This window comes from Oncorhynchus nerka, linkage group LG5 (assembly GCF_034236695.1).
Source record: "Oncorhynchus nerka isolate Pitt River linkage group LG5, Oner_Uvic_2.0, whole genome shotgun sequence".
NCBI lineage: Eukaryota > Metazoa > Chordata > Actinopteri > Salmoniformes > Salmonidae > Oncorhynchus > Oncorhynchus nerka.
In genome coordinates this window covers 50,864,135-50,936,223 of record NC_088400.1, presented here as the reverse complement: position 1 = coordinate 50,936,223, position 72,089 = coordinate 50,864,135, and the positions used below count along the sequence as shown (strand labels likewise).

The following is a 72,089-nucleotide window of genomic DNA, read 5'->3' as shown; positions in this document are numbered from 1 at the left end:
CTACTTGTATTTATGAGAGGTTGATTGCACCGAGCTGTCTGTCTAAACTACTGGCATACAGCTCGGACACCCATGCACAACCCACAAGACATGCCAGAAGAGAGCTCTTCACAGTCCCCAAGTCCAGGACAGACTATGGGAGGCACACAGTACTACATAGAGCCATGACTACATGGAACTCTATTCCACATCAAGTAACTGATGCAAGCAGTGAAATTTGATTTTAAAAACAGCTAAGGCTTAAGAGGGTGTAGACGATGCTGAATGGATGTAGACAAAGTATTTGTGCTTTGTTTTTGAGCTATGTCTGTATGTTTGAAAGGTGTGAGAAAATTTGCTTTATTTGGAAAATTCTCAATTGATGTGAATTCTAATTGATGTGAACCATTTGTGAACACATTTGTGAACACGTTTTTGCCATTGGGCCTGGGCATCAGATGCCAGAGCCCTTTATTGCAGAATTGTGTCAATGAGGTGGTCGGTTTTAAAATGGCTAACACTTATCACATGAAATGTACAGGCTGAAATATGGTGCATTCGGAAATATGGTTGGGATACTATCTGAAACATAACATTTGCAACATGCATGGTAACAAGCATTCATTCTTACAGGTCTGTAATTACATACTTCAATTACCACCAGTTACATGTTTTTACAGTGTAAGTACGTACTATTACAATTAATCACAATACAGTGTAATAACATATGTAATTACATTGTGATGAGGACCCATTATCATTAAGTGTTACCGAAAGATGTTTTGATTATTTTGAAAATAGAAAATACCATTCTCTGAAATACCATCATCTTGTTCCAAATTAGAGGATGATTTTGTTCAGGCCTTTCAAATACAAATGACAAGAAACTCAAAATCAATTGAAATAATGTATTTCAAATACGTGCAAAAGAAATACTGCCCATCTTTGCATGTATACTGAAATGTTAGCGTTAGCATATAACATGTTTTTTGCACAATCAGATTTGGAAGATGACTCAAAACTGGAATTGCTGGACTTGAGAAAATATACCACAGTTTCCTCAAACAAAGAAACATGCACTAGATGAGCCCCATACACAGCTGTTCTGCTGGTTGTCAGACAGCCTCTTTCTCTCCACTGGAACTTATATCTACTCTACGCCTACACACACCCACAAGGAAGACACACACACGCTCTAACTTGCTCTATAGCCTCTTCGGTGGGCAAATCTAGCAGACTGCAGATGAGAGCTTCGTTATTGTGTGTCTATGATGGTACTTTGAACTGTTGGTCATCTATAACATATAGCTGTACATCAGATTAAGCAACTTTCAGTTTCGAGAGCTTGTGTTTGGAAATGGTTTGGCTCCGTGGATCTAAAGTGCTGTCCCTGCTGTTGACAGTGTCTCTCTGTCTCTGTGTGTCACCTTCTCTAGACACAGGTGAGTACTCATGGTGCTACTAGTGGGTAATAAACAAACAAGTGTCTTGACTCAAAAGTGGGACAGGGTATGGTAGTTGTGTTTAGATTAGCTAGTATTCAATGCTTTTAATACCCAGATATACTCGGAAATAATCCCTAATAAACTGGGAAACGTGCACTAGATGAGCCCCATGCACTGCTCTACTTGTCCATTACATTTTTCAGTCAATTTTTATTAGCAGTTACTCTAACCCACCCTTAATAAACTAGCTTGCTTACAAAAACAAAGCAGTCACAGTGAGGGGGAAAAGTATTTGATCCCCTGCTGATTTTGTAACCACGCTGCATTTTGGTCCGACTCTCCTTCAACGGAAGAAAGCCGTTACAGAGAGACAGAATAACAACAGAAAAATCCAGAAAAACGCATGTCAAAAATGTTATAAATTTATTTGCATTTTAATTAGGGAAATAAGTATTTGACCCCTCTGATGTGGTAACGTTGTCCTGTCCCCTTAGCAGAAAAACACCCTCAAAGCATAATGTTTCCACCTCTATGTTTGACGGTGGGGATGGTGTTCTTGGGGTCATGGGCAGTATTCCTCCTCCTCCTCCTCCTCCTCCAAACACGACGAGTTGAGTTGATGCCAAAGAGCTCCATTTCGGTCTCATCTGACCACAACACTTTCATCTAGTTGTCCTCTGAATCATTCAGATGTTCATTGGAAAACTTCAGACAGGCATGTATATGTGCTTTCTTGAGCAGGAAGACCTTGCGGGTGCTGCAGGATTTCAGTCCTTCACGGCGTAGTGTGTTACCAATTGTTTTCTTGGTGACTATGGTCCCCGCTGCCTTGAGATCATTGGCAAGATCCTCCCGTGTAGTTCTGGGCTGATTCCTCACCGTTCTCATGATCAATGCAACTCCACGAGGTGAGATCTTGCATGGAGCCCCAGGCCGAGAGAGATTGACAGTTCTTTTGTGTTTCTTATTATTTGTGTTTCTTATTATTTGCAAATAATCACCCCAACTGTTGTCACCTTCTCACCAAGCTGCTTGGCGCTGGTCTTGTAGGCCATTCCAGCCTTGTGTAGGTCTACAATCTTGTCCCTGACATCCTTGGAGAGCTCTTTGGTCTTGGCCATGGTGAAGAGTTTGGAATCTGATTGATTGATTGCTTCTGTGGACAGGTGTCATTTATACAGGTAACAAGCTGAGATTAGGAGCACTCCCTTTAAGAGTGTGCTCCTAATCTCAGCTCGTTACCTGTATAAAAGACACCTGGGAGCTAGAAATATTTCTGATTGAGAGGGGGTCAAATACTTATTTCCCTCATTAAAATGCAAATCAATTTATAACATATTTGACATGCGTTTTTCTGGATTTTGTTGTTGTTATTCTGTCTCTCACTGTTCAAATAAACCTACCATTAAAATTATAGACTGATCATTTCTTTGTCAGTGGGCAAACGTACAAAATCAGCAGGGGATCAAATAGTTTTTCCCTCACTGTATATGTAGAGCTGCTTTGGAGCTGAGTTATATACTTTTTCCACAAAAACTTCAGGTGCCGTAGAGTTGAAGTACACCAAGACTCCTATGGTTGGGACTGAGGGCATGCCCTTGAGGCTCACCTGTAAGGCAGTGTATGACACAAAACAATGTGGTCGTATTGATGCCTTTTGGTGTCATCACACTTTGGAAGAGTGTCCCAAGCTCATTGACCTCGGCAAGTACCTCACTGTTGTCAACGAGATGGTTATGGAGGACTACAGTGTCAGACATAGACACGTTGTAACAGACTTCATAGAACTGACCCCTGCTGACCGAGGAGTCTATCAGTGCAATGCAGTATGTGAAATGGGAGGCCATACTGCCATGGGACACTACATAAATATCACAGTCAAAGGTACCATTACATTTTTCAGTTAATTTTTGTTAGCAGTTACTCTAACCCGCAGCGACTTACAATAACAACGTCCAACTAAGGTGAATCAACCATGTAGCATGATCATCAGTCAATCAATTAAACAATCAACAAACCAACCAATTAATCACTAATTTTGATTTCTAACCCTATAACAGCAGCTCCAATAGTTGATCAAAGAAAGGCCAACAATGGTGGACTGAACTGGACATACAGCACTGGAACAATACTGTGGTCCCTTCTCCTAATACTGGAGTTACTTGAGGCAAGATCAATAACAAAGTAACACAGAAAAAATGCACTTGTACATTTATACTTCGCATCCAATCATAACTTAATGTAGATCTTTTGCGGTGAAGTCTCTTGTTTATGAATGATTATTTGTGTTTAACAGGTTAATCATTGAGCTGGTCTGGTAGCTGATGGCAGATGGCGTCAAGGCTGAAAATGACCTATCAATTATAATGGAGATACCATCTACGATACAGATTTACAGTATATCAAACCCAAACATTTAACTGAATTGTTTTACATATGTACAAATAAGGTGCCTTTTGGCTCAAAAGACTACAACATTTATAGTCATTGGCTAATAGTTTACTTAACATTTACGAAAAATAAAAATGTGTTATAAACCAGCTTCAAACATGTATGTTGGAAGACTGGAGGATTTGTACTACTTAAATTAAAATTCAATTTCATGGAATTTCAATGGAATGGAATGCTCATTTGTTCGCTCGATCACAATTTTTTTCCAGTTGGCATGCGTGCCTATTTCTGTTTAATTTTGTTCTCTCCCCTGTTCTTGTCACGGTGGGCTATCTTCTCTACACCTCTCAGGTCTGTGTCTGTTAGAGGAAATGCCCATACAGGACAGGAAACCACACATAGCATTTGCACAAACGGAGGACTGAAGCAATGTGAGAAGAGGTAGTCGCAGTCCATGTGGTTGGAAGGGTGAGGGGGAGTAAAAGGGTCTGGTAGTCTTGTGATGTTCATTATACCTCAGTTTAATTTGAAGGCGCAGGAGTGCACTGTCATACTTTTTGTTCTAGTTACATGCCTTTTTTTGTTTGTTTGTTTGTTCTCTCCCCTGTTCTTGTCATGGTGGGTTATCGCTCTACTCCTTTCAGGTCTGTTAGAATAAATGCCAATACAGGACAGGAAACCACACATAGCATTTGCAAAAACAAACGGAGGCCTGAAGCTATGTGAACAGTGCTAGTAGCAGTCTATGTGGTTGGAAAGGTGAGGAGGAGTAAAGGGATATGCATTTCTTGTGATGTTTATCCTAAACCCAGTTTGATTTGAAGGCTCAGGAGTGTACTGTAATACTATATACTGTAGGTTTACAATATTTTGAAAGAAGTTATTATGAATTGCGAAACTGAGCGATATTCCGTGTGAATTATTGACTAAACCACTAGGTCAGAGCTTCCCCAAATACATTTTGGTTGTATAGAGGTGTTCCCCCAGAGTTATTTTATGTGTACCCCCAAAAAACACCAGATAAGAAAAGCATGGTGTGTCATACAGTATATGGAAATTAGCCATTTGACCATTATAAACTGACAACTACATAAACATTTCTGCACTATATCTGCAATCTTATAAAACAATCAAACATTATTTTGATGATTACAACTGCAATTATCAAAGCGGTTTATATGTTTACATGCATTAATGTCTCAGTAAAACCATATCTACACATTTAAATGAGTGGAAATGACCACTTCTGCCGTAGGTATGGAGATTTAAGGAGGAGACTACCATGCACCAGTTGTTGCCACAAAACAAGTGAAGACCGTTTTATTAGCCTCCCTTCCCGGACACAAGTCTTTGAACGAGTTCTTATCACATGACAGCAAGCGCCCAGGTACTTGGAGAATTGATTATGGTTCATGTTAATATTGGTTAAGCCTTGTTTGGTATCACCATGCTGATATTAGACAAACTACTTTATTTTTCTATAATGTATTTGGTGCTCATGTGTTAATTGTGTATTGGTCTTACATAAATTTCTCATGAAAGCAACAGCATATTGGCTTTTCTCTAACAATTCCTTCTTATGAGGGAACGCAAACCTTGTTACACATTTTGTTTAACATCTATTACAGATCTGTGCTTTTTTATTGTTGTTTACTGATACGAAATAGTATTTATAAAAATCTAAATCATCAGTGAGCATTGTCTTTCCTCCAGATGCTTAGCTACCCCAAGGGTAGCTATCACTGGGAGAGAGGGCACGCCAATGAATCTCACTTGTAACATGAAGTATGATCCGAGAAAATGTGGTCATATTGAAACTTCCTGGTACCATCGCTTTTCAGTTGAAAAATCCTAATCTTACTGCTCTCGCTAGGTACTCCACTGTCAACGAGGCAGCTATGGAGCACCCCAATATCAAAAGCAGGGAAGTCATCACAGAGATCAAACAGCTGAATGAAAATGACCAAGGACTCTATCAGTGTCAAGAGCATTGTGGGAGCAAAAATTCTGCTATGGGACACTATAGTAGTATTACAATCAAAGGTCATTTGTGGGTCAGCTATGAGTACAAGTCAGTTGCGGCAGGGTAGCCTAGTGCTTAGAGCGTTGGACTAGTAACCGGAAGGTTGCAAGTTCAAACCCACGAGCTGACAAGGTACAAATCTGTCGTTCTGCCCCTGAACAGGCAGTTAACCCACTGTTCCTAGGCCGTCATTGAAAATAAGAATTTGTTCTTAACTGACTTGCCTGGTCAAATAAAATAAAAAATAAAAATAAAAAAAAGTTAAAATAACAAATTCATATTTACAATGAAGGCCTACCAAATGGCAAAAGACCTCCTGCGGGGACGTGGGCTGGGATTAAAAATAAAAAATAAATGTAAAAAGAATATAGGACAAAACACACATCATGACAAGAGAGACAACACAACACTACATAAAGAAAGACCTAAGACAACAACATAGCATGGCAGCAACACATGGCAACACAGCATGGTAGCAACACAACATGACAACAACATGGTAGCAACAAAACATGGCAGCAGTACACCATGGTAGCAGCACAAAACAGGGTACAAACATTATTGGGCACAGACAACAGCACAAAGGACAAGAAGGTAAAGACAACAATACATCACACAAAGCAGCCACAACTGTCAGTAAGAGTGTCCATGATTGAGTCTTTGAATGAAGAGACTGAGATAAAACTGTCCAGTTTGAGTGGTTGATGCAGCTCGTTCCAGTCGCTAGCTGCAGCGAACTGAAAAGACAAGCGACCCAGGGATGTGTATACTTTGGGGACCTTACTCAGAATGTGCCTGGCAGAACGGTTCTTGTATGTAGAGGATGAGGGCTGCAGTAGATATCTCAGATGGGGGAGTGAGGCCTAAGAGGGTTTAATAAATAAGTATCAACCAGTGTGTCTTGCGACGAGTATACAGAGATGACCAGTTTACAGAGGAGTAATAGAGTGCAGTGATGTGTCCTATAAGGCGTATTGGTGGCAAATCTTGTGGCCGAATGGACGACTAGGAGATTGATCTTCAATCTCTGAACTCTATTTTTAGCAAGAGAAAATGAACCAGTGGTAGAGAGGATGAGTGTATGCCTTGGTACGTTATTACACATTCACTCACTCCTATATTACAAATCACCTATTCATAAAATAACAATGTACTTTTTCAATCTCACTCACGCTGGAGACTCCAGCTAAAATAATCTTAACAAACAGATGACAATATCCACAATCTTTGTCACGCCTTGGTCATAGTGTTTTGTGTTTTCGTTATATAGTTGGTCAGGCCAGGGTGTGACATGGGTTTATATGTTGTTTTTCGTATTGGGGTTTGTATAGTTGGGATCGCGGCTGTTTAGGGGTGTGTCTAGTTTTGCTTGGCTGCCTGAGGCGGTTCTCAATCAGAGTCAGGTGCTTGTCTTTGTCTCTGATTGGGAACCGTATTTAGGTAGCTTGAGTTCGCGTTGTATTTCGTGGGTGATTGTACCTGTCTTTGTGTATTCACCAGATAGGCTGTATAGTTTCACGTTCCGTCTGTTGTTTTGTATCTCACAGTTATTTCATGTATCGCTATTTCCTTGATTAAAGCACATGAGTAACCTACACGCTGCATTTCGGTCCGACTCTCTTTCCACAAACGAAGAACGCTGTTACAATCTTCATGTTTTATATTTCCTCTTATGTTTTGTTGTGATATTGTTTTGGAGACTTTGGCCCAATTCCAAATGGATTCCTAGACTATATGCCCTATGCATTTGTGGAGATCATAGATGACTTGATTGCAATAAGCAAAATTATGAAACTTCCCCCTAACCTATTTTAGTGAAAGGTGAAGCTGTTACCATATTGGTTGCAAAATCTATAGGATGTAGGGTCTAGGCCTAGGCGTCCATTTGGACCCATTATGTTTTGAAAGTCACCCATGTGATCTGCAGGAAAATGCTGTCCTATGTGCATCAAACCACCAGTGGGCACCCTCTTTCCTCTGTCCTTTCTCCTCCGTGAAATCTCATGTTTATTGAATACACATTCTGTGTGTTACAGGTTCATCAAGGCAGAACATGACCTGTCAATTATCATGGAGAGACCATCTACAATACAGATTTATATTAAATCCAAACATATTGCTGAAACATTTCACATACAGTAAGGTGTTGTTACGTGGCTCAAAATAGTAGAGTTTGTTTTCTATGGATAATAGTAAAAAAAAAAAAAAAAAAAAACATTACTATTGACATTGTGTTATTTCCAATTTCAATCATCAATATGTATGGAGGAAAGATGGTTCGGTTTGAGCATCAGTGCTAAAATATAATTTTAAATGGTAAAAACAATCTTGTTGACTTGTCATGCTTACTTATTTATTTGCCCTTGTTCTCATGCATGCTTGTTTCTTTTTTTCCCGTTCTCTCTTCTTTTCCGATCTTTTATTGTCATGGTGGGCTCTCTAAACCTCTCAAGTCTATTTCTGTGATAAGAAATACACATACTGAGGGTAGTGAGGTCTGCACAACGCATCACCGGGGGCAAACTACCTGCCCTCCAGGACACCTACACCACCCGATGTCACAGGAAGGACATAAAGATCATCAAGGACAACAACCACCCGAGACACTGCCTGTTCACCCTGCTATCATCCAGAAGGCGAGGTCAGTACAGGTGCATCAAAGCAGGGACCGAGAGACTGAAAAACAGCTTCTATCTCAAGGAATCCGACTGTTAAACAGCCACCACTAACATTGAGTGGCTGCTGCCAACATAATGACTCAACTCCAGCCTTTAATAATGGAAATATTGATGGAAAACATGTATCACTAGCCACTTTAAACAATGCCACTTAATATAATGTTTACATACCCAACATTACAGTGGGGAGTGCAAGTATTTGATACACTGACGATTTTGCAGGTTTTCCTACTTACAAAGCATGTAGAGGTCTGTAATTTTTTCTCATAGGTACACTTCAACTGTGAGAGACGGAATATAAAACAAAAATCCAGAAAATCACATTGTATGATTTTTAAGTAATTCGTTTCATTGTACATAAATTGTACTAAATAAAGCTACAATAAACTTGGGTTTTTATTTATACCATGCAGATCAGCACACTGTGAGAAAAAAAACACAAAATACAAAAAACTTCCACAACAAAAATCATGTATAACTCCACAATTACAGTTTCTCTAAGTACAACAGGACGCTTGCTGGGGTCCTCCAGTAGTAAATCATAGATCAGGGACATTTAAAATGTTTTATGCCAAATACGACACTAAAATGAAGAAATTACAATTAAATACATATAATTAAAGTTCATGTTAAGTGTTGCCTACTCAAAACATGGAAACAATAGCCATTACAGTAACAATTACCTATAAGTTTACACACTTGTCCACACACATGTCCACACTTGTCCACACACATGAACGTCTCAGTTAACTTCTTGGATATAGGGGGCGCTCTTTTAATTTATGGATAAAAAAAACGTTCCCGTTTTAAACAAGATATTTTGTCAAGAAAAGATGCTCGATTATGCATATAATTGACAGCTTTGGAAAGAAAACACTGATGTTTCCAAAACTGCAAAGATATTGTCTGTGAGTGCCACAGAACTAATGCTACAGGCGAAACCAAGATGACATTTCATACAGGAAGTGCCCCAGATTTTGAATGCGCTGTGTTCCAATTCCTAACCTCTAAACGAGCTTCAATGCCATACAACACTCCTTCCGTGGCCTCCAACTGCTCTTAAACGCTAGTAAAACCAAATGCATGCTTTTCAACCGTTCGCTGCCTGCACCCGCACGCCTGACCAGCATCACCACCCTGGATGGTTCCGACCTTGAATATGTGGACATCTATAAGTACCTAGGTGTTTGGCTAGACTGTAAACTCTCCTTCCAGACTCATATCAAACATCTTCAATCGAAAATCAAATCAAGAGTCGGCTTTCTATTCCGCAACAAAGCCTCCTTCACTCACGCTGCCAAACTTACCCTAGTAAAACTGACTATCCTACCGATCCTCGACTTCGGCGATGTCATCTACAAAATTGCTTCCAACACTCTACTCAGCAAACTGGATGCAGTTTATCACAGTGCCATCCGTTTTGTCACTAAAGCACCTTATACCACCCACCACTGCAACTTGTATGCTCTAGTCGGCTGGCCCTCGCTACATATTCGTCGCCAGACCCACTGGCTCCAGGTCATCTACAAGTCCATGCTAGGTAAAGCTCCGCCTTATCTCAGTTCACTGGTCACGATGGCAACACCCATCCGTAGCACGCGCTCCAGCAGGTGTATCTCACTGATCATCCCTAAAGCCAACACCTAATTTGGCCGCCTTTCGTTCCAGTTCTCTGCTGCCTGTGACTGGAACGAATTGCAAAAATCGCTGAAGTTGGAGACTTTTATCTCCCTCACCAACTTCAAACATCTGCTATCTGAGCAGCTAACCGATCGCTGCAGCTGTACATAGTCTATCGGTAAACAGCCCACCCATTTTTACCTACCTCATCCCCATACTGTTTTATTTATTTACTTTTCTGCTCTTTTGCACACCAATATCTCTACCTGTACATGACCATCTGATCATTTATCAGTGTTAATCATGCCTTTTGCACACAATGTATATAGACTCCCCCTTTTTTTCTACTGTGTTATTGACTTGTTAATTGTTTACTCCATGTGTAACTCTGTGTTGTCTGTTCACACGGCTATGCTTTATCTTGGCCAGGTCGCAGTTGCAAATGAGAACTTGTTCTCAACTAGCCTACCTGGTTAAATAAAGGTGAAAAAAATATATACAAAAATAAATGTCTCCTTATATGGCTGTGTATGGGTCACGAATGAGCTTAGACTTTCTGTCGTTTCCCCAAGGTGTCGACAGCATTGTGATGTATTTGTAGGCAAATCATTGGAAGATTGACCTTAAGAGACTACATCTACCAGGTGGCCGCTTGGTGTCCTCCGTTGCAATTATTGCGTAATCTCCAGCTGCGTGTATTTTTCGTTTGCTTCAAGGAGAAACACAGCTGCCACGAATGATTTATCATCGAATAGATATGTGAAAAACACCTTGAGGATTGATTCTAAACAACGTTTGCCATGTTTCTGTCGATATTATGGAGTTAATTTGGTAAAAAGTTCGGCGTTGTAGAGACGGCATTTTCGGCCAAACGTGATGAACAAAACGGAGTGATTTCTCCTACACAAGTAATCTTTTTGGAAAAACTGAACATTTGCTATCTAACTTAGTCTCCTCATTGAAAACATCCGAAGTTCGTCAAAGGTAAATTATTTTATTTGAATGCTTTTCTTGTTTTTGTGAAAATGTTGCTGAATGCTGAATGCTATGCTAGGCTTAATGATATGCTAGCTATCAATACTCTTGGTTCTCTATGGTTGAAAAGCATATTTTGAAAATCTGAGATGACAGTGTTGTTAACAAAAGGCTAAGCTTGTGAGTGAATATATTTATTTCATTTCATTTGCGATTTTCATGAATAGTTAACGTTGCGTTATGGTAATGAGCTTGAGGCTATAATTACGCTCCCGGATACGGGATTGCCCGACGCTAGAGGTTAAAACCCACAAAGGAACACATCCGTGAGAATGCTGTTCATTGACTACAGCTCAGGGTTCAACACCATAACGCCCACAGAGCTCATCACTAAGCTAAGGACCTTGGGACTAAACACCTCTCTCTGCAGCTGGATCTTGCACTTCCATGATGGGCTGCCCTCGGATGGTAAGGGTAGACAACAACACATCTGTAGAACTAATCCTCAACACGCGGGACCCTCACGGGTGCGTGCTTAGACCCCTTCTGTACTCCTGGTTCCCCCACGACTGTGTGGCCATGCATGACTCCAACATCATCATTAAGTTTGCCGACGACACAACAGTGGTAGGCCTGAACAACAAATACAATGAGACAGCCTATAGGGAGAAGGTCAGAGACCTGGCAGTGTGGTACCAGGACAACAACCTCTCCCTCATTGTGAGCAAGACAAAGGAGCTGATTATTGACTACAGGAAAAGGAGGGCTGAACAAGATATAGTTTCAACACAAATCTAGGGTTGCTACCCAAGCCGGCTGGTCGTTCGTTCTATCGGTTTGTTTCCTAGAGACGAGATCCAGTCGTTTAGTGTTTTTGCTCTGTATCTATGGACGCGACATAGACGTTCGTTCTAAATGTTCTATTGCCATGCTGGCTGGCTGGCAACATTCTTGTCTCTTCCTTGCTAGCTAGCCCACTACAGCTAACTTACAGTCACATCAAACAGTGCAGCTAGAATAAGAACAAAGTAGCTGCATTCGCATTTGTTTCAGCCGTTTTCTAGTGACTTTTATTTGGATACATCCATAAAAACAAGCTTATGAAGAGCAATTTCACCTGGCATAGAAAATGTGCTCTGTCGTCAGGACATTGTTGTTCAGAGGAGCTAGCCAACAACACAGCTAACACATTCACTTCTAACTTAATCTGGAAACACTGAAAACTAGCTGCACTTAATTTAATTTGACCTGTTTTCTATTGATATTTCTTAGTATATAACCATAAAAATTATGCTGATTCGTGATTTCGACTGGCTGAGAAAAGCTGCCTGCCTGTCTTTTTCATCCCGTCTCCTGACACATTCATTTCTATGTGATAGCTGGAGATCGAATTGGAACATTGAAACAATGTTGCAAATGTAAGATAGACAGCAAGGTTCACACAAATCTCCTCTGTTGAAAACTAAATGTTAGTCTAAATGAAATGTGAGATAATGTCTACATGTTTTTATATTGGAGATCAAGTTGATAAGTTGCCTGGCTGGGATGATGAGACAGTGTATTGCACTGTCAGGTGGAACAGAGTAAATAGGCATTTAACATCATAGATTTAGCTGGAATGAGGTTTTAACCAATCAGCATTCAGGATTTGTCACACTTGTCACACCCTGATCTGTTTCACCTGTCATTGTCATTGTCTTCACACTCCTCCAGGTTTCTCCCTTCTTCCCCATTGTCCCCTGTGTATTTATAGCTGTGTTCTCTGTTTGTCTGTTGCCAGTTTGTCTTGTTTGTCAAGTCAACCAGCGTTTTTGTTCTCAGCTCCTGCTTTCCCCAGTATCTCTTTTTCTCGCCCTCCTGGTTTTGACCCTTGCCTGTCCTGACTCTGTGCCCGCCTGCCTGACCACTCTGCCTGCCCCTGACCCTGACCCTGAGCCTGCCTGCCACCCGGTACCATTTCCCCACCTCTGGATTATTGACCCCTGCCTGCCTTGACCTGTATATTGCTTGCCCCTGTTGTATTATTAAACCATTGTTAGTTCGATGTTGTCTGCATCTGGTTCTTACCTTCATACCTGATAGGATTAGACATGATAGGATTATAAATTCTTATATTAAACAAAATCTGAAAATCCATCATTATAGTCTCTCCATGTCTACCCTGGAGGAAATCATGAGAACAGGGGCAATTACATATTTTTTATGTTTAACATAACTAAAAATTACATTTAACAAAAATGTATCCTTGATCCAATATAAACTAATGTATAGAATGTATTACACGAGACAAAATTCAAAAATTCAACAGCAAAATGGCAGAGTCATGTTTTAAGAGTAAAACTAACAATTACTCAATAATCCATGCCTTCAGGGAATGCTATAAAGTCCAAAATGTATGGGCAGTGTTAGAAGGTTGCCTGTCAGAATTATTACAATGTACTTTTAATATGTCTGTTTGCATATTTCAAGACATGGCATTTGAAAGTGCAGTCAGATACCCGATGGGTTGGACTATACTATCTCGACAATAATCTTGAAAAAAAATTCAGTTAAAAACTGTAAATCAACTAATCCTCCACTGTTAACACAATGGAAATATCACATGCTTTATTATCTAAATGTTGAAAGTCTGTGGGTGACAGAGAAAAACTAAATTGTACAGTTTGAGGCTATGTGATGGAGAGTAATGCGGGCGCTGGAGATGGTGTAAGCAGGAGTAATGTAAGTGAATGTTTGTGTGCTGTTGTGTATGTTGTTTTTTGTATGTGGATGTTTGTATTGTATATTAAAAAAATCTAAAATAAAAAAAAGTTTTGTTCCACAGAAAACATTAAGATGAAGAAATTAGCACTGTTTCAAATACATACATATAATGAAAATTACTGTAGTGTTACCTAAACACATTGAATTAATAGCAATTACAATAGCAATTAACAATGAGTTTACATGTCCACACACATGAGTGTCTCATCTACATCTACCACATCTACAAGAAGTCTATATTAGTTCAAATGATCTCTTCCGCCTTACGGCATGTGGAGGGGGCAAGTATGCTATGCATTCAGATACCATTTGTTATCACGCTAACGAACAACCAGGGCCGTACTGCAGGGGCCACGCCAAGACAATGATCATGTTGAATGCCTTGGTTGGTATCATCATCTTGTTAGGAAACCAAATTCAAGGTAAACATTTTAGTCTTTCATTATATCCAAGTTGTATATAATGTTCTAATTTTGCATATGTATTTTTTATGTATTATAAGTAATTAATGCACGAATGGCACCATTTTTATATTCTTGTTAGTAAAAAAGAATGTTGTTTATGTAGGCCTTTATGTTTACTGTTAGAAAATATTATATTTGTTTCTTTCTACATACTACATATTTAAACACTACATACGCACACATAAAACACACGCACATACCGACACAACACAAACACGCACACAAACACACACACATACAGCGGTTGCTCCACTAAAAGTTTCACGTTTATGCTGCGGGACTTAGAGGTAATTTGTGGTTTAGTACGGTACCCTGGGTCACCACTTCATTGCTCCACACCAGCGCAAGGGGGAGTTAGAGCACTGATTATGCTTTTGGGTCCTACTGTATCTCTAACTGACAATGAATGGGCGACATTAACCTAAATAGAAACTGATCATTGTGCACGACTTCAGTATTACTTACTAAAACTGTTGTTACACTAAGGTTTTTATTATTTTATTTTGTTAGGGTTATTTTTCTCTTACTGTAGTACTGTAGCCCACTCTCGATCGGTCATGTTGTACAGCGCCTGAGTGGTGCAATGGTCTAAGACACTGCATAGCAATGCTACAGATGCAGGTTCTGTGCTGGCCTTGACTGGGAGACCCATGAGATGACTGTAGGTTTTAGGTTTCTCTCCCTCTAAAAACATAAATTAATCATTCTAAATAACCAACTGGCTTTATTTACAAATTGGTAACAATGTCTCACCCATGTTCAAGAATTGCCTTTTTCTCGCTCATTTTACGTTATTTGAAAACAATATCATCGCCAAAATATTGTTATTTTTTAAACAAAGCGTATATTATTATTATTATAAATTTAAAATTATATAAAAGGTCCTTGGATATTGTCACAGCTATATAATTAACCCTGTTATTAGCAGGACACTATATATTGGTCATATTGATCATGGCTCCTGAGTGGTGCACAATGGGATTGCCTTGCAGTTCTCCAGCTGTATCCACTGAAAGCGTGCGAGGTTCAAGGCACGAGGGCTGGGCCACAGAGCCAAGCACAGAAGACAGACCTTGTCACGCCCTGACCTTAGAGAGCCTTTTTATGTCTCTATTTGGTTTGGTCAGGGTGTGATTTGGGTGGGCATTCTATGTTCTTTATTTCTGGCTGGGTATGGTTCTCAATCAGGGACAGCTGTCTATCTTTGTCTCTGATTAGGAATCATACTTAGGCAGCCCTTTTTCCCACCTGTGATTGTGGGTAGTTGAGTTTTCTTAGTGGCACTATAGCCCTGTAAGCTTCACGGTTGTTTCTTCGTTTGTTGTTTTGTTGGCAACATTTTAAATAAAAGGGATAATGTACGCGCACTTTGGTCCACTTCTTTCGACGGCCGTGACAGAACTTCCTACCACAAAAGGACCAAGCAGCGTTTTAAGGGGGACACATGGACATGGGAGGAAATCCTGGACGGTAAAGAACCCTGGAGGCAGGCTGGGGAATATCGCCGACCCAAGGAGGAGCTGGAGGCAGCAAATGCGGAACGACGACGCAATGAGGAGTTGGCTCAACGAGGTGTGCACGAGAGCAGCCCCAAACATTGTTTTGGGGGGGGAACATGGGGTAATTGGTGGAGTCGGGATATAGCCCTGAGCCAACTCCGTGCTTACCGTGGGGGTAAGCGTGGTACCTGTCAGGCACCATGTTATGCGGTGGAGCGCACGGTGTCTCCAGTGCGCATTCACAGCCCGGTGCGCTACATCCCAGCTCCCCGCATCTGCCAGGCGAGTGTGAGCATCCAGCCAGGACGGATGGTGCCAGCTCAGAGCGCCTGGTCTCCAGTGCGTCTTTTCGGTCCAGGATATCCTGCGCCGGCTCTGCGTACTGTGCCTTCGGTGCGTCTGCACAGCCCAGTGCGTCCTGTGCCATTGCCCTGCCTGTCCCGGTCGAAATTAACCATCCAGCCAGGACGGGTTGTGCAGGCTCTACGCTCGAGACCTTCAGTGCACCTCCACAGCCCAGTGTATCCGGTGCCCGCCCCACGCACCAGGCCTCCTGTGTGTCTCTCCAGTCCAGTGAGTCCTGTGCCTGCTGCACGAAATAAGCCTCCTGTGATGATCCATGGCACGAAGCCTCCAGTGATGATCCATGGCAAGAAGCCTCCAGTGATGATCCATGGCAAGAAGCCTCCAGTGATGATCCATGACACGAAGCCTCCAGTGATGATCTATGGCACGAAGCCTCCAGTGATGATCCATGGCACGAAGCCTCCAGTGATGATCCATGGCACGAAGCCTCCAGTGATGATCCATGGCAAGAAGCCTCCAGTGATAATCCATGGCAAGAAGCCTCCAGTGATGATCCATGGCTAGAAGCCTCCAGTGATAATCCATGGCACGATGCTTCCAGTGATGATCCATGGCACGAAGCCTCCAGTGATGATCCATGGCACGAAGCCTCCAGTGAGGAGTCATAGCACGAAGCCTCCAACAACAGCCTCCAGTCCGGAGCCTCCAGCAACAGCCTCCAGTCTGGAGCCTCCAGCGACGGCCTCCAGTCTGGAGCCTCCCGCGACGGTCCGCACACCCCTTTTTGTTCTTGTGCTGTCTCTCCGAGTGCTCATTGACTCTGGGGTTGATAAATATCTTATGGATGCCACGATAGCTTCGGAGATTGGTATTCCCACTCAGCCTCTCTCTGTGCCCATGGATACTAGGGCACTGGACGGCCGCTCTATAGGAGAAGTCTGGTAACCACAATGAGACCATACAGTTCATCCTCATTGCTTCTACCCATGTTCCGGTTGTGTTGTGTTGGGATTTTCCTGGCTACAAAAACACAATCCTGTGATTGACTGCACCACAAGCTCAATCCTGGGTTGGTCCTTTTTTCCATTCCCACTGCCTTCAAGCAGCATAGCCTTCCCCAAGTCGTCCTCCCCAGGATGTTAGCGAGCTGTCTTCCAGGCTTTGGTCAATGATGTGCTTCGGGACATGCTCAAACGGTTTGTGTTCTACCTGGACGACATCCTGTTTTTTCCCAATATGCCTAAGAACATGGAGTCCATGTCAGACAGGTCCTTCAGTGACTCCTGGAGATCAAATTGTTTGTGAAAGCCGAGAAGTGTGAGTTCCAACGCTCTTCTATCACCTTTCTGGGATATGTCATTGCGAGGGCAATGTTCAGATGGATTCTGGAAAGGTCAAAGCAGTGGTGGATGTCCAAGATGCAGTTGCAAGGGTCCCGTCGTACCCTAGCCTTCCTTCAACAACGTTTCTGGTGGCCTACAATGGTCCCTGACATCTCTGCCTTCATCACCGCATGTACTGTGTGTGCTCAAAACAAGACTCCACGGCAAGCTCCTTCTGGCCTCCTGCAGCCACTACCAGTTCCTCATCATCCCTGGTCTCAAATATCTCTGGACTTTGTCACTGGGCTCCCTCCGTCTGATGGCAACACTGTCATTCTAACGGTAGTCGACCGGTTCTCCAAGGCCGCCCATTTCATCCCTCTCCCCAAACTACAAGGAGACGGCCCAGCTAATTGTGCAGCATGTCTTCTGGATCCATGGACTCCCGGTAGACATGGTCTCCGCTCAGAGTTTTCGTCTCAGTTCTGGAAGGCATTCTGCACCCTTATTGGGTCGGCGACAGTCACCGGACCCAAGCTCCCTGCTACTGCATTGGGCAGAGGGTATGGTTTTCAACTCGGGATCTGCCCCTTCGGGTAGAGTCCCGCAAGCTGTCTTCCCGGTTCATTTGGTCCACAGAGTCCTGAGTTCCGCTGCTGTCCGTCTTGTGTTACTCCGTACCCTCCGTATTCACCCTAACATCCATGTTTCTAGGATTAAGCCTGTGTCTCACTGTCCTTTGTCTTCTGTCTCCAGGCCCATCTCTTCCCCCGGGTTATCGGTGGCCAGTAAGCGTATACGGTGAGACGCCTCCTGAAGGTTTGACCACGGTGCAGGGGTTTCCAGTACCTGGTCGACTGGGAGGGATATGGCCCGGAGGAGAGGTGCTGGATTTCTGCTAAAGACATCGTGGACCCAGTCTCCAACCATCTACCTCCTGTGTCTGCATTTGGGTCTCGCCTTGATACTCATATTTGTCTTTAGGAGAATATTATGACTGTTTCTCAGTGATTAGAGTGAAACGGAACACTGTGTGGAAGACTGAAGATTAACTGTGCTGTTGCTTTCTGTCCCAACTCATTATCATCATCTGTCTCATGGTGTAAATATGATGAATCAAATAAATGCATTACTCTCAACATTAATGCTCATATTCAATCATGGTGGTGAGATTTGACAAACAGTACGAGGTTGGTATTTCTAGTTTTTAGCAACATATCCAAGGCAGATGCTGGTCTTCACACAACTGTAAGTCATGCCATCAGTGTTACTGTTACTATTCATTAATCACTGCTCTCAGCTTGTAATACATATTGCATCAGTCAAAGAAATTATGATCTTTAACTTATTTTGTCGCACACAACCTCATCTTTACTACGGCACCATTATTTGATCCATGAGTGAGTGTTGAGTTGGTCACACTGGGCACACCATGTCAATCAACATGGAAATGTGGGTAATATTTGCTTGAGACATTGTTCAATGAGATTTCAACATTTATTAACCCGCTCAAAAAGATAGCTAGAAGTGTATGGAATTCCCAATGTGTTGTCACACTTTTAAACATCTAAAAATACAACCAAATTTGAAAAATGATGGGGGGGGTTGTTTTGCTAGTGCAAGTGATAAATGGTGTTTCAGATTCTGCACATATTGTTATAACAAGATCTCCACAGAGGAGCGACCTTTGCATGCTTTCTTCAACATGCACGCTTTCTATGATTACATAAGAAAACAGGTACAGTTGAAGTAGGAAGTTTACATTCACATATGTTGAAGTCATTAAAACTCGTTTTTCAACCACTCAACAAATGTCTTGTTAACAAACTATAGCTTTGGCGAGTCAGTTAGGACATCTGCATGACACAAGTAATTTTTCCAACAATTGTTTACAGACAGATTATTTCACTTATTATTCACTGTATCACAATTCCAGTGGGTCAAAAGTTTAGATACACTAAGTTGACTGTGCCTTTAAACAGCTTGGAAAATTCCAGAAAATTATGTCATGGCTTTACAAGCTTCTGATAAGCTAGTTTACATCATTTGAGTCAATTGGAGATGTACCTGTGGATGTATTTCAAGGTCTACCTTCAAACTCAGTGCCTCTTTTCTTGACATCATTGGAACAACAAAGGAAATCAGCCAAGACCTCAGAAAAAAAATTGTAGGCCTCCACATGTCTGGTTCATCCTTGGGAGCAATTTCAAAATGCCTGAAGATACCACATTAATCTGTACAAACAATAGTACGCAAGTATAACCATCATGGGACCACGCAGCCATCATACCGCTCAGGAAGGGACGCATTCTGTTCTCCTAGAGATGAATGTACTTTGGTGCGAAAAGTGCAAATCATTCCCAGAACAACAGCAAAGGACCTTGTGAAGATGCTGGAGGAAACAGGAACAACAATTTCTGTATCCACAGTAAAACGAGTCCTATATCGACATAACCTGAACACCATGCCAACCGTGAAGCACGGAGATGGCAGCATCATGTTGTGGGTGTGCTTTTGCTGCAGGAGGGACTGGTGCATTTCACAAAATAAATGGCATCATGAGGCAGGAAAATTTGGTGGATATTATGAAGCAACATCTCAAGACATCAGTCAGGAAGTTAAAGCTTGGTCGCAAATGGGTCTTCCAAATGGACAATGACCCCAAGCATACTTCCAAAGTTGTGGCAAATTGGCTTAAAAAGTCAAAGTATTGGAGTGGCCATCCCAAAGCCCTGACCTCAATCCTATAGAACATTTGTGGGCAGAACTGAAAATGTGTGTGCGAGCAAGGAGGCCTACAAACCTGACTCAGTTACACCAGAACTGTCAGGAGGAAGGGCTCAAGTTAAACAATTTAAAGGCAATGCTACCAAATACTAATTGATTGTATGTAATCTTCTGACCCACTGGGAATGATATGAAAGAAATAAAAGCTAAAATAAATCATTCTCTCTACTATGATTCTGACATTTCACATTCTTGAAATAAAGTGGTGATCCTAAATGACCTAAAACAGGGGCTTGTTTCTCTGATTAAATGTCAGGAATTGAGAAAAACTGAGTTTAAATATATGCACACTTCCGACCAACTGTATAACTAAACATTAACCTCAAAATGTGGCCATTGATGTGTTATTCATTTTAAGGTTGAATAAACACTGTTCAATTCGTTTTTAAGATCGCCTTATTTACTGTATTACAAAAGTAATATTGAATTCTTTGGTTGACATCGCACCAAATCTTAACATTTAAAGGTGATGTATCTAATGCTTCGATCGTTTCTCCGCTGACCTTACTGAACCCATTATCTTTCTCAACCTTCAGTCTCAACCTTGACTGTGATTACTCATAATTATTAATTATGTTGTTTTATTCTACTTGTTTTTTGTTGTTGCTGTACAGCCCTTTGAGATGTTTGATTGTTATGAATAGCACTATAAAAGTAGAATCAATTGTTATTATTATTCATTTTATCTGAACCACTCTCTTAATCTTATTCTTTAACTTTTATTTTTGGTTTAGTTGGAGATGTGAATCCAACATATAATTTCTTAACATGTTAATAGGCTGTGTATTGTATTGCAATAGTGATATTGAATAGTTTTTTGTTACCAACGCAACCAAATATGTACATTTGAAGGGGATTTATGACTTAGTCTGGCCTTAATTCCAGTTTGTCTACAAATAAATAATGTATATGGTGGATTCATGCCTCCATCTTAACCATACATATAAGTTAAATAACAGGACTAAATCAAACCAAACTTTACAGAAAGTGCTTGGAGAAAAAAGAAGGAAGGGAAGCGCTGCTAAGGTATACAATAATAGGTTTTTGTAGACAGAAGGTGCTCTTTGGTAAAAGGGGTAAATTGATCATCAAAACGAAAGGAGAACCAAGGCACACTTCATATAATTACTTAAAATGTCTTTATTTGTATTGCATGTGGTTACAGAATTCATTGGACAACACCTAGTAAGCAATACCATACACATTAAAAAAGTATAATAGATACAATGGTGGAAAAAGTACCCAATTTTCATTCTTGAGTCAAAGTGAAGATACCTTAAAAGAAAATGACTCAAGTAAATGTAAAAGTCACCTAGGAAAATCCCACTTGAGTCAAATCTAAAACTATTCGGTTTTTAATGTACTTAAGTATCAAATTAAAAGTATAAATCATTTAAAATTCCCTATATTAAGCAAACCAGACACCATGATTTTCTTGTTTGTGTCACGTCCTGACCTTAGTTCCTTTTTTTATGTCTCTGTTTTAGTTTGGTCAGGGCGTGAGTTGGGGTGGGCATTCTATGTTGTGTTTTCTAGGTTTCTATTTCTATGTGTTTGGCCTGGTATGGTTCCCAATCAGAAGCAGCTGGACAGTCGTTGTCTCTGATTGAGAACCATACTTAGGCAGCCTGTTTTTCCACTATGATTTGTGGGTAGTTGTTTTCTGTCTCTGTGTCTGCACCAGACAGAACTGTTTTGTTATTTTTGTGATTTCAGTGTTCATTAAATAATATGGACATATACCACGCTGCAACTTGGTCCTCTCCTTCAAACAGCCGTTACAGTTTGTTAAATTTACGGATAGTCCAGGGCACAGTAAAACACACAGACATCATTTACAAACGAAGCATTTATTTTTAGTGAGTCTGCCATATCAGAGGCAGTAGGGATGATCACCAATGTTCTATTAATAAGTGTGTGAATTGGCAATTTTCCTGTCCTGCTTAGCATTCAAAATATAACAAGTACTTTTGGGTGTCACGGAGTAAAAAGTACATTATTTTATTTCGGAATGTAGTGGAGTAAAAGTTGGCAAAAATATAAATAGTAGAGTACAGGTACCCCAAAAAACTTACTTAAGTAGTACTTGGAACCTTAGGCCTATTTGTATCGTCTATTTGTAGTTGAATCCTAGGTTTAATAAAAAAAATAGATGTTGATGACTTCCCATGGAGATGACCACTATGGCTGCAGCTGCAGGGGCTGACTCTGCAGAAGACTCATGAGAAGAAGATTATGATGACGGTGAGGGATGCTGATCTGAGAAATACTATACAATAATACAATATGGCTAATATTCTGTAACTTCCACCAGTATAGTTTAACTGCAGATTAAGCATTAAAAGGGACATTTCACTTTTAGTTGAACGTTTAATGTTTCTAGACCTCAAAAGGAGACGAGTAGATGTCACGTTCTGACCTTAGTTCTGTTATTATATCTTTGTTTTAGTATGGTCAGGGCATGATTTGGGTGGGTTGTCTATGTTCGTTTTTCTATAATTTGGGATTTCTGTGTTCGGCCTAGTATGGTTCTCAATCAGAGGCAGCTTTCAATCGTTGTCCCTGATTGAGAATCATACTTAGGTAGCCTGGTTTCACTTTTGAGTTGTGGGTGTTTATTTTCAGTTTAGTGTTTGTGTGACTAGTGTGCACATTAGAGGTTAACGTGGTTTCCTGTTCGTGGGTTTTTTGCTGGACAGTTTTAGTCCCCGTGTTTGGAACATTTGTTTTTATGTGCGCCCTGTGTTTTCCTGGGGTGGCTTATGTTCGCCGTTTGTGCATTAAATAGCACTACCCTGAACTCTCTGCTTCCTGCACCTGACTTCGCACCCACTACACCCAGATCGTTACAGTAGACTAGTGTTGCGATATGTCAACAAACCCATAAGTTGTGTAGATCCAGCTATAGGCCTCAATCACCAATGAATGGTAAAAATAAATAACTAATTTCCTAGGTTAATTTGGTGCTCATCTTTTCCATTTTTTGGGGGGTTGAGGAATATAGCTGGATCGACACAACCAATGGTCTGGGAATAGGATATTATGTATTTTAACACTAGTTACCCTCTTGCAATCTATTGACTTTGATAAACATCTTCATTCTACATGGAGCTGTATTTCTATATTGATACTTTCAACAGGAAATCTGTCTAAGGTCAAGTGTATGAAAATTACCAGTTAATCCCTGCTTATATGTCCCTGCTTTACTCATGTGCTTTTATCCATATTAAAGATGAATTAGATACATTGTCAGTTAAAATCAAATTGTTAAAGTGGTGCAGCAGAGCTTTTGTATCATTTTAGCCAGTAGTTTTGAAGTAGTGTTCACGAGTCAAAACGGGTTCACGGAAATTGTACACAATTGTGTACAACGTCAACCATTTCATATGATATATTACATACCACATAAATATTCTATAAAATCCTGCAATTCGTATATATTACGGATTTGTAAGTGCTTAAGATCTCTTTATTTAATAACAAGGCAACAGTAAAGATGTCATCCCTTACGAATGATGCAGAGCCTCACCTTTGGCCAAATAGTCACAACAATTCAAGCTCAAAATGGAATAGGAGATATGCTTGTTCACGGTTTGGAATTACTAACGTACGAACAGACGGAGACAAGAGCCATAGTCTCCCCTCCAATTTCTTAGTGGTGCCAATTTACACAAGAGCGAAAAGCAAGACCGATGTGCGAGTTAAATATACTCCCTTTTCACTTTTAGTATTTGTCAAAATTTGAATCCACTAGGGAAGACAGAACCTGCAAAGGAAGAAATCAACTAGGGAAGAAAGAGAAAAAGCTAAATTTGACCAGGGTGATCGCTTTGCTGTTGTTTGAATCTCAGATTGACCCTTTAATTCTGTGCTCATACATCAACTATTAATAGGTAGCTATTTATTCATGAAATCATGATTATTCAATTACATCAGAGGGATTCATTACCTTTTGCTCAAACATCAGGCAGCTTTTGCCACCAACAGAAAATAAGTACTCAGATAGAAACGAACAAAGAAGACAACATATCCCTTCATCCAAATGATAGATGGATGAATCACAGACACACAGGCGCACACACACTGCTGTGATTCACAAGGCTTCTCCGTCAGACTCCCACTCAGATTGGTCCTAAAAATGGTACAATTCAATGGCTTTCCCTTTTCATTGCTGTCACTCACCATCATTACCCAAGATGCTTAGTGCCCTCTCTGAGTGGTCACTGACTCAACACAAGGTAGTACACAATTGGACAGACAGCAGAGTCTGTACATTCCAAATGGCACCCTATTCCTTAGACTAGTGCACCACTTTTGACCAGAGCCCTATAGGCCCTGGTCACAAGTAGTGCTCTAAATATCCATCAATCAATCAAATGTATTTATTAAGCCCTTTTTACATCAGCAGATGTCACAAAAGTGGTTATACAGAAACACAGCCTAAAACCCCAAACAGCAAGCAATGCAGATGTGGAAGCATAGTGGCTAGCAAAAACTCCCTAGAAGTGTAGGAACCTAAAGAGGAACCAGGCTCTTAGGGCTGGCCAGTCCTCTTCTGGCTGTTCTGGGTGGAGATTATAAGAGTATATGGCTATTAAGGTCAGCTCATTCTTCAAGATGTTAAAATGTTCATATAATCAAGCAGAATCAAACAATAATCACAGTGGTTGTAGAGGGTGTAATAGGTCATCACTTCAGGAGTAAATGTCAGTTGGCTTTTCATAACCGAGCATTCAGAGGTTGAGACAGCAGGTACGGAAAAAAGAGAGAGAGAGATGGAGAGAGAGAGGAAAAGAGATTCGAAAACAGCAGGATCAGGGCAAGGTAGAATGTCCGGTGAACAGGCCAGGGTTCCATGGCCGCAAGCAGAACAGTTCAAAGTGGAACAGCAGCACGACCAAGTGAAATGGGAACAGGGACAGCCAGGAGTCATCAGGCCTGGTAGTCCTGAGGCATGGTCACCGGGCTCAGGTCTTCTGAGAGAGAGAGATCGAAAAATTAGAGGGAGCATAGGACATCAGATAAGACAGGAGAATTACACCAGATAGTACAGACTGGTCCAAGCCCCCCGGAACATAGACTATTGCAACATAGATACTGGAGGCTGACAGGGTGGGTTGGGGACACTGTGGCACTGTCCGATGATACCCCCGAAAAGGACCAACCAGACAGGATAAAACCCTACCCACTTTGCCAAAGCACTGCCCCCACACCACTAGAGGGATATCAACAGACCACCAATTTACTACCCTGAGACAAGGCTGAGTATAGCCCACAAAGATCTCCTCCAATGCACAAGCCCGAGGAGGCGCAGAACCGGACAGGAAGATCACGTCAGTTACTCAACCCACTCAAGTCGAGTATAGCAAAAGAACGGCATGTGAGCACTAGTAAGCCAGTGACTCAGCCCCAGTAATAGGGTCAGAGAAAGAGAATCCCAGTAGAGAGAAGGGAGCCATCCAGGCAGAGACAGCAAGGGTGCTTCGTCACCCTGGTACCTTGCCTTTCACCTTCACACCCCTGGGCCAAACTACACTCAATCATAGGACCCACTGAAGAGATGAGTCTTCAGTAAAGATTTAAATGTCGAGACCAGGTCTGCGTCTCTCAAATGAATAGGCATACCGTTCCATAAAAATAGAGATAAATAAGAGAAAGCACTGGTTCCAGCTGTTTGCTTACAAATTCTAGGTACAATAGGGAGGCCTGTGTCGTCTAACTGTAGTGTATGTGTAGGTACAGTATGTACCGCAGAACCAAATCAGAGAACAAGTTTGGAGCAAGTCCATGTAATGCTTTATAGGTTAGCAATGAAACATTGAAATCATTCCTAGCCTTAACAGGAAGGCAGTGTAGAGAGGCTAGCACTGGAGTAATATGATAGATTTTTTTGGTTCTAGTCAATATTCCATCAGCCGTATTTAGCACTAATTTAAGTGTATTTAGTGCTTGATCCAGGTAGCCGGAGAGTAGAGCATTGTAGTAGACTAATCTAGAAGTGAAAAAAGAGTGGATTAGATTTTCTACATAATTATTGGTGGAAAGATGGAAAAAAGCTGCCCTAGAAATATTCTTCATACTGTATGTTCGTCTAAAGAGATATCAGGGTCCAGAGTAACACCGAGGTACTTCCATGTGTTATTTTAGACAACTGTACAACCATCAAGTTTAATTGTCAGATCAATTGTCTGATTATATCTTGCGACCTAGAACTATCATCTCTGTTTTGACCGAGTTTAAAAGTAAAAAATGTGCCTCCATCCACATCCTTATGTCTGAAACACAGGTTTCCAGGGTCTGCAATTTTTTTGCCATCACTATGTTTCATCTAAATCTGTGTGTTATCTGCATAGCAGTGAAAGTTGACATTGTGTTTCCGAATGACATCACCAAGAGGTAAAATATATAGTGAAAACAATAGTGATCTTAAAACGGAACCTAGAGGAACACCAAAACCTACCATTGATTTGTCAGAGAACAAACCATCCACAGATGGTGTCAAAAGCGGCATCGATGGCGCCATCATGTATGAATTTATTTTGTCCCCCTACACAAAACGCGATCACGACACGCAGGTTAAAATATGAAAACAACCTCTGAACCAATGACATAAATTTGGGACAGGTCGAAAAGCATTAAACATTTATGGAAATTTAGCTAGCTAGCTTGCTGTTGCAAGCTAATTTGTCCTGGGATATAAACATTAGGCTGTTATTTTACCTGAAATGCACAAGGTCCTCTACTCCAACAATTAATCCACACATAAAAACTGTAAACCGAATCGTTTCTATTCATCTCTCCTCCTTCCAGGCATTTTCATCTTTTAACTTTAACTTTCATAGTATTAACACAATAACTGGCAACAGTTCGTCTTTCAATCACCCACGTGGGGAGAGGCAGGACTTGCAGCATTGAGATCTGCGTCAGAAATTAAAATTATATTTTAATCCTTGGAAACGCAGACGCTCGTTGGCGCGTGCGATCAGTGTGGGTGCAATAATTGAATAACAGATTTCTAAATGTATTTTGCTCACACACGCGACGCGAGCGGTGTGGTCAGCCTATAAGAGCACAAGGACGCCATTCACGAGTGCAGTCTCTATACTTTGAGGGGGTCTAACACTTTTGGATACATTATTTGTCTTCAGGAAGGCAGTGAGTTGCTGCACAACAGCTTTTTCAAACAATTTTGAGAGGAATGGGAGATTCGATACAGGCTGATTGTTTTTACACATTTAAGGAGAGGATTTATTACTGCCAATTTTAGTCAGCTTAGGAAATAGCTCTTTCAGTAGTTTTGTTGGAATAGACAGCTGGAAGGTTTAGAGGCCATTGTTATTTTTGTGAATGTGATGAGAGGTGAAAAAAACTTGTCTCAATTGATCCTAGGTCCTGGCAGTTCTGTGCAGACTCAGGACAACTGAGTTTGAGAAATACGAATATTCAAAGAGGAGTCCATCATTTTATTTCTAATGATAATTATCTCTTTGTCGAAGAAGTATCTTTGCGACAGTAAAATATAAATTTTTGATTGTTTTTATTCAGGCTGGAAAAGCAGCAGCGATACTGTACGTTGCTGTCTTTCCAAACTAGTCGGAAGACTTCCAATTTGGTGGAACGCCACTTCCGTTCCAATTTTCTGTATACCAGGGAGCAAATTTCTATTGACAAAGTTTTTTGGTTTTCAGAGGTGCGACTACATCCAGGGTATTATGGATTCCATCATGCCACCATGATGCACAAAACAACCATTTGATGCAATATCAGTATTATAACATATTCTTGTAATTCCTCTCACAGCCCTTGGAGGTGGAGGGAGTCTGAAAGGGAATCTAGGAATCTATGGGTTGTCTGAGATAGTGCGGCTTTTGATAATCCTTGCTTGGGGACTGAGCAGATTATTGGTTGCTATTGCAGACGTTAAATATGGTGGTCCGATAGTCCAGGAGGAAAAACCTTTAGAGCCATAATATTTATTCCACTGGACAAAACTAGATCCAGAGTATGATTGTGGCAATAAGTAGGTCCGGAGACAGGTTGGACAAAACCTACTGAGTTGATAATGGCTTTGAAAGCCTTTTGGAGTGAGTCTATGGACTTTTCCATGTGAATATTGAAGTCACCAAAAAGTAGGATATTACCTGCCATGACTACGAGGTTCAATAGGAATTCAGGGAATTCAGTAAGAGACGCTGTATACGGCCCAGGAGGCTGAATATGGCCCAGCAGGCCTGTAAACAGTAGCTATAAAAAGTGATTGAGCAGGCTGTATAGATTGTATGACTAGAAGCTCAAAAGACAAAAACGCAGTCTTTTGTTTGTAAATTGATATTTGCTTTCATAAATGTTAGCAACACCTCCACCTTTGTGGGATGTGAGGGAGATATGATCACTAGTAAACCTGGAAGAGAGGCCTTATTTAACACAGTGTATTCATCAGTCTTGAGCCATGTTCCAGTCAGGTTATGATTAGTGATTAGTTCATTGACTAAGACTGCCTTGGAAGTGAAGGATCTAACATTAAGTGGTCCTCTTTTGATATGTGAGATATTTTCAAATTCTCTTTCAATAATGACAGGAATGGAGTTCTTTATTCCAGTGAGATTGTTATAGCGAACACCGCCTTGTTAAGTTTTGCCCGACCTAGAACGAGGAACAGAAACTGTCTCAATGGAGAAAGCTGAGCTGTTCTATTCATTTTATGGGCTCTTAACCAACCATGCTATTTCGTTTTTTCGCATTGTTTGTAACTTATTTTGTACATAATGTTGCTGCTACCGACTCTTATGACCAGAAAGAGTTTCTGTGGACCTGAGAACAGCGATTACTCACCTTGAACTGGACAAATAATTTTCCTGTAATGTGTCGGACAAGAGGGATTAACTCCAGACACCTGAACAGGCCCTCATGCCCGTCATTCGCAGGAGAAAGAGACTGAGGTTTCGCGGAAGGAGATCGGGGTTCCTGGTGACGATCCGGCGACGAGTGGCTAATCTGCCTTTGCCATCGGTACTATTGGCCAACGTACAGTCGCTGGAAAAAGGGGATGAACTACAAGTATGTATATCCTACCAACGAGACATTAAAAACTGTAATATCCTAAGTTTCAGCGAGTTGTATCTGAACGACGACATGAAAAAGATACAGTTGGTGGGTTATACACTGTATTGGCAGGATAGAACAGCAGCCTCTGGTAAGACAATGGGTGGCGGTCTATGTATATTTGTAAACAACAGCTGGTGCATGATATCTAAGGAAGTCTCAAGGTTTTGCTTGCCTGGGGTAGAGTATCTCATGATAAGCTTTAGACCACACGATCAACCTAGAGAGTTTTCATCTATATTTTTCGTAGCTGTTTAGTTACCACCACAAACCGATGCAGGCACTAAGACCACACTCAATGATCTTTATACGGCCATGAACAAACAGGAAATTGCTCATCCAGAGGCTGCGCTCCTAGTGGCCGGGGACTTTAATGCAAGGAAACTTAAATCAGTTTTACCTCATTTCTACCAGCATGTTAAACGTGCATCCAGAGGGGAAAAAAACTAGACCACCTTTATTCCACATACAGAGATGTGTACAAAGCTCTCCCTCGCCCTCCATTTGGCAAATCTGACCACACTTCTATCCTCCTGATTCCTGCTTATAAGCAAAAATTAAAGCAGGAAGCACCAATGACTCTGTCAATAAAAAAGTGGTCAGATGAAGCAGATGCTAAGCTACAGGACTGTTTTGCTAGCACAGACTGAAACATGTTCTGGGATTCTTCCTATGGCATTGAGGAGTACATCACATCAGTCAATGGCTTCATCAATAAGTGTATCGATGACGTCATCCCCACAGTGACTGTACGTCACCAGAAGCCATGAATTGCAGGCAACATCCGCACTGAGCTAAAGGGTACAGCTGCCGCTTTCAAGTAGAGGGAATCTAACCCAGAAGCTAATAAGAAATTCCACTATGACCTCCGACGGAAAGTGTCAATACAGGACTAAGATCGAATTGTACTACACCGGCTCCGATGCTCGTCGAATGTGGCAGGGCTTGCAAACTATTACAGACCAGAAAGGGAAGCACAGACTAGAGCTGCCCAGTGACACAAGCCTACCAGATGAGCTAAATCACTTCTATGCTGTCTTCGAGGCACTGAAACTTGCATTAGAGCATCAGCTGTTTTGGATGACTGTGTGATCACGCTCTCCGTAGCCGATGTGAGTAAGATCTTTCAACAGGTTAACATTCACAAGGACGCAGGGCCAGACGGATTACCAGGACATGTACTCCGAACTCGCACTGACCAACTGGCATGTGTCTTCACTGACATTTTCAACCTCTCCCTGTCTGAGTCTGTAATACCAACATGTTTCAAGCAGACCAACATAGTCCCTGTGCCCAAGAACACCAAGGTAACCTGCCTAAATGACTACCGACCCATAGCACTTACGTCTGTAGTCATGAAGTGCTTTGAAAGGCTGGTCATGGCTCACATCAACACCATTATCCCAGAAACCCTAGACCAGGCCTGGAAAATTCTAGTCCTCTGGGGCCTGATTGGTGTCACACTTTTTCCCCATCTATAGCAAACACAGCTGATTTTAAACAAATTGCAGTTTTAACTGAAGATCATGATTAGTCGATTATTGGAGTCAGGTGTGTTAGCTAGGGCTGGAACAAAAGTGTAACACCAATCAGGCCCCCGAGGACAGGAGTTGCCCAGGCCTGCCCTAGACCCACTTCAATTTACATACCACCCCAACAGATGCACAGATTATGCAATCTCTATTGATCTCCACACTGCCCTTTCAAAAATGGACAAAGGGAACACCTGAGAGAATGTGAGAATGCTATTCAATGACTACAGCTCAGCGTTCAACACCATAGTTTCCTTAAAGATCATCACAAAGCTAAGGACTCTGGGACTAAACAATTCCCTCTGCGACTGGATCCAGGACTTCCTGATGGGCCGCCCCCAGGTGGTAAGGGTAGGTAACAACACATCCATGCTGGGTCCCCTCAGAGGTGTGTTCTCAGTCCCCTCCTGTACTCCCTGACTGCACGGCCAGGCACGACTCCAACACCATCATTAAGTTTGCCGATGACAACAGTGGTAGGCCTGATCACCGACAATGATGAGACAGCCTATAGGGAGGAGGTCAAAGACCTGGCGATGTGGTGCCAGGACAACAACCGTTCCCTCAACGTGATCAAAACAAAGGGTGATTGTGGACTACAGGAAAAGGAGGACCAAGCACGCCCCCATTCTCATCGACGGAGCTGAAGAGCTAGTCGCAGGTTGAGAGCTTCAAGTTCCTTGGCGTCCACATCAAAACAAACTAACATGGTCCAAGCACACCAAGACAGTCGTGAAGAGGGCACAACAAAACCTATTCCACCTCAGGAGACTGAAAAGATTTGGCATGGGTCCTCAGATCCTCAAACGTTTCTAGAGCTGCACCATCGAGAGCATCCTGACAGGTTGCATCACTGCCTGGTATGGCAACTGCTCAGCCTCCGACCGCAAGGCACTACAGACGGTAGTGCACACTACCCAGTAGATCACTGGGGCCAAGCTTCCTGCCATCCAGGACCTCTATTCCAGGCGGTGTCAGGAAGGCCCTAAAAAGTGTGACCCGATTCAGGAAACTAAGCATATGTTGCAAGTCATGACATCACAGGAGAGCGTTTTGAACGTAAAAAAATATTTTCTTTATCTAATTGCGTTTTATGAAGGCTGCTGTCTATATGAGCTCCTCAGTCTGTGTTGGTAATAAAATAAAATCTAATTGTATTATTCACATGCGCCGAATACAACAGGTGTAGACCTTAGAATGAAATGCTTACTTACGAGCTATTAACCAACAATGCAATTTAAAAATATGCAGATAAGAATAAGAAATAATAATATTAATCCTGTCGAACACGGCTTTACATTTTTTTTTATTGTGTACTGGAGCTGCATAAGTGTTGCTCTACACTTTCTGGAGGATCAAGTTTTGAAATCAGTGGAATTAGAGTATGATAGCTAAAGAGATGGAGAAAACACCTGTCTCCGGATTACAATTATGGCAACCATGGTATGGCGCTCATGACAGGGAGACTCATCCATCATGCAAGGGTAAGATTGTCTAGTGTTAGCTAGCTACATTTTCAGATATTACATGTTTCTAATTTTGACAGAAAGTGGTTTCATTTCAAGCAAGTGTACTGTTAGCTAGCTAGATAACGTGAGCTGGCTGGCTCCCTAGCTGACATTATTATTTGTTTCCCAGAGCCATTTGCTTTTCGAGTTAGAGCCTAATGTTAGGCATTGTTGGCACTTTGATCATTGATGTTTAACTAGCGAACGTTAGCTGGCTGGCTCGTTATCTAACGTTACGTGATGTGTGTGATCTTCAACGTTCTTTACCTAGCTAAGTTCATTGTTTAGCTTAGCTACCTATATGTCTTAAGCTAAAGTGTACTGTTAGCTAGCTAGCTAACATTAGCTGGCTGGCTACCTAGCGGACATTACTATTCGTTTCCCAGAGCTGTTTGCTTTTCTAATTAGAGCCTAATGTTAGGCATTGTTGGCACATTATTCATTGTTGTTTAACTAGCTAACGTTAGCTGGCTGGCTCGTTAGCTAACGTTACGTGACGTGTGTACAACACCCCTTGAATATGGTTGGTGTCAGTAAACGTCTGAAAAAATACGTAATTGTTGCCAGCAGAGCTGATTAGGCTGTTTTCTTGTTATCCAAAGGTAAACAAATCATCGGTCAGAGCATCAAGTGTGCACTCCAAGAGCGAAATGAGATGGGTGGGGCTAAAGCTTAAGAGGGTGTGAACGATACTGAATAGTTGTAGACAAAGAAGAGCTCTTCACTAGATACCAAAACATTCAAATGCGATTTTCTCAAAAGTGAGTTTACAGGTTGATCAAGTTTCAAAGCAAAATTACTTTCCATATTGTTCCTCAAATGCAGTGTATGATATACCATTTTGTAGCTCTGAGTCTCTACTTTTATCCAATGTATAAAAAAACACAATTTCACATTTTACTACATGAGACCGAATCCAAGTGGTGAGTCACAATTGTAAAAGACTCCAGCCACCCTAGTCATAGACTATTCTCTCTGCTACTTACTGTACGGCAGCTTAAAAAGAAGCCTCGATACTGTAATATTTCAAAACTTTTAAAACCATGACTAGAGAGAGACAGCAAAAAGCTGCTGTTTATGTAAGTAAGTTAATGTTTAAGTTGTTATTCAGCACTGTCAACAATTTGTTCAACACTTTTATAAGCCATAAAATGCGCGTTCTACCTACTTCCACTCACGTTACAACCAGCACTGCAGCTGCAGTGAATGAGTATAGAAAAGTGCTTAGTTAGATAAGCTTGCATTATTATTATTAGCGGCTTGTGTCTTTTTTAATATCAAGGAATATTTCCCTGTCTCTGTTTATAGGAGGAACAATATGATTTGGTGCATGAGGCTGAATTAATGCAGTGCAGCTTGAGTTTTGCCTTCAGCTGGAAGACTGTGTCCCCTTTTCTCAACAAAGGTAGGGAGAGCAGAGGGATGGTGAGTTGGATGAGTGGCAGCCTCACCACTGCTCCCTCCCTCCCCTCAGACTGACAATCAGATGCAGACCATCAGTCCAGTAACATTTTAAAAGCTAATTATTATGCTCACTCAGCTTTGCCTCACAAGAAATACAACAAATGATCTATTATCAGTGTGATCACCTCCAATTTTGAAATATTATTTGGCAGGGCAATTTAAGCATAGGCAATATGCCATGAAAATATATTGTGCCTATAGCCTACTGCACAAACCTCATTGCTACTGTTTTTAAGTTTTTTTAAGAAATGCTTTTTTTTATCTGAATGGAAGATCTCGGCTTGCTTTTGGACTCAGAAAGTGATGTTGAGAAAAGGCTGGTGACCACTAGGCTAAGGTGTTATATCTTCCACTGGGAGGCAGTGTCAAGCTACAGTATATATTACTGTGCTGCAGTTAAGTAACTGCATTGCCCCTCATCCCAAACACCCCTCCCCAACGTGTGTTTATAAAGTGATGCATTCTCTCTACATGCCAGAAAATCTCCCCAGTCTCCGCGCAACAATGATGCCAGTGTGCTCTCGTTGACTCTACACACGAATCTGCATCTTTCTGCGGACTGTCAGTGGATTGACATATACGACAGAACAATTCATTGTCAAAACGACAGGAGTGTAAATTGGAAATAATCCTCTGGACCAGATTTGCTACCATGGGCATTTTTGTGATGCTCTCCACAACTGTATAATTATTTCATAGAGATACAACTGATAAGGATGAAAATATATTGATTTGATTAATTGTAATAGTTTGAAGAACAGAGAAAAAACATGGCTTTACAAACTTCTAATGACACTTCTTTGTCAACATTCCTGGACTGTCTGCCACGCCTGCAGAGCAATTCATCCGTGCATGCATCTGGAAATATGAGCAAAGAAGTTACCAATACCACCTGTAGCAATGCGTCTATCATCACAAAAGCCCCATCCGTGCGTCAAAAAGGTAATACTGGAAGATTCCTAAAGATTCTCTATAACAATCTCAGTTCTTTTGAGGTTCTTGAAACCTTTTCCTATCATTAAATTAATTACATGAGATTAATTCCTACATTAAATGATATGATGGGTTGCGATTGGCATCGTTTGTCACAGCAGCATAGGATTTAATTAAGTGAGAAATGCAGGTTGTTCACCCCACATTGAACAATAGGGTAACTTGGAGGAAATGTATATTCACCTTAAGGGAATTGTATATTTTTTGACTGAAAAAAAGTTATGTTTGGTAAGATTTAGATATATTGCAAAATGACCCCTGAAGATTAGTGTGTTAATTGACTCTTAAAAGCTAAAATCTAGGTATATTATTTTAATTAAATAAATCAAATTTTGGAAAACAAAATGACATTGCATATGTAAACGACATCATTTTGCTTGCCTAGAGATTACCACTTCCTCCCGATTTGGGGCATGCCTTGCACAAACTCAGGTGCTCTGCCTTGCTAGCACAGGTGACACCCTCCTGAAGTGTTTTACCAGTCAGCACCACACAAATCTAGTTATTCACTTACGCAAGTGGGGTAACTAGCACAAAAAACTGTTTATATACAGTACTAGTCAAAAGCTTGGACACGCCTACTCATTCAAGGGTTTTCCAAAATGTTTACTACTTTCTACATTGTAAAATGATAGTGAATAAATCAAAACTATGAAATAACACATATGGAATCATGTAATAACCAAAAAAGGGTTAAACAAGTAAAAATATATTTTATATTTGAGATTATTCAAAGTGGCCATCCTTTGCCTTGATGACAGCTTTGCACACTCTTGGCATTCTCTCAACCAGATTCCTCTGGAATGCTTTTCCATCAGTCTTGAAGGAGTTCCCACATATGCTGAGCACTTGTTGGCTGCTTTTCATTCACTCTGCGGTCCAACTCATCCCAAACCATCTTAATTAATTTGGTTGAGGTCGGGTGATTGTGGAGGCCAGGTCATCTGATGTAGCACTCCATCACGGTCCTTCTTGGAGGTGTGATGAAAAACAAATGATAGTCCCACTAAATGCAAACCAGATGGGATGGCGTATCGCTGCAGAATGATGTCGTAGCCATGCTGGTTAATTAACTGTGCCTTGAATTCAAAAAAAAAATTGTAGACAGTGTCACCAGTAAAGCACCATCACACCTCCTCCACCTTGCTTCACGGTGGGAACCAAACATGTGGAGATCATCCATTCACCTACTCCTGTAGTAGTTGTTTCTTTGCAGCAATTCGACCATGAAGGCCTGATTCACACAGTCTCCTCTGAACAGTTGATGTTGAGATGTGTCTGTTACTTGAACTCTGTGAAACATTTGTTTGGGCTGCAATTTCTGAGGCTGGTAACTCTATAGAACTTGTGCTCTGCAGCTGAGGTAACTCTGGGTCTTCCTTCCCTGTGGCTGTCCTCATGAGAGCCAGTTTCATCATAGTGCTTGCTGGTTTTTGCAGCTTCACTTGAAGAAATGTTCTACATTGACTGACATTGATTTTAAAGTAATGATGGACTGTCATTTCCCTTCTGTCTATTTTTACCATAATATGTACTTGGTGTTTTACCAAATAGGTCCATCTTCTGTATACCACCCCTAAATCAAATCAAATTAAATCAAATCAAATTGTATTTGTCACATACACATGGTTAGCAGATGTTAATGCGAGTGTAGCGAAATGCTTGTGCTTCTAGTTCCGACAATGCAGTAATAACCAACAAGTAATCTAACTAACAATTCCAAAACTACTGTCTTATACACAGTGTAAGGGGATAAAGAATATGTACATAAGGATATATGAATGAGTGATGGTATAGGGCAGCATACAGTAGATGGTATCGAGTACAGTATATACATATGAGATGAGTATGTAAACAAAGTGGCATAGTTAAAGTGGCTAGTGATACATGTATTACATAAGGATGCAGTCGATGATATAGAGTACAGTATATACGTATGCATATGAGATGAATAATGTAGGGTAAGTAACATTATATAAGGTAGCATTGTTTAAAGTGGCTAGTGATATATATACATCATTTACCATCAATTCCCATTATTAAAGTGGCTGGAGTTGAGTCAGTGTCAATGTCAGTGTGTTGGCAGCAGCCACTCAATGTTAGTGGTGGCTGTTTAACAGTCTGATGGCCTTGAGATAGAAGCTGTTTTTCAGTCTCTCGGTCCCAGCTTTGATGCACCTGTACTGACCTCGCCTTCTGGATGATAACGGGGTGAACAGGCAGTGGCTCGGGTGGTTGATGTCCTTGATGATCTTTATGGCCTTCCTGTAACATCGGGTGGTGTAGGTGTCCTGGAGGGCAGGTAGTTTGCCCCCGGTGATGCGTTGTGCAGACCTCACTACCCTCTGGAGAGCCTTACGGTTGAGGGCGGAGCAGTTGCCGTACCAGGCGGTGATACAGCCCGCCAGGATGCTCTCGATTGTGCATCTGTAGAAGTTTGTGAGTGCTTTTGGTGACAAGCCGAATTTCTTCAGCCTCCTGAGGTTGAAGAGGCGCTGCTGCGACTTCTTCACGATGCTGTCTGTGTGAGTGGACCAATTCAGTTTGTCTGTGATGTGTATGCCGAGGAACTTAAAACATGCTACCCTCTCCACTACTGTTCCATCGATGTGGATAGGGGGGTGTTCCCTCTGCTGTTTCCTGAAGTCCACAATCATCTCCTTAGTTTTGTTGACGTTGAGTGTGAGGTTATTTTCCTGACACCACACTCCGAGGGCCCTCACCTCCTCCCTGTAGGCCGTCTCGTCGTTGTTGGTAATCAAGCCTACCACTTGTTGTGTCGACCGCAAACTTGATGATTGAGTTGGAGGCGTGCGTGGCCACGCAGTCGTGGGTGAACAGGGAGTACAGGAGAGGGCTCAGAACGCACCCTTGTGGGGCCCCCGTGTTGAGGATCAGCGGGGAGGAGATGTTGTTGCCTACCCTCACCACCTGGGGGCGGCCCGTCAGGAAGTCCAGTACCCAGTTGCACAGGGCGTGGTCGAGACCCAGGGTCTCGAGCTTGATGACGAGCTTGGAGGGTACTATGGTGTTGAATGTCGAGCTGTAGTCGATGAACAGCATTCTCACATAGGTATTCCTCTTGTCCAGATGGGTTAGGGCAGTGTGCAGTGTGGTTGAGATTGCATCGTCTGTGGACCTATTTGGGCGGTAAGCAAATTGGAGTGGGTCTAGGGTGTCAGGTAGGGTGGAGGTGATATGGTCCTTGACTAGTCTCTCAAAGCACTTCATGATGACGGAAGTGAGTGCTACGGGGCGGTAGTCGTTTAGCTCAGTTACCTTAGCTTTCTTGGGAACAGGAACAATGGTGGCCCTCTTGAAGCATGTGGGAACAGCAGACTGGTATAGGGATTGATTGAATATGTTCGTAAACACACCGGCCAGCTGGTCTGCGCATGCTCTGAGGGCGCGGCTGGGGATGCCGTCTGGGCCTGCAGCCTTGCGAGGGTTAACACGTTTAAATGTCTTACTCACCTCGGCTGCAGTGAAGGAGAGACCGCATGTTTTCGTTGCAGGCCGTGTCAGTGGCACTGTATTGTCCTCAAAGTCCTCAAAAAAGTTATTTAGTCTGCCTGGGAGCAAGACATCCTGGTCCGTGACTGGGCTGGTTTTCTTCTTGTAGTCCGTGATTGACTGTAGACCCTGCCACATGCCTCTTGTGTCTGAGCCGTTGAATTGAGATTCTACTTTGTCTCTGTACTGACGCTTAGCTTGTTTGATAGCCTTGCGGAGGGAATAGCTGCACTGTTTGTATTCGGCCATGTTACCAGACACCTTGCCCTGATTAAAAGCAGTGGTTCGCGCTTTCAGTTTCACGCGAATGCTGCCATCAATCCACGGTTTCTGGTTAGGGAATGTTTTAATCGTTGCTATGGGAACGACATCTTCAACGCACGTTCTAATGAACTCGCACACCGAATCAGCGTATTCGTCAATATTGTTATCTGACGCAATACGAAACATGTCCCAGTCCACGTGATGGAAGCAGTCTTGGAGTGTGGAGTCAGCTTGGTCGGACCAGCGTTGGACAGACCTTAGCGTGGGAGCCTCTTGTTTAAGTTTCTGTCTGTAGGCAGGGATCAACAAAATGGAGTCGTGGTCAGCTTTTCCGAAAGGGGGGCGGGGCAGGGCCTTATATGCGTCGCGGAAGTTAGAGTAACAATGATCCAAGGTTTTACCACCCCTGGTTGCGCAATCGATATGCTGATAAAATTTAGGGAGTCTTGTTAAAATCCCCAGCTACAATGAATGCAGCCTCCGGATAAATGGTTTCCAGTTTGCAAAGAGTTAAATAAAGTTCGTTCAGAGCCAACGATGTGTCTGCTTGGGGGGGATATATACGGCTGTGATTATAATCGAAGAGAATTCTCTTGGTAGATAATGCGGTCTACATTTGATTGTGAGGAATTCTAAATCAGGTGAACAGAAGGATTTGAGTTCCTGTATGTTTCTTTCATCACACCATGTCTCGTTAGTCATGAGGCATACACCCCCGCCACTCTTCTTACCAGAAAGATGTTTGTTTCTGTCGGCGCGATGCGTGGAGAAACCCGTTGGCTGCACCGCCCCGGATAGCGTCTCTCCAGTGAGCCAAGTTTCCGTGAAGCAAAGAACGTTACAGTCTCTGATGTCCCTCTGGAATGCTACCCTTGCTCGGATTTCATCAACCTTGTTGTCAAGAGACTGGACATTGGCAAGAAGAATGCTAGGGAGTGGTGCACGGTGTGCCCGTCTCCGTAGTCTGACCAGAAGACCGCCTCTTTTCCCTCTTTTTCGGAGTCGTTTTTTGGGGTCGCTGCATGGAATCAATTCCGTTGACCTGTTTGTAAGGCAGAACACAGGATCCGCGTCGCGGAAAACATATTCTTGGTCGTACTGATGGTGAGTTGATGCTGATCTTATATTCAGTAGTTCTTCTCGACTGTATGTAATGAAACCCAAGATGACCTGGGGTACTAATGTAAGAAATAACACGTAAAAAAACATAAAACTGCATAGTTTCCTAGGAACGCGAAGCGAGGCGGCCATCTCTGTCGGCGCCGGAAGTTTGTCACAACACAACTGATTGGCTCAAACACATTAAGAAAGAAAGAAATTCCACAAATTAACTTTTAACAAGGCACACTTGTTTGATTGAAATGCATTCCAGGTGACTACCTCATGAATTTGGTAGAGAGAACACCAAGAGCTTTCATTAATGCAAAGGGTGGCCACGTTGAAGAATCTCAAACTGTTTTCTATTGATACCCCAACCACATCGATCTCAACACATTCAAATTATATTATTCAATTAAATACACATTTATTCACATGTACGGAAACAAGCGCGCGCACACACACACACATACAGCCCTGACATACCTAATGTAGACTTCATCTGCAGACTCCATGGCTAAAAGGATTTTAGCTGACTTGGCTGTCTCTGAGACAGTGTCACAAGTTCCACCAAAGTCGGCTCCTCTCCTTGTTCGGGCGGCATTCGGTGGTCGACGTCACCGGCCTTCTAGCCATCGCCGCTCCATTTTTCATTTTTTCATTTGTTTTGGCTTGTTCCCCACACACATGGTTTAATTCCCTAATCACATTGTATATATATATATTCCTCTGTCCCCCCCATGTCCTTGTGTGGAATTCAGTAAACTGAAATAAAAACATGTAACTGCTAGGCTAAACTTCTCTGCTGTTTAGGCCCTGTGGCTATTACACTGTGATGGTGTGAAGTGAACCCATGCACATGTGGAGATACTGTGTGTGGCTGTGTGAGAGCGAAGTCTTGCATCTCGCTCATCTCAATATCAGCAGTGCTGCTCATCACAAAGTAATTTAGCTGAATCTACTCTCTTAGAATAAGAAGTGACTTGAGGAACCCTTGAGATTATCAAGGAACCCCTGGAGTTCCTCAAGGAACAATTGCTATTCAATGTTTCATATTTGCACCCTCGGTTGGTTGAGGGTTTCTTGGAGGAACCTAATGGTTCAATGTAGCAACAGGTCCCTGGAAGAACCATGGAGTGGAGGCTTGGCTTATTAGGGGCGTTGCTTTAATATATATCTTTTTTTGTGCCACCCGTTAGAGTAAACATCATTCATGTATATCTTTTCTGTTATATTGTCATCAAGGTTGAACACTGACAGTTTTGTAGCGTCAATGAAGCTAAAAGAGGTTTCTGAGTTCCTCGGGAGCCTATGAAAATCCCGAAGTTGGTTTAGTTACCACTTTATTACTGGATGTAATGTTCAGCAATGTTAATATTATATTTGAATAATTGCATAAATATTCAAGGATTATTTTGTTGTTGCAGTGTACACATTTAACATAAGTGACATTTACGCTAACAGGGAACCAAAAATAACTATCTTAAAGCCACATCCTCTATATTAAAACGGTTCAACATTGAACTCCTCCATCACAAAAGGTTCCGGTTTGAACCTTTACACAGGGTTTCCTCAAATACCCTTCTCAGAGGGGTTCCTCAAGAAACCTTTTTCAACTGGAAAGGTTCCGCCAGTGTGGCCAATATTCTTCCAGGCAACTTTACTTCTAAGAGTGTACTTTTAACAAACCTGTTTAAAAAACTAAAACTATAATGAAACTATTATTTTTGACTCCAAAACTAACAAAAATAAAATAAAGACCATTCATGAGTTATGATGTATAATATCAGTCTGACAGTATTTTTGACAGTATTTCAATCTGAAGACAGTATGGTTTGAAATGACTGAAATGCATCAGAAAGGTATTGGGAAGTTCAAAAGATCATGATGTATGATCCTGTGTAGAAAATAACATTACTAACCACATTTCCATCCACAGTTTTAATGCAAGTAATTTTAGGCAGTATAAACTAAAATCATGACAGCTGTGATAGAAACATGAAGTTTCAGTACAATTTTATAAATGCCGACAGATAATTTGTTAATTTGAAATGGTGGGATTTTTTGTGTCTATAAAATTAACAATGCACAAATTGGCTGTGGAAACTCCTTTATGTGTAAATATTGATATAATAACCATCATATCGAAGTAAACTTTGAGTCACGTGATGATATTGTGTGTGGTCTTCCCACAACTACTTGGGAAAGCATACAGTTTATTAGGCTATTACAACTGCAACCAGAGGTTACTGTGGCAACCAGAGGTTACTGATGTAACCCTGGTTCTATGAACCAAGCACACATTTTCACTTGGGAACCAATTTTCAAATCAGGCGACTCCACATGGTGTTTTGACCCCTAATTTGATTAACCCTGATTTTAAGGTAGACTCGGCGCAATGACATTGCCACAAGCAGCACCGCAGTTATTGGGAGTGTTTGAGGGGTAAGGCTAAAGAAAGTGACTGTAGATGAAAGTTGAGGAATGAAGTCGGAGGAGGTGCATCTGTGACAGCCGAAAGTCGGACACTAATGTGGTTTTCCAACAGCAGGGCTCAGATTAACATGGCCGTGTTGCCATTATTTATAAAATGTTTTCTTTATAATGTCGAAATTAACATGTATCGATGCCTCATATCACACACTCACAAACTAAAATCATAATATAATATTATACAATCACTTAGTGAGAGCCTCAAATATCACATTTATTTGTATATCCACTCTTGTACATATACACCTTGGAAAATTGGTTCCTGTTTGAGTCATGTCTTTGGTCACGTTTGCGTTAGTCAAACAAAACACCCTAATGTTTTGTTGACAATAGATACTCCCACAATGCATGCAAAGGCTGCAGGATGAAGTTGGTGAGGGGCAACTGCAGAAGCTTGCAGTCCACTGCAGTCAAAACGTAAGGAACTTTGATTACAGGATTCTTGTAAAGTTCATGCAGTTGACATGTAGGTACAAGGGGACATTGCCCTGCGTAAGGTGCCATCTTTCAGATGGGATGTTAAACGGGTGTCCTGACTCTCTGTGGCCATTAAAAATCCCATGGCACTTATCGTAAGAGTACAGGTGTTAACCCCAGTGTCATGGGTAAATTCCCAACCTTGTCCAATTCCATCATGGCCATCTAATCACCCCCCTCATTCCTACAATGCATATATCACTCCTCACCTCTCCACCTGATAGCTGATGTGTGGTGAGCGTTCTGGCACAAAAATGAATGGCGTACATCACAGACGTGGGTGCTGCACATTGGTGGTGGATGAGGTGAGTTTTTTAATTTTACCTTTATTTAACAAGGCAAGTCAGTTAAGAACAAATTCTTATTTTCAATGACGGCCTAGGAACAGTGGGTTAACTGCCTGTTCAGGGGCAGAACGACAGATTTATACCTTGTCAGCTCAGGGGTTTGAACTTGCAACTTTCCGGTTACTAGTCCAACGCTCTAACCACTAGGCTACCCTGCCGCCCCTGTTTACCCATTACAATGTAAGCTCTTTGAGTACCTCAGTTGGTAGAAAAGCGCTACATACTGTAAATCCAATCCATCTTTATTACTAATCAAGTCCTACAGTTTTCATCCCCAGAATTCAACACACAATGAAAAGCGGTGACCAATGATGGTCCCCAACTTGACAAAAGGGATCCGCTCGAACGCAGCCGTTGAAATGAGCACAATGCAAGACTTTGCTTTCACACAGTCACACAGAGTATCTGCACATGTGCATGGGTACGACTCACATGCTGCTACAACGTCGTAACAATGTGACCAGAACAGCTGAGAGAACTAAATCATCTAAAAATGAAATATAGATATTTTTATAAAACTAGTCAAATGCATCTGAAAACGAACTGAAACTTAACTAAATGTAAAATCAAAAATGTTGAACTAATATAAATAAAATGAATATATATATATATATATATATATAACACACAAAACTATAATAATCTTGCTTCCATCACAATCATCGAGTTTAGCTGTCAGTGTCACTATCATTACAGTTGTCATTTTTGATATCATAAAGGCTGTCAGAAGCGTTATGTTCATCTTACAGCATTTTGGTGATAGAAAGAAGCCACTCGATTGCTATAGGGAACAATGAATCAGATGCATGTCTTTACTCTAAACAGGCAACTGGGTCAGTTAGGCTCAGTTTGAATTTTCAATCACAATGAATGAGCTTAACATGGATAAGGGAGGGCTGCGCCTCTGAGACACTTCATATGACTCCGACCACTGATCTAATGCACAGATAAGGAGATGACATGGATTTCCATTGATTTAATTGAAAGGGAGTCATTTTCGGAGCTGACACTGTCCTTCTGCATGGTTTAGAAAAGACTGTGTTATGAAGCTGATATGATACTGTCAACATTTATTCAAGTCCCCCTCGGGCACCATATATGGGGGGAGAGAGAGTAGCGTTGTACTGCACCATAATAATGCCTAGAAGACCTTGTATCAGGGGCTTTATGTATCAAGCAAGTGATACAGACGCCGCTTGCTCTCTACTGGAGGTGGCTTAGAAAGGCTGGGACCAAGTGAGTTTCAGGTATCCAGTGAGCATAGATGATCATGGTTTTCGCCTGATAGATTTAATGTGATTGGGGAATTTGCTGGACAGATAACCACTTATCTGATAACTGACTAAATCCTCCTCTCAGCCCACATCTCCTTCATACAACAGCTCCCAATAATTAAATCCGATCTCAAATATGACACATATAGTTAGGGAAAAAGTGACTAGGCAACAAGATAGATAATAAACTGTAGCAGCAGCAAATATGATGAGTCAAAATAGTTAGTGCAAAAATGGTCATTGCAGATAGTTAACATATAGCTAACTATCAGTAATATGGCTGGGGGGGTAGAAGCTCTTCAGGGTCCTTTTGGTTCCAGACTTGGTGCATCGGTACCGCTTGCAGTGCGACAGCAGATAGAACAGTTTATGACATGAGTGGCTGGAGTCAGACAATTTTTGGGGCCTTCCTCTCACACCGCCTGGTAAAAGAGGTCCATGCGCAAAACCCTCTGTAGAGCCTTTCGGTCAGATCTCAAGCAGTTGCCATACCAACCAGTGATTCAGCCAGTCAAGATGCTCTCAATGGTGTGGCTGTATAACTTTTTGAGGATCTGAGGACCCATGAATCATCTTTTCAGCCTTCTAAGGGGGAAGAGGCATTGCCATGCCTTCTTCACGACTGTGTTGGTGTGTGTGGACCATGATAATATCTTAATGATGGGGTGGCAGGGTAACCTAGTGGTTAGAACATTGGACTAGTAACTGAAAGGTTGCAAGTTCATATCCCCGAGCTGACAAGGTACAAATCTATCATTCTGCCCCTGAACAGGCAGTTAACCCACTGTTCCTAGGCCGTCATTGAATAAGTTAAATAAAGGTCAAATAAAATAAAAATTATTTGGACACAGAGGAATTTGAAGCTCTCGACCTGCTCCACTACAGCCCTTTGGATGGGGTCATGCAGGGCGCTCCGTTTCCCTTTGCCCACGATCAGCTCCTTTGTCTTGCTGACGTTGGAGAGGTGCTTGTCCTGGCACCACACTGCCAGGTCACCGATCAGTGTAAAAATTCCCTGTCTTTGCAGGTGATCACCACTTCTTAAAAATGGAATAATAGAGTGATTTATTTCAGCTTTTATTTCTTTCATCACTTTCCAAGTGGGTCAGAAGTGTACATACACTCAATTAGTATTTGGTAGCATTACCTTTAAATAGTTTAACCTGGGTCAAATGTTTCAGGTAGCCTTCCACAAGCTTCCCACAATAAGTTGTGTGAATTTTGGCCCATTCCTCCTGACAGAGCTGGTGTAACTGAGTCAGGTTTGTAGGCCTCCTTGCTTGAACATGCTTTTTCAGATCTGCCCACAAAATTTCTATAGGGTTGAGGTCAGGGCTTTATGATGGCCATTCCAACACCTTGACATTGTTGTCCCTAAGCCATTTTGCCACAACTTTGGAAGTATGCGTGGGGTCATTGTCCACTTGGAAGACCCATTTGCGACCAAGCTTTAACCTACTGACTGATATCTTGAGATGTTGCTTCAATATATCCACATAATTTCCCTCCCTCCTGATGCCATCTATTTTGTGAAGTGCACCAGTCCCTCCTGCAGCAAAGCATCCCCACAACATGATTCTGCCAACCCCATTCTTCACTGTTGGTGTTCTTCGGGTTGCAAGTCTCCCCCTTTTTCCTCCAAACATAACGATGGTCATTATGGCCAAACAATTCTATTTTTGTTTCATCAGACCAGAGGTAATTTCTCTAAAAAGTATGATCTTTGTCCCCATGTGCAGTTGCAAACCGTAGTCTGGCTTTTTTATGGTGGTTTTGCAACAGTGGCTTTTTCCTTGCTGAGTGGCCTTTCAGTTTATGTCGATATAGGACTTTGTTTTACTGTGGATATAGATACTTTTGTACCTGTTTCCTCCAGTATCTTCACAAGGTTCAATCCCTGTTCTGGGATTGATTTGCACTTTTCTCGCCAAAGTGACAGACTGGGTCTCCTTCCTGAGTGATATAACGGCTGTGTGGTCCCATGGTGTTAATACTTGCGTACTATTGTTTGTACAGATGAACGTGGTACCTTCAGGCGTTTGGAAATTGCTCACAAGGATGAACCAGGCTCTACAATCATTTTTCTTAGCTGATTTATTTGGATTTTCCCATGATGTCAAGCAAAGAGGCACTGAGGTTGATGGTAGGCCTTGAAATACATCCACAGGTACACTTCCAATTGACTCAAATGATGTCAATTAGCCTATCAGAAGCTTGTGACATCATTTACTGGAATTTTCCAAGCTGTTTAAAGGCACAGTTAACTTAGTGTATGTAAACTTCTGACCCACCTGAATTGTGATATAGTGTGTGATATAAGTGAAATAATCTGTCTGTAAACAATTGTTGGAAAATTACTTGTGTCACGCATGAAGTAGATGTCCTAACCAACTTGCCAAAACTATAGTTTGTTAACAAGAAATGTGTGGAGTGGTTGAAAAACAAGTTTTAATGATTCAAACCTACGTGTATGTACATTTCCGACATCAACTGTAAGTACCTTACTTTGATTGTGTTAAATTAAAATGTCCCCAAAAATAATAGTTTCTCAGCAAAAATGCAATTTCTCATGCAAAAATGTTGCTAGGACTGTCTGGGAGTGGTCTGAGAGAGGGGACTAATTGGAAGAGCCTAATAGGAGGGAAGTATAACATGAAAACTAACTTTTACAAACCTCTCTTTCTTATTGGTAAATTAACTTATACCACTTGCTGATGTCACCAGGCAGTCCAAAAAACCCAACCAGGAAAACAAGCAGACATTTTCAGGCTGTCTTTTCAAAAAGCTTTTACACTAAAAGTGCATTATGATAATTTTCTCAATTTCACAGTATTATTCCAACCTCATAGTGTGGAAATATAAATAAAACACAGAAAAATTATATTTTTACTGCACTGGAAGTCAGGATTTGTTCCGTACATTAAATAACCATGATCTGTTTACGTTACAAATATACAATGCATTCTGAAAGTATTCAGACCACTTGACTTTTTCCACATTTTATTACGTTTCAGCCTCATTCTAAAATGGATGGGAAAAAATACACATAATACCCCATAATTACAAAGCAAATACAGGTTTTTAGAAAAAAATTATTCAAATAAAGCAACTTTGGTGTAGATGGCAGCCTCGTGTCTTCTTGGCTATGACGCTACAAGCTTGGCACACCTGTATGTGTGGAGTTTCTCCCATTCTTCTCTGTAGTTCCTCTCAAGCTCTGTTGGTTGAATGGGGAGCGTTGCTGCACAGCTATTTTCAGGTCTGTCCAGAGAATTTAGATCGGGCTCTGAATACTTTCCGAATGCACTGTTATCAATAAGGTTTTGTTTCTATTGTTTGGATATACAGTACAGCCTAGTGTACATCATATAATAATATCTACCATTTAGCAGATGCTTTTATTCAAAGCAACCTACAGCAGTGTACAACAATGCATTTCAGTACATGTGGCCCCATCAGGAATCAAATACGTGCTTATGTCATTGCTAGCTCCACGGTCTTATCTACTGCGTTAAACAGGACCGGTCAAGTGTAGATTACTTTGCATTATTTGACCTTTTAAAATGTATCTAGATTCAGCTCAGTTCATTATAGAGTAGCCAGGTTTTCTTTGTGTGTTTAGCAAGCCTCATGGGTAATTGTATGCATTTTTGGCATGGTGCACAACAAGCAGACATTTTAAAAGTCCCCAGCAATAAGACAGCAAAAAATGTTCGGGTTAGTCTTGGCCCCTCTAGGGTTTGCATCGCTCCAACACCAATTCACTTGAATACTGCTGGTTATTCTAACTTATCTTGTTAAAAAGTAGACTATACAGATAGTTGTTTTTTTCTTCGGTGTGTTAAGCTACAGCACATTTTTTAATACTTCATCAATTAACTTAATTGTCAAATGTTGTTATTGGCGGGCTGTTAGGCTGGCTGGCTGTAGATCAGTATATATTTATATAAAGTATATGCAGTACCAGTCAATAGTTGACAAACCTATTCAATCAAAGTTTTATTTTCATTCTTACTATTTTCTACATTACAGAATAATAGTGAAGACATCAAAACTATGAAATAATGCAAATGGAATCATGTAGTAACCAAAAAAATGTTTAAAAAAAATTAATATATTTTTATTTTAGATTCTTCAAAGTAGCCATCCTTTGCCTTGATGACAATTGAAGATATATGGACAGAACCTGAAACCACTACTAGTGTAGGCTGCCTGCTACTTTCCCCCAAGAATTTCTTATGAACAGAATTGCAAAGCGGGGCAGTATTGGTATTTCCAAGCACAAGTGGGGCATTTCGATTTGTTGTGAGCATTATGGTCGAGGAGCTTTGATTTTAGCAAAGAAGTCTATTGATTGGTGAGAGAGTGTAGTGCCCGTGCTGAAAGCCTTACTGGCGTGGCACCAGAGCAACTTGGAGCAGCTCGGGAGCATAAGAGCAGGTAGACACTGATTAACTGCGGCAGCACTAACGCAGCAATTCTGTAACGGTGTAACCCTTCATTTCCACACACACCGGTTCTATTAACCCTGTGGCTCCCCCCATCACAGCCACAGACCTTACCGCAGACCAGTCTGATAGGTTATTTGTTTATTTATTTATTAATCCCACACCTAAGGTGCTAGGAAACTAAAGTCTGATTTACCTAGCTTTCTAGCCACCGATGGAGTCTCCAGAGTTAACCAATGCATTTTAATTTTAAATCTTAACGGTAATGTTACGTAAGTCGGAAGTTTGTGGCTTTGTAAACAAACAGTGCATAATAATGTGATCTATGATTTCAAAGCAGTCCAGCCAAACTTTTTGTAAAGAATAAATTGATGAGTAACAAACTGTCTCCTTTGATAAAATGAATTGTGCCCTGAAAAACAGCATCCAAAGGTTTAGGAGTAGAGGCAGCTGCACTTTACTAAATTGTATAACAATAATCAAGAGCAGGTATACAGTGCGTGCGGAAAGTATTTTGTTACGTCACAGCCTTTTTTTTAAATGGATTCAATTGTTCCCCCCCCCCGCTTCTCAACAATCTACACACAAAATCGCATAATAAAAAAGAGAAATATCACATTTAAATAAGTATTCAGACACTTTACTCAGTACTTTGTTGGAGCACCTTTGGCAGCGATTACAGGTATGGCGCTACAAGCTTGGCACGCCTGTATTTGTGGAGTTTTTCCTATTCTTCTCTGTATTTCCTCTCAAGCATTGTCAGGTTGGATGGGGAGCGTCGCTGCACAGCTATTTTCAGGTCTGTCCAGAGATGTTAGATCGGGTTCAAGACTGGCTGGGCCATTCAAGGACATTCATAGACTTGTCCCGAAGCCACTCCTGTGTTGTCTTGTCTGTGTGCTTAGGGACATTATCCTGTTGGAAGGTGAACCTTTGCCCCACTCTGAGGTCCTGAGCACTCTGGATACAGCTTTTCATCAAGGATCTCTCTGTACTTTGCTGCGTTCATCTTTCCCTCGATCCTGACTAGTCTCCCAGTCCCTGACGCTGAAAAACATCCCCACAGCATGATTCTGCCACCCCCATGCTTCTCCGGAAGTGGCTTCCGTCTGGCCACTCGACCCTATATATGTATATCTTTTTTTAAATTGAACCTTTATATAACTAGGCAAGTCAGTTAAGAACAAATTCTATTTACAATGACAACCTACCCCAGCCAAACACGGACGACGCTGGGCCAATTCTGCGTCCAGCGCTCCCAATCACGGCCGGATGTGATGCAGCCTGGATTCGAACCAGGGACTGTAGTGACGTCTCTTGCACTGAGATGCAGGGCCTGCTGCGCCACACATAAAAGCCTGATTGGTGGAGTGCTGCAGAGATGGTTGTCCTTCTGGAAGGTTCTCCCATCACCATAGAGGAATTTTGGAGCTCTGTGAGAGTGACCGTCGGGTTCTTGGCCCTTCTCCAACCCTTAAATAAATAAATAATTTTAAAAATAATTCAAAAAGGGCCTTCTCTCCCGATTGCTCAGTTTGGCCCGGGCGGCCAGCTCTAGGACGAGTCTTAGTGGTTCCACACTTCTTCCACTTAAAAGAATAATGGAGGCCACTGTGTTCTTGGGGACCTTCAATGCTGCAGAAATGTTTTGGTACTGTTCCCCAGAACTGTGCCTCGACGCAATCCTGTCTCAGAGCTCTACGAACAATTCCTTCGACCTCTTGGCTTGGTTATTAGTCTGACATTCACTGTCAACTGTGGGACCATATATAGACAGGGTTGTGCTTTTTCAAATAATGTCCAAACAATTGAATTTACCACAGGTGTAATCCAATCAAGTTATAGAAACATCTCAAGGATGATCAATGGAAACAAGATGCACCTGAGCTTTAAAAAAAAAACTGTTTTGACTTTGTCATTATGGGTTATTGTGTGTAGATTGATGAGAATGTTTTAAATAACGGAACAAAATGTGGAAAAAGTGAAAGGGGCTGAATACTTTCTGAATGCACTGTAAAGGTTGATTGCACAATCTGCTTCCTGCTGACTAGAGAGAAACAAGATATGTTTCTGTATAAAACGGCCACTTTAAATCTAAGTTTCTCAACAAGCTCATTCGTATGTTTTATAAACTATAAGTCATTGTCAAACAATAAGTATTTGAAGTATGAGTATGCATCCTGCAGACATTAACCCTTGACTTTGGGGGTGACATTACTCTTGTAATCACTCAGCTCAGCAGATAGTCAATGGTGACCTTGTCCCGTCACATGCTGTCAGCTTCAAGCACAGGGTCCGTGACAGTGTAATGACTAGCATCGACTTCACTGGCATCCTTGGAGCTCTCTGTCCTTGCAGTCATAGATGCTCAGTTGCAGACCAGCAGATTGTCTAGATGTATAGAATGTAGAATATATTCCAACTATGGTGTGTTGTGATTATGCTCCGTATAAAATTATATAATACTGATATGTTTTAATATGTGATCATTGTCTTCTCTCTCTCTCTCTCCCTCTCTCAGATATGGACTCTGTGCGGATCCTGCTTTACTCTCTCATCTTCCTGCTCAGCGTCTTTGGCAACCTTCTGATCATTGTGGTCCTGACGGTCAACAAGCGCATGCGCACGGTCACCAACTCCTTCCTGCTTTCGCTGGCGGTCAGTGACCTGATGATGGCTGTCTTCTGCATGCCCTTCACACTCATCCCCAACATGCTGGAGGACTTCATCTTTGGAGCCGCCATGTGTAAAACGGTCACCTACTTCATGGGTAAGATTGTGGCTGTGTTCCAGACGGTCTGCAAAGCAGTTGCACTGCACAAATTCACCAATGATTGAATAGCATGTAATCTACATTGCAGTCGAGCATCCGATTGCAATATTATATTGGTGTAGTTACTGACATGGGCAACACTTATCCAGGCATTATGAGATTTGGTGCAATAACAGCTTTGTAGACAGGCTGGATATTACTGGCCTGGAACTGTCACATAGATCTGAAAGCAATGCATTACATATTTTCAGTATTCTTACTAGATATCAGAGCATAATTAGGTTCTGGAGTCAATCATCTTTAAACAGTGGTTTGAGAAGTCTCTTCCTAGTGACATCCTGTTTTGGAGTCGTAACAACAGCCAAAGGGGAATTAACTGTAGCTCATTTAGGTCAGGGCGGACACAACCCATCATGCCAGAGCCAGTTGGACTGTCATATGTCCGCAGGAGTGTGACTTACTGATGAGCTGGTCTTTCATCAGGCTGAGCCCAATTGACCACAATGCCTCCCTGAGTCAGAGAGAGAAAAAAGAGAGGAGAGTGAGTAAGAGGGAGTGAGAGTGAGAGAGAGGGGGGAGAGGGGCAGACAGAGAACGAGAGAGAGAGAACACGAGAGAGAGAACACGGGAGAGAGAACGTGAGAGAGAATGAGAGAGGAAGTTTCAAATTTCACATTTTATTTGTCATGTAAGGGATAAACATGCTATACACTGTCCAAGAAAATGCTTATTTGCAGATTCCTTCCTGACAATGCAACAACAATAAGAAATTAAAAATATATAATAATACGAACATGAAGTAAATGGCTCCGTAAAATATTTTTTTTAAATGTATAGTACAGAACGACACATTTTACAGTCCAACATGTGTTTTGGGGAAGGGGGGATTGGGGGGCAAGTATTTAATTGTGAATAATTTAGCAATCATAATAAGAGTCTGGTTAGCAGCAGTTGCGATGTTTGTGTAGCATGAATGTGTGTTGTCGTAGAAATTCATTCTGAGAGAGACTGTCATTTCTTCAAACAATCAAGTTCAAGTTCAAATCCTCGAGCTGACAAGGCACAAATCTGTCGTTTTACCCCTGAACAGGCAGTTAACCCACTGTTCCTAGGCCATCATTGAAAATAAGAATTTGTTCATAACTGACTTGCCTAGTTAAATAAAGGTACAATAAAATTCAAAAAAATGTAAACTTGTTTTTCAACACTCCACACATTTCTTGTTAATAAACTATTGTTTTGGCAAGTCGGTTAGGACATCTACTTTGTGCATGACACAAGTAATTTTTCCAACAATTGTTTACAGGCAGATTTTTACACTTATAAATCACTGTATCACAATTCCAGTGGGTCAGAAGTTTACATACACTAAGTTGACTGTGCCTTTAAACAGCTTGGAAAATTCCAGAAGATGATGTCATGGCTTTAGAAGCTTCTAATAGGCTAATTTATGTCATTTGAGTAAATTGGAAGTATACCTGTGGATGTATTTCAAGGCCTACCTTCAAACGCAGTGCCTCTTTGCTTGACATCATGGGAAAATCATAAGAAATTTGCCAAGACCTCAGAAAAAAAATTGTAGACCTCCACAAATCTGGTTCATCCTTGTGAGCCATTTCCAAATGCCTGAAGGTACCACGTTTATCTGTACAAACAAATGTACACAAGTATAAACACCATGGGACTACGCAGCCGTCACACCACTCAGGAAAGAGACGCGTTCTGTCTCCTGGAGATGAACATACTTTGGTGCGAAAAGTGCAAATCAATCCCAGAACAACAGCAAATGACCTTGTGAAGATGCTGGAGGAAACAGGAACAAAGGTATCTATATCCAAGGTAAAACGAGTCTTATATCAACATAAACTGAAAGGCCGCTCAGCAAGGAAGAAGCCACTGCTCCAAAACCGCCATTAAAAGGCTGATTGAAACTGCACACGGGGACAAAGATCATACTTTTTGGAGAAATTACCTCTGGTCTGATGGAACAAAAATATAATTGTTTTGCCATAATGACCATTGTTATGTTTGGAGGAGAAAGGGGGAGGCTTGCAAGCCGAAGAACACCATCCCAAACATGAAGCACGGGGGTGGCAGCATCATGTTTGGGGGGTGATTTACTGCATGAGGGACTGGTGCACATATATGTCAATCATGAGGGAGTAAAATGACGTGGCTGTATTAAAGGACCATCTCAAGATATCAGTCAGGAAGTTAAAGCTTGGTCGCAAATGGGTCTTCCAAATGGACAATGACCCCAAGCATTCTTCCAAACTTGTTGCAAAATGGCTTAAGGACAACAAAGTCAAGGTATATTGGAGTGGCCATCACAAAGCCCTGACCTCATTCCCATAGAACATTTGTGAGCAGAACTGAAAAAGTGTGCGCGAGCAAGGAGGCCTACAAACCTGACTCAGTTACACCAGCTCTGTCAGGAGGAATGGGCCAAAGTTGTCCCCAACCTATTGTGAGAAGCTTGTGGAAGGCTACCCAAAAAGTTTGACCCAAGTTAAATAATTTAAAGGCAATGTTGCTAAATACTAATTGAGTGTATGTAATCTTCTGACCCACTGTGAATGTGATGAAAGAAATAAAAGCTGAAATAAATCATTCTCTCTACTATTATTCTGACTTTTCACATTCTTAAAATTAAGTGGTGATCCTAGCTGACCTAAAACAGGGAAATTCTGCTGGGATTAAATGTCAGGAATTGTGAAACACTGAGTTTAAATGTATTTGACTAAGGTGTTTGTAAACTGTATCTATTTGTGTGATCTGCCTTATTCATATTATGCAGTTAGAAACATCACTCTGAAGCAGACAAGAAAAATCAATGGGCAAAAGTTTCATCAGCCAAAAGCAATCAATGCACAGGGCTATTATGACTTTCTTTCTTCAGACATTGATTTTGTGCCTAGGCACAGCAAAATTGCCCATTAATGCCTGCACATAAAGAGTCGTACCATCAGTCCCAATGACTGGCTAAAGGTAGATGATGTACATTATATAGATGTCCTGTATATATTGATGAAGTGTGTTGTTAACCTCTTGATGTGTAAGTTCTAAATATGAATAACGGCCCTTACAATGTGAGTTCTTCTTGCACGCGATACCAGGTATGTTGCATTTTGCCATTATTCTCTGCACCCCTCACTGCATCAAGACCACATTTTCCTCTTAATATTATGCTTTACATAACCATTCAATCCCTTATCCCTTCTGCATATGGTAGTAGCAGTGAGTATCTATATTATTATAGATAAATCTCTTATTATAATCTATATTATGTTATTATCTGAAAGAGGCTTTGGTGTTAGCCTGTCTGAGTGTGGGGACTTTGGCATGAGTGAGGCAAGGTTGTAGATATAATGAGTTATCTATGGAGCTAGACAGGATTATCTAGATTTATATTTTGGCGTCATCTATGGGCTGAATGTTATGTGGGTGGACCAGTTATCGATCTCCTTCCAAAACATGGTTACATTTGTATTAACTTAAAGTATTACTAACTACAAACTGCCCTAAAATTGTTTCACCCAAATCTGGCAACCCCATTTAGCTTTCGCACTACAGCTAGGCTAGGCAGTAGGCTTGTATTTGAGGTGATAATCTGTGAGGTGAAAACATTCATTTGCTTTGTGATTTGTTAGAAACTATAAACGACTTGTCAAGTCATGTGCCCCGGTTCTTGTATTTACTGTAACAAGCACATCGAAGATGTGTACTATGCTGAAAAGTGGCCAAACTAAATTAATCTTATGCAGTCAATGGGCGCAGCCATCTTTGACTTTGTTAATTTGTGTTTTATAGTCAATGGCATTTTGGGATTAGGGAGTTTTCATTGGTCAAACACAAACAAACATGTCTGCAATCATGAAGATTTTAGCCGCTGTTAGCTTAGCTGACACGTACCTCTATAATATTACATTTCTCCCTTGTGCTCACCAGAGATGTGGTACATTGTAAACAAGTCTAGCTGTTAGGTTGCAAATGTATGTTTCGTTTTTTGTCAGCGCAACTTGTTTTTTAGACTGGTTTATGGAATGAGTTTGGCTGTGGATGTGTTCCGTGTGATGCTTGGATGCTAAAGTTTGCACTTACAATAAAAGGTCAAATTGAGGAATAAAGTTGTGAAAACCTTTATTTTCCATCAGTACGTAACATTGTTTAGATGCTTTTCAGACAAGAACGCCATTTAGATGTGTTTGGTATATGTAGACGTTCTGTTACTTCTGTTCCAATCACATATTTGCGATGGTACGCTGCAGGGACCAATCAAAAAATATCACAAATATGTGACCGTACGCTTGAAAAGGTTAAGGGTCCAAGGAGCCATTTTTATCTCAATATCAAATCATTTCTGGGTAAGAATGAAGAAGTATCTTAATGTAATTGTTTCCAATTAAAATGAACAAAAATAGCTTCTTAGCAAAGAGCAATTTGTCAAGAAAGAATTTAGCTCGGACCGTCTCGGAGTGGTCTGAATTGTGAGGGGAAAACGGAATGCCGTGGCTGCGAATACAGAGTTTTCTGTCACCTGCCGCCCCTCCGGAAACCTTTTAATCTTTAATATGACATTCTGTGCATGTGTTATTTTACAAACACTACATAGCTGCTGCTCACACTACCCCTCTCTCGATTCCCCATTTTCTGTAGTCTGCCTCATATTCCTGAACATTTTAAATAAACAAAAACATGCAGCGATTTGAATGAACTTTCACAAAAATATATATCGAAGGCTATACAACCTCTGTCTGTTGTAATGGATATTGCAGTTGAACAAGCAGGACCCAGTCCCTTAACATCGCATTGGAGCAAAAACAATCACTGATGATGTAGACTAATCTTATAGTTTCTGCTATATTGTAGCCACTAGCCAGAGTTCCTGAAAAAAGAATACTACCACTTTGGTCTGTCTGTCTGTCTCCAGCTTAGCCAATGTTCGGAATGATGATGAAAATATAACATTAAATCGCTTGTGATTGATATGCTACCTAGTTTAGAGGAGCATCAAATTAACACATCCACGCTAGACATCAAAAACAATGAGAATACACAAGGACCTCTCTTGTTTTGGATGGCGACCAGCCACTCGGTAGCTATCAATTTATGAACTACAAACCAATTCAAGGCCATCCCGTAAGGGGATCTTGCAAGAATTCTACTTGGACTGCTGAAATCCCTTGTTGTGGAGAGTTGAAGACCGTTGGTTCCAGACATGATGTACGTAAGAGAATCCATTTCAATCTCACCTATCTTTACCCTGATTGTGTGTAATCTGTATCTGTTGCGTTATTATTACTATCTACACTGAACAAAAATATAAACGCAACATATAAAGTGTTGGTTCCAAGTTTAATGAGCTGAAATAAAAGATTCCTGAAATGTTCCATATGCACAAAAAGTGTATTTCTCTAAAATATTGTACACAAATGTAATTTCATCTAACTCAGCAATAAAATAAGTGTCCTCTCACTGTCAACTGTGTTTATTTTCAGCAAACTTAACATGTGTAACATAACAAGATTCAACAACCGAGACATAAACTGAACAAGTTCCACAGACATGTGACTAACAGAAATGGAATAATGTGTCCCTGAACAAAGGGGGAGTCAACATCAAAAGTAACAGTCAGTATCTGGTGTGGCCACCAGCTACATTAAGTACTGCAGTGCATCTCCTACTCATGGACTGCACCAGATTTGCCTCTTCTTGCTGTGAGATGTTACCCCACTCTTCCACCAAGGCACCTGCAAGTTGCCAGACATTTCTGGGGGGAATGGCCCTAGCCCTCACCCTCCGATCCAACAGTTCCCAGATGTGCTCAATGGGATTGAGATCCGGGCTGGCCATGGCAGAACACTGACATTCCTGTCTTGCAGGAAATCACGCACAGAACAAGCAATATGGCTGGTGGATTTGTACAGGCCAGAGTCCAGAGTACAGGCCTCGGTGTAACGCTCATTTCTTCGACGATAAACACAAATCTGACCATCACCCCTGGTGAGACAGAACCGCGACTCGTCAGTGAAAATCACTTTTTGCCAGCGAGGGTGGGTTTGTGTCTATAGTCAACGTTGTTGCCGATGATGTCTGCTGAGGACCTGCCTTACAGCAAGCCTACAAGCCTTCAGTCCAGCCTCTCTCAGCCTATTGCGAACAGTCTGAGCACTGATGGAGGGATTGTGTGTTCCTGGTGTAATTCGGGCATTTGTTGCCATCCTGTACCTGTCCCGCAGGTGTGATGTTCAGATGTACCGATTCTGTGCAGGTGTTGTTACACCTGGTCTGCCACTGCGTGGATGATCAGCTGTTCATCCTGTCTCCCTGTAGCGCTGTCGTAGGCGTCTCACAGTACAGACATTGCAATTTATTGCCTTGGCCACATTTGCAGTCCTCATGCCTCCTTGCAGCATGCCTAAGGCACATTCACGCAGATGAGCAGGGACCCTGGGGATCTTTCTTTTGGGGTTTTTCAGAGTCCGTAGAAAGGCCTCTTTAGTGTCTCACAGTACAGTAGTTTTCATAACTGTGACCTTAATTTCCTACCATCTGTAAGCTGTTAGTGTCTTCACGACCGTTCCACAGGTGCATGTTCATTAATTGTTCATGGTTCATTGAACAAGCATGGACAACAGTGTTTAAACCCTTACAATGAAGGACAGGATCCTGAAAAAGGGATGTTTCTTTTTTACCGAGTTTATGTTAGTGAGGATTTCTCCTTTGCCAAGATAATCCATCCACCTGACAAGGTGTGGCATGTCAAGAAAGTGCATGATCATTACATAGGTGCACCTAGTGCTGGATACAATAAAAGGCCGCTGTAAAATATGCGGTATTGTCACACAACACAATGCTACAGATGTCTAAAGTTTTGAGGGAGTGTGCAATTGGCATGCTGACGGCAGGAATGTCCACCAGAGCTATTGGCAGGGAATTGCATGTTAATTTCTCTACCGTAAGCCACTTCCAACGTCGTTTTAGAGAATTTGTTACTCGTTTCAGGAAACTAGTGTCACGACTCCCACCGAAGGTGGCTCTTCTTCCTTTTCGGGCGGCGCTCGGCGGTCGTCGTCACCGGTCTAACTAGCTGCCACCGATCCCCTTTTCCTTTTCTGTTAGTTTAGTCTTATTGGTTGCACCTGTTCCTCTGTTTGTTTTGTGGTTGTGCCTTTTGCTTGATTTTTTCCGGACTGTTGTGGTCCTGTGTTTGGGCCGGTCTTTTGTATGCGCCTGGCTTTTGGCGTGACCATTTTGTACCGGAATAAATATTACGATTATCCTAAAACTTCCGCTCTCTGTGCCTGACTCCGCACCCACTAGTCCTAGAAGACGTGACAATTAGGCGTATTTCGCGCATCACTACTTCCCAGGAGAGCCATTTGAACGTAAACTTTTTTTAATCAAAATGCATTTTTTGGCAGAAATCCCTTCTGGAACATTGGAACTTTAATGTGCCATAATAACAAACATGTATGCCATCTGTAAATGCAAATGAAAGTATTACATTTCAAGCCAAGGTGGTTTAGCCACAGAAAAAGACAGCAACTTTCTCACTAGCCATGATTGACTGAGATAAATCAAATCAAATTTGTCACATACACATGGTTAGCAGATGTTAATGCGAGTGTAGCGAAATGCTTGTGCTTCTAGTTCCGACAATGCAGTAATAACCAACGAGTAATCTAACGTAACAATTCCACAACTACTGCCTTATACACACAAGTGTAAAGGGATAAAGAATATGTACATAAAGATATATGAATGAGTGATGGTACAGAACGGCATAGGCAAGATACAGTAGATGGTATAGAGTACAGTATATACATATGAGATGAGTAAGGTAGGGTATATAAACATAAAGTGGCATAGTTTAAAGTGGCTAGTGATACATGTATTACATAAAGATGGCAAGATGCAGTAGATGATATAGAGTACAGTATATACATATGCATATGAGATGAGTAATGTAGGGTATGTAAACATTATATTAAGTGGCATTGTTTAATGTGGCTAGTGATACATTTTTACATCAATTCCCATCAATTTCCATTATTAAAGTGGCTGGAGTTGAGTCAGTATGTTGGCAGCAGCCACCCAATATTAGTGGTGGCTGTATAACAGTCTGATGGCCTTTAGATAGAAGCTGTTTTTCAGTCTCTCGGTCCCTGCTTTGATGCACCTGTACTGACCTCGCCTTCTGGATGATAGCGGGTGAACAGGCAGTGGCTCGGGTGGTTGTTGTCCTTGATGGTATTTATGGCCTTCCTGTGACATCGGGTGGTGTAGGTGTCCTGGAGGGCAGGTAGTTTTGCCCCGGTGATGTGTTGTGCAGACCTCACTACCCTCTGGAGAGCCTTACGGTTGTGGGCGGAGCAGTTGCCGTACCAGGCGGTAATACAGGATGAGGTCTGCTATTGATTGTGCATCTGTAGATGTTTGTAAGTGCTTTTGGTGACAAGCCGAATTTCTTCAGCCTCCTGAGGTTGAAGAGGCGCTGCTGCGCCTTCTTCACCACGCTGTCTGTGAAGGTGGACCAATTCAGTTTCCCCGTGATGTGTACGCTGAGGATCTTGAAACTTACTACCCTCTCCACTACTGTCCCGTCAATGTACCCAGTTGCACAGGGTGGGGTCGAGAACCAGGGTCTCGAGCTTGATGACGAGTTTGGAGGGTACTATCGTGTTAAATGCTGAGCTGTAGTCGATGAACAGCATTCTCACATAGGTATTCCTCTTGTCCAGATGGGTTAGGGCAGTGTGCAGTGTGGTTGCGATTGTGTCGTCTGTGAACCTATTGGGGCGGTAAGCAAATTGGAGTGGGTCTGGGGTGTCAGGTAGGGTGGAGTTGATATGGTCCTTGACTAGTCTCTCAAAGCACTTCATGATGACGTAAGTGAGTAGTAGTAGTCGTTTAGCTCAGTTACCTTAGCTTTCTTGGGAACAGGAACGATGGTGGGCCTCTGAAGCATGTGGGAACAGCAGACTGGGATAAGGATTGACTGAATATGTCCGTAAACACACCAGCCAGCTGGTCTGCGCATGCTCTGAGGACGCGGCTGGGGATGCCGTCTGGGCCTGCAGCCTTGCGAGGATTAACACGTTTAAATGTTTTACTCACGTCGGCCACGGAGAAGGAGGGGGGGCCCATAGTCCTTGGTAGCAGGCCACGTCGTTGGCACTGTATTATCCTCAAAGCGGGCAAAGAAGGTGTTTAAGTTTGTCTGGAAGCAAGACGTATGTGTCCGTGACGTGTCTGGTTTTCTATTTGTAGTCCGTGATTGCCTGTAGACCCAGTCACATACGTCTTTTGTCTGAGCCGTTGAATTGCGACTCCACTTTGACCCTAAACTGACATTTAGCTTGTTTGATTGCCTTGTGGAGGGAATAACTACACTGTTTGTATTCGGCCGTATTCCCGGTCATCTTTCCATTGTTAAATGCGGTGATTCGCGCTTTCAGTTTTGCGTGAATGCCGCCATCTATCAACGGTTTCTCGTTTGGGTAGGTTTTAATGGTCACAGTGGGAACAACCTCTCACTTGCTCATCCTTATAAACTCACACAGTGAATCAGCGTAGACATCTATTTTATTCTCTGAGGCTGCCCGGAACATGTCCCAGTCCACGTGATCAAAACAGTCTTGAAGCGTGGATTCTGATTGGTCAGACCAGCGTTGAATGGTTCTTGTCACGGGTACATCCTGTTTGAATTTCTGCCTATAGGAGGGGAGAAGCAAAATAGAGTCGAGGTCGGATTTGCCAAATGAAGGGCAGAGGAGGGCCTTGTATGCATGGCAGAAGTTAGAGAAGCAGTGATCCAGTGTTTTGCCAGCCCGGGTACTACAATCGATATGCTGATAGAATTTAGGTAGCCTTGTTCTCAAATTTGCTTTGTTAAAATCCCCAGCTACAATAAATGCAGCCTCCGGATATATGGTTTCCAGTTTGCATGGAGTCCAGTGGAGTTCCTCGAGGGCCGTTGTGGTGTTGATATACATCGCAGTGACAATGACCAATGTGAATTCTCGTTGGAGATAATAGGGACGACATTTGATTTTGAGGAATTCTAGGTCCGGTGAACAGAAGGACTTGTGTTCCTGTATATTGTTATTTTTGAATGAGCAGTCGTTCATGTGCAAAGTATTTATTCTCATGAGCATAGTTTCCACATGTATGTACCAGCCCACTCTCTTTGTCTCTCCCGCTCTCTTTATCTTGCCCCTCCCTTTCATTGTGTAACAAGCCGTCATACTGGGTTAGTCCACCATGGACTTTTCATTGAATTATTGAAGTAATCAACCTATAATCTATCCTGTGTGTGTGTTTATGTAATTCTGTGTGAGTATTTAGTTAATTTAGAGATCTAACATTGAGCAGGACAGAACGACAATGGTGTGATTCCATCAGTGTGGGGCTATTTGTCTGAAATGTAATGCTCTTCGTGTCTTTACTTAATTATAAGCTAAAGAGGCTTTACCATTTGTCTTTACGTGCATCTCTCTGATGTGGCAAGCCTGCTCAAATACATAGAAGATTTTTATCACTATCAAACCTGGTAATATAGTATTTGTTTTCCTTAATTAAAATATTTTTCCTGCTTAATTGAACTTCCCTTTCTCAATGGAGACAATGTAATTGTCTCAAAAGTTTAAACCCCGTCCATCAGGCACTCCAGACAGAAAACAAGTACCATTTGAACCCAGGTCTGATCACTGTTGATAGACATTTTAATCTCTCTTATTGACCCCTACCCCTTCCCTGCATTCCTATAGGGCTCTCCGTCAGCATCTCCACCTTCAGCCTGGTCGCCATAGCAATCGAGAGGTACAGCGCCATCTGCAACCCACTGAAGTCGCGAGTGTGGCAGACTCGTTCCCATGCCTACCGGGTCATCGCCGCCATCTGGGTGTTGTCGTTGGTCATGATGGTGCCCTACCCAGTGTTCAGCCACCTCAAGTCCTTCCCCAAACCCGACCGAACTACGGGACACATGTGCCGCCTGGAATGGCCAAGCGGTGGGGTGGAACAGATGTGGTGAGTGAGTTTCTGACTGGAGACCTCTAGTGCAGTGGTCAGAACTGGTTTCTGACCGGTCCCTGAGTTTCCTGGCGCTAATTAAGTCAGTTCTCGAGAGGTATTTTCAAAGTAAGCCGTTATCAAAGGAACATAGATTGCCAGTCCATTGTACAAAAAAGTATCTTGAGTTTGTTCGGTCTGTTTTTATGTTTGATTACTTTTATCGAATAGATTTGTTTCAAAATAAATTGTTTTTTCCCCACATTTCTGATCAGGGAAGCAATGAAGCATTTGATGCTGTTTTCATTATATTTCCACTTATATTAAATTTGCCCAAAAGTAATGCCTTCCCCCTGCAAGACTGAACAGAATCATCATAGCCGGACATTTCGGAGCACCACAGCAACATCTAAGGCAAAGCAATTATATTATTAGGCGGAGTAGTTCGCATTGACTCAGGGCTAGCGAAGCAGTTTTAGAAGGTAATTACACTCTAAAGACCAGCAGTTTACTGGTCGACGATTAGTAATATCGCTAGAATATATCTGCATCTGCAGTTCAAGTTTCGGCTTTTTCTGTAGAAACTGTTGCTGTTAAGTTTGGGCACAGAGGACTATTCATCAATTTGCCCATAAACAAACAGAGAGACTGTGGAGTAGAGCAATTAAAGGAAAATTGACATTCTCCAGGGGTTCTCCCCAGCCTTATACAGCTCTCTCGTCTCTCTCCTCCAGACCATACTTCTTATCTTTTACACTAAATAAGCTCTCTCTCTGCAGACCTTACTACTTGAAATGTAGTTGTTCACTGATTGCAGCCTGTTAAAACCTTTCCAGACTTTACTTGTTTTTCTTTTACACTACAACCCTAAGAGTCCTTTGGGGATCTACAGTGCATTCTGAAAGTATTCAGACATCTTGAATTTTTCCACATTTTGTTGCATTACAGCCTTATTCTAAAATTGATTAAATAATTTTTTCCCCTCAGCATTCTACACACAATACCCCATAATAACAAAGCAAAAAACTTTTTTGTATAAATAAATAAAAACGTAAATATCAAGTATTCAGACCCTTTACTCAGTACTTTGTTGAAGCACCTTTGGCAGCTATTACAGCCTTGAGTGTTCTTGGGTATGGTGTTACAAACTTGGCACACATATATGAGGAGTTTCTCCCATTCTTCTCTTCAGATCCTCTCAAGATCTGTGATGTTGCTGCCCAGCTAAGCCACTCCTGCATTGCCTTGGTTGTGTACTCAAAGTCGTTGTCCGGTTGGAAGGTGAACCTTCGCCCCAGTCTGAGGTTCTAAGCACTCTGGAGCAGGCTTTCATCAAGGATCTCTCTTTACTTTGCTCCGTTCATCTTTCCCTCGATCCTGACTAGTCTCCCAGTCCCTGCCGGTGAAAAACATGACTGTAGGGATGGTGCCAGGTTCCCTTCAGACTAGACGCTTGGCATTCAGGCCATTGAGTTCAATCTTGATTTCATCAGACCAGAGATTCTTGTTTCTCATGGTCTGAGAGTCCTTTAGGTGCCTTATGTCAAACTCCAAGCGGACTGTCTTGTGCCTTTTAATGAGAAGTGGCTTCCATCTGGCCACTCTACCATAAAGGCCTGATTGGTGGAGTGCCGCAGAGATAGTTGTCCATTTGAAAGGTTCTCCCATCTCCACAGAGGAACTCTGGAGATCTGTCAGAGTGACCATCGGGTTCTTGGTCACCTCTCTGACCAAGGCCCTACTCCCACTATTCTTCAGTTTGACCGGGCGGCCAAATTTCTTCCATTTCTTTGTGGTTCCAAACTTCTTCCATTTCAGAATGATGGAGGCCACTGTATTCTTGGGAACCTTCAATGCTACAGAAAGTTTTGGTATCCTCGATACAATCATGTCTCGGGGATCTACGGACAATTCCTTTGACCATATGGCTTGGTTTTTGCTCTGACATGCACTGTCAACTGTTGGACCTCACATAGACAGGTGTGGGCCTTTCCAAATCATGTCCAATCAATTTAATTTACCACAGGTGGAATCAAGTTGTAGAAACATCTTAAGGATGATGAATGGATGCACCTGGGCTCAATTTCAAGTCTCGTAGCAAAGGGTCTGAATATATTTTTTTTTATATAGATTTGCAAACATTTCTGAGGATTTATTGTTATTTCTGAGGATTTTTGGTTATTTAATCCATTTTAAAATAAGGCTGTAACCTAACAAAATGTGGAAAAAGGGAAGGAGTCTGAATACTTTCCGAATGCACTATTTCTCTTAACAATGGCAGGCACAATCATTTTAATAGGATTTATATTTTAATTTGTATTGATATTCAAAAAATGATCAAAGCAGCGGTGACAGTAGATGTAATCAACAAGCACACACAATATAATACCTATCATTTTTTAATTATTACAATATACTTCAGAAAATATGCTATTGAAATATAACTTGTGACCTTAGTACTTTTGTACTTTTGGTGACCTCTTTGGTGTAATGGCTAAGGTGTTGGACTGACAGTCACAGGGACTATTTGAGTCCATTACGGGCTACTCCCCAAATTGGCTATTGAATCAGCGTGTCTAATTATGCTTACTAATGATGCCGGCCATGAAGAATTGTCAAATAATGTGAAACAGAAGTATTAGTGTAGCACCTGCTCCTCGCCCCTTTCCATGTTCTTCTCTGACAATAGAGAATAAGGATCAAAGACTAAACAAAAGATGAACCGAAACCTCATTTATTTACTGCCTCTCTGTATGTCCTTCCTTCCTGTCACCGTTTGTCCCCCAATCCCTGATGTGTGACCCACTATCAAACAGAGTACTGATGAAAAGCTTTGAGTATCAGAGGCTGCATTAATGAATGAATGAATGAGAGCCTAACCTGCTGCAAAGGCTGATGGGAGATTAAAAATGAACCATCCATGGAGGATGTTCAGAGGAAAACACCCACGCACCCATTAGAATTTCACACAACGCAAAATAAAGGCTTCCTCTCTACTAATTCTCAAAGTGTGTGGAATGAACAATAGTGGATTTGTACTTTTTTTGTACACGGCCAAGTTGATAGTATCCGCATTGATGTGAAGATAATTGGAAAAATGTTAATTACTTCCATAGAAATATTATTTTATTTTATGACCACAATGATCAAAGTAACTTTTTTCTCTTCCTGTCTGGCTTCCTGTCCCTCTTTACCTCTGTCTTTCTCTCCCTCTTTCTTTCCCTCCCTTTTTCTCTCAATTTCCCTCTTTTTCTTTCACTCCATGTTTCTTTCTCTTTCCCTCTTTCTTTCTATCCTTTTTTCTCAGGTACATGCTGTTGCTTTTAATCTTGTTCTTCATCCCTGGGGTTGTGATGATCGTTGCCTATGGACTCATCTCCAGAGAGCTGTACCGGGGGATGAAGTTTGAGCTGGACCAAAACAGAGAGAACAGTTGTGAGACTCCTACACCACATGTATCTCCTGCCATGGATATGATTGAACAACTAATTTGTTTCTCACAAATAGAAAGTTATGTAAATGAAGTTGAGGTTTTGGGTTAGGGATTGGGGTTGGGGTTTTGAAATAGGGTGGTGCTGGGCAGAAGCAATGAGGGCAAGGACTAGGATTAGGGTTTTTAAAAAGGCTGGTAAAGGCTGGGGCCAGAATAAGGGTTTTGCATTCATACAGTAACTATTTTCTCATAAAGCCTGTTTATTTGTGAATGCATGTTCCCCACAATGCAGGCTTATGTCACCAACTCTTTTCTCATCCTATTATTAGTAATGTGCTCTGTCTTCAACCTACACACTTACTCACCTACACACTTACACCCAATTCAGACCCACTTACACACTTCCATGTACATTCCACAGCACTGAAGAATGGCGTAAACACCACTGTGACCACCAGCAACAACGACACAGACGATGATGGCTGCTACATCCAGATACCGAAGAAGCCACCGTCCATGGAGCTGTCCACCCTCACCACCCCTACTTCCTGGCCCCTCCTAAACCCAGAGTGTCCGCCGAGCACCCTCGAAGCAATACCTCGGAGGCTAAACTCTTGGCCAAGAAGCGCGTGATCCGCATGCTCATTATCACTGCCATTCTCTTCTTCCTCTGCTGGATGCCCCTGTACACGGCCAACACGTGGAAGGCATTTCACATCAGCTCAGCCCACCGGCTCCTCTCGGGGGCACCCATCTCATTCATCCACCTATTGAGCTACACATCGGTGTGCGTCAACCCCGTTATCTATTGTTTTATGAATACACGCTTCCGCAAGGCGTTGCTCACCACCTTCGCCCACAGCCGTCCGCCCTGCTGTCGGCGCCGCCGGGAGAGGCGGAACGGCGGGGATGATGAGATGACAGTGACGGGAACTATGGGTCCTTTGTCCATGTCCAAGATCAGTTATACCACAGTGAGCACCGCGGGGACCTACTGATTCTTTGTGAAGGGGGCTAGGGGTACAGTGTCCATATTAGGACAGCCTCATTCTCTGCAGGACTTCTTCCTAATATGGACCCTGTATAGGGGAACACAGGGGGCTGTAGCAGTGGGTACACAGGTAGTTGTGACCAGGGATGGCAACCGACAGAATGCTTGTGCATTTTCTTTGCTTGTTCGCTCCTGATTTCTTCACATTTTATTGTGTTACATACTGGGATTAAAATTGATTTAATTTAAAAAAAATTGTCAACGATCTACTTAAAGCACTCTGTAATGTCAAAGTGGAAGAAAATGTCTAATGAAAAATAAAACACTAATATATATTGATTTGATAAGTATTCACCCTCCTGAGTCAATACATGTTAGAAACACCTTTGGGGATCATGACTAGACATCAATTTAAAGTCTTGCCATACATCTTCAAGCAGATTTAAGTCAACTGTAACTGGGCCACTCAGGGACATTCACTGTCTTCATGGTAAGCAACTCCAGTGTAGATTTGGCCTTGTGTTGTAGGTTATTGTTCCACGGAAAGGTGAATTCCTCTCCCAGTGTCTGGTATAAAGCAGACTTAAGCAGTTTTTCCTGTGCTCAGCTCCATCCCATTTATTTTTGTCAATCATACCTATACCATGATGAAGCCAACACCATACTTGAAAATAAGGTGGCAGTTAGTCAATGATGTGTTTTATTGGATTTACCCCTAACATAAGGCTTTGCATTTAGGTCAAAAAGTGTATTCCTGTGCCATGTTTTTTTTCCAGTATTACTTTAGTGCCTTGTTGCATACGTATGCATGTTTTATTCTGTATGTTTGTATTCTTCTTTTCACGCTGTCATTTAGGTCGTTATTGTGGAGTCACTACAATGTTTTTGATCCATCCTCCGTTTTCTCCCATCACAGCCATTTAAATCTGTAGCTGTTTTAAAATCATCAACGGTTTTATCATGGTGACATCCTTGAGCAGTTTTCTTCCTGTTCTGCAGCTCATTTCATTAGGGCAACTGTATCTTTGATGTGTCTGGGTGGTTTAAAACATAATCAACAGCATAATTGTTAACTTTTTTTATTTTATGTATTTAACATTTACATAACCAGGCAAGTCAGTTAAGAATCAATTCTAATTTACAAGGCGAAAGGCCTCCTGCGGGGACGGAGGCTATGTCAGATAGGGGGAGTGAGGCCTAAGAAGGTTTTATAAATAAGCATCAAGCAGTGGGTCTTGCGACGGTTATACAGATATGACCAGTTTACAGAGGAGTATAGAGTACAGTGATGTGTAAGGAGCATTGGTGGCATTTCTGATGGCCGAATGGTAAAGAACATCTAGCCGCTCGAGAGCATCCTTAACTGCCGATCTATAAATTACATCTCCGTAATCTGGCAATGGTAAAATGGTCATCTGAATCAGAGGTAGTAATCACACCTGTCGGGAGAGGGGCCTTCTTCTTACCAAACCATATGACCTTTGCTGGAAAAAGATAGGATAAGGCCGCATACACTGAGTGTACAAAACATTGTGTATGTATGCCGTTCAGAAATAAGGATAATGGCAGAGAAAGCATGTTGGACACTAAGAAAGCTTTGTTTTAGAGTGTTTAACACAAAATCAGAGGAGGGGCTGTATCATCTGCATATACAGTACATGGATGAAAGAACTTCCTACTGCCTACTGCCTGACCTATGTTGTTGATGTAAATTGAGAAGAGTGTGGGGCCTAAAATCGAGCCTTGGAGTACTCCCTTGGTGACAGGCAGCGGCTGAGACCGCAGATGTTCTGACATTATACACTCCACTCTTTGAGAAAACTTGATTAAGCTTAAATGTCAGACTTGTTATTGTTACCCATCCATCAATCACTGCCCTTCTTTATGAGGCTTTCAAAAAGCTTCCTGGTCTTTGTAGTTGAGTTTGTGCTAAATTCAATACTTGACTGAGGGGCCTTACAGATGTTGTATGTATGGGGGACAGAGGAAGGGATAGTCATAAAAAAATAATGCCAACCCCTGTTATTTCACACAGTTAGTCCATATATTTTACTACTGAACTGATTTAGGTTTGCCTAAACAAAGGTGGTGAATACTTATGCAACAAATATATTTGAGTTATTTAGGTTTTCCTTTGTACACACAGTTCATTTGTACACATTTGTAGAATTCTCTTTTCACTTTAACAATATGGAGTATTATGTGTAGATCAACGACAAAAAAATTACAAGTAATGCCAGAAAAAAAATCCAAGGGGTGTGAATACTTATGATACCCACTGTATGTGTGGTTTATTTATAGGACTGATTACCTGAACATACAAGTTATTTCAAATACAAAATGGAATGTTGATATTTTATGTAGTGCTTAAATGTGTGTGTGCTGTATATGTAATGTAAATGTTTCCGTATTTTTTATTGTTTTTATAAATCAATGCCAAACTGTATCACACAATGAGGAAAAGAGAGCATACGACCACATACACTGAGTGTACAAAACATTGTGTATGTGTGCCATTCAGAGGGTGAATGGGCAAGACAAAAGATTTAAGTGCCTTGTGTGAAGAACTGCAAAGCTGTTGGGTTTTTCACGCTCAACAGTTTCCCGTGTGTTTCAAGAATCGTCCACCACCCAAAGGACATCCAGCCAGCTTGACACAACTGTGGGAAGCATTGGAGTCAACATGGGGCAGCCTCCCTTTGGAATGCTTTCAACACCTTGTAGTGAGTGTCCATGCCCCAAAGAGTTGTGGGTGTTCTGAGGGCAAAAGGGGGTGCAACTCAATAGGAAGGTGTTCCTAATGTTTTATACACTCAGTGTAGAAGTTGTCTGATTACTCATCCTGAATTTAATTTTGCTGGTCTATCAATCGCTCCGTACATCAGTCTGAACCTATTACTTTGGAAGTCGTTTGTGCTGACGTGAAGATGTGTATAGGCCCAACCCATCGGTTTCTAGGGCCAACCAGAACGGTTTGACTTTGTTCGCATTTAAGAAGGCAAAATTCCAAAACTTTAGTGGGTGTGGCATTTGGCCGGAGATGTGGATGGGTAACCAGGCAAACATAGAAGATCTGTCACCCAAAGACTATTGATACAGTAGCTTGGTGGTTGGTGTCTTATAGCTCCCTACCGGAAATGTACAGTATATGTTTAAAACTAGTTGGAAATACTATAATTACACAAGAGCACATTTAATTTTAACACAAATTAAATTATTACATATTTTCGTATTTCACCCCCTTTTACTCCCAATTACAATCTTGCCTCATCGCTGCAACTCCCCAAAGGGCTCGGGAGAGGCGAAGGTCGAGTCGTACATCCTCCAAAACATGACCCGCCAAAGTGCCCTCCTTAACACCCACCTGCTTAACCTTGAAGCCAGCTGCACCAATGCGTCGGAGGAAACACTGTTCAACTGACGACTGAGGTCAGCCTGCAGGCGCACAGCCCACCACAAAAATCATTAGAGCATGATGAGCCAAGTAATGCGCCCTCGGTCAAACCCTCCCCTAACCTGGACGACGCTGAGCCAATTGTGCGCCGCTCTATGGGACTCCCGGTCACAGCTGGTTGTGACACAGCCTGCGATGCAGGGCCTTAGACCGCTGCGGCACTCAGGAGGCCGCGAATTGTACCATGTTACATGCATTCTACTCCGCCTTCGCTTTCACAAACAGCTAAAACGCTTGTTTGGAGTGCAGGTTTTTTTTTCACGAAATACATTTCAAATGTATTGGAAAGAGGTTATCAAGTCCTTTCAAATATCAAATCAAATCAAATCAAATGTATTTATATAGCCCTTCGTACATCAGCTGATATCTCAAAGTGCTGTACAGAAACCCAGCCTAAAACCCCAAACAGCAAACAATGCAGGTGTAAAAGCACGGTGGCTAGGAAAAACTCCCTAGAAAGGCCAAAACCTAGGAAGAAACCTAGAGAGGAACCAGGCTATGTGGGGTGGCCAGTCCTCTTATGGCTGTGCCGGGTAGAGATTATAACAGAACATGACCAAGATGTTCAAATGTTCATAAATGACCAGCATGGTCGAATAATAATAAGGCAGAACAGTTGAAACTGGAGCAGCAGCACAGTCAGGTGGACTGGGGACAGCAAGGAGTCATCATGTCAGGTAGTCCTGGGGCACGGTCCTAGGGCTCAGGTCCTCCGAGAGAGAAAGAAAGAGAGAATTAGAGAGAGCATATGTGGGGTGGCCAGTCCTCTTCTGGCTGTGCCGGGTGGAGATTATAACAGAACGTGGCCAAGATGTTCAAATGTTCATAAATGACCAGCATGGTTGAATAATAGTAAGGCAGAACAGTTGAAACTGGAGCAGCAGCATGGCCAGGTGGACTAGGGAGAGCAAGGAGTCATCATGTCAGGTAGTCCTGGGGCATGGTCCTAGGGCTCAGGTCCTCCGAGAGAGAGAAAGAAAGAGAGAAGGAGAGAATTAGAGAACGCACACTTAGATTCACACAGGACACCGAATAGGACAGGAGAAGTACTCCAGATATAACAAACTGACCCTAGCCCCCCGACACATAAACTACTGCAGCATAAATACTGGAGGCTGAGACAGGAGGGGTCAGGAGACACTGTGGCCCCATCCGAGGACACCCCCGGACAGGGCCAAACAGGAAGGATATAACCCCACCCACTTTGCCAAAGCACAGCCCCCACACCACTAGAGGGATATCTTCAACCACCAACTTACCATCCTGAGACAAGGCCGAGTATAGCCCACAAAGATCTCCGCCACGGCACAACCCAATACATGGAACATGTTACAATTACAAACGTATAAATCTTGTGTGAAATATCCAGTAAAGCTGTTTCCCACAGACAGTTATTACCTCCTCTGAAATGCTGTTGAAGCTTTTTATTGAGGGAAGGTACCATAGCCACAGTGTATCTACCATCCTCGCGTTGAACATGTGAAAAATCATGTTGTACCTGCTGTAGCAAGTATTTGCTTTGTTATTTCATGGTCCGAAGGAAAATTACTGCTAAGAATATGTTTCAATGTACCTGTTTGCAAATTGCAATGTTTCAGATCCATCCATGCATTATGTGATTGGTCTGTATACCGCAGGTGGACTTGCTCTTTGCTCA

At 41.8% G+C, this 72,089-nt stretch overlaps 1 protein-coding gene and 1 pseudogene across 2 annotated transcripts; both read left to right on the top strand.

Annotated features, from left to right (window-relative positions):
* The first annotated feature begins 1,113 nt into the window (after positions 1–1,113).
* On the top strand, positions 1,114–4,032 carry zgc:174945 (uncharacterized protein LOC793867 homolog). 2 transcript variants are annotated; one of them, XM_065018723.1, is made up of 4 exons: positions 1,114–1,421; positions 2,967–3,308; positions 3,485–3,608; positions 3,721–4,032. In XM_065018723.1, exons 1-4 carry the CDS (start codon positions 1,337–1,339, stop codon positions 3,743–3,745), a joined length of 576 nt encoding a protein of 191 aa, XP_064874795.1. In that variant the 5' UTR covers positions 1,114–1,336; the 3' UTR covers positions 3,746–4,032. The 2 variants fall into 2 exon arrangements, with proteins under 2 accessions (XP_064874795.1, XP_064874796.1); XM_065018724.1 differs by having other exon boundaries at positions 1,117–1,421; positions 3,485–3,591.
* A 30,380-nt stretch (positions 4,033–34,412) lies between these two features.
* On the top strand, positions 34,413–67,763 carry LOC115129952 (cholecystokinin receptor-like; annotated as a pseudogene).
* Positions 67,764–72,089: the final 4,326 nt, after the last annotated feature.

What these genes read in the sequence shown, in the direction of transcription:
- zgc:174945 (XM_065018723.1), top strand. Translation starts at nt 1,337, where the DNA reads ATGGTTTGGCTCCGTGGATCTAAAGTGCTGTCCCTGCTGTTGACAGTG. An exon ending in GTCACCTTCTCTAGACACAG is followed by an intron (nt 1,422 to 2,966) that starts GTGAGTACTCAT and finishes CAAAAACTTCAG; the next exon opens with GTGCCGTAGAGTTGAAGTAC. An exon ending in CATAAATATCACAGTCAAAG is followed by an intron (nt 3,309 to 3,484) that starts GTACCATTACAT and finishes ACCCTATAACAG; the next exon opens with CAGCTCCAATAGTTGATCAA.